The sequence below is a fragment of the Pelobates fuscus genome, chromosome 5 (assembly GCF_036172605.1).
Source record: "Pelobates fuscus isolate aPelFus1 chromosome 5, aPelFus1.pri, whole genome shotgun sequence".
Classification (NCBI taxonomy): Eukaryota; Metazoa; Chordata; class Amphibia; order Anura; family Pelobatidae; genus Pelobates; species Pelobates fuscus.
The window spans coordinates 216,621,209-216,693,297 of record NC_086321.1 but is presented as its reverse complement, the minus strand read 5'-3'; the positions used below and the strand labels follow the sequence as shown (position 1 = coordinate 216,693,297).

The window sequence follows — 72,089 nt, the reverse complement described above, 5'->3', positions numbered from 1 at the left end:
TGTCCCTAAATGTCTGTGTCCCCATGTCTCCCAGTGTCTACATGTCCCCCAGCCAGTTTCCCTAGTGTCTCAGTGTCCCCATGGCTCCCAGTGTCCCTATGTCTCCCAGCCAGTGTCCCTAGTATCTGTGTCCCCATGTCTCTCAGTGTCCCCATGTCTCTCAGTGTCTCTAGTGTCCCCATGTCTCCCAGTGTCCCCAAATGTCTGTGTCCCCATGCCTCCCAGCCAGTGTCCCTAGTGTCTGAGTATCCCCATGTCTCCAGTGTCCCCTAGTCTCCCAATGTCGGTGTTATTGTTAGGAGCAGGTTTGAAGGTAAATCTGGAGCCAGGAACTGAAGTTTCTTTTGTATTTCTTCCTTTGTTAACGGCTCTCGTTTCCTACTTTTCCTGGAAGGTAAGACAGCCTCAGTCTTTTTCTCAGGTGATATGCAGGAGCTTGATTGCAGTAAGAAATAAATTGTTTTGCATAGTTCCAAGAGACTTTCAGTAATGATTGTTAGAACATTGGTTAACCCTGTAGTCTCCGGTTTAAGGTCTTTACATTGAAGTTAATGTTCTTATTGAAAGACTTCATATCCTGGCTCCTGCGAACCTGCTTCAGACTTACCTTCAAACCTGCTCCTAACAATAACCTGCTCCACCCTTACCTATACTTCAAACCAGCCTGCCTCTGTAACCAGCCTTCCACTGTTACCACCCTGCCTTTGTTACCTGGAAATTACAGACATTCATTATTATGTGCAAGTAACCTGTGGCATATTGCCTAAAGTCTGTTTTCATTCAAGTTTCATAATGTCTAAAAACACTAATAAAGTACCTAAAGTCAACCCATAAGTCTCCTATCTGACCTGCACAAGATCATGCCAATATCTCCCAGCGTCTGTGTCCCCATGTCTCTTTGTCCCTAGTGTCTGTGTCCCTATTTCTCCCAGTGTCCCCAAATGTCCCAGTGTCCCCATGTCTCCCAGTGTCCCCATATCTGTATCCACAAGTGTCCCCAAGAGTCTCAGTGCCCCCATGTCTCCCAGTGTCCCCAAGTGTCTCAGTGTCACCGGGTCTCTCAGTGTCCCCATGTCTCACTGTGACACAGGACACACTGAGACATGGGGACAATGGGAGAAATGGGGACACTGAGACACTGGGAGACTAGGGGACTGGGCGACATTGACACTGTGATACATAGGGACACTGATGCCAGGCTGGCCTTCCAATTCTTTGGACAGACATGCCCCCTTTTTGGGCATGTTCGCCCCTTTTTGCAGTTCTGGTCATGTAATTTATGTCAGTTGCCCACCCTTTTACCCTGCCCATTGACTTCCTGCTTCACTGGACACTGCTGTTAGGGGGCATGGATTTACTTAATAAATGAAAGCATATTAGAAAGGGATTAGCATATAGTGTGTGTTTTCTCATAGCTTCACCCTATGAGTTTCCCTCCAATACCATCTCCATCAGATACACGACGCTTGAGAGGTATGACTGCTTTAATCTTTTTGGTCAATAAGATTCTGTTATTAGGCCCCATCATAATTGTCAGCACCAGGCCCACTGGGCTCTTAATATGGCCCTGCCACAGACACAGTCAGACAATCCCACATAGTTAGCTCTGTTCCTTGTGGAGGCAGACAGGCAGTGCAGCTCCTTCCCCTGCAGCAGTTACATGGCACTTTTAGCCCCGCCCCCGCTGCAATTTTTTTTTTAATCCTGTGTCGGGAGCTGTGTCGGCCGCAGGGCACCCCCTGCTTCATGGCGCCCTGGGAGCCACACAGCTCGCACACCCGTAAGGCCGGCCCTGATACCCCCCCCCACCTCATGGGGGTGATAGATCAAAAATATTATTACAGCGAGAAGCCTATTGGATACATCACCTGGAAACGGTGTCTCTTAAGGGACTGAATGAAAATATAGTGTTGTCTGTGTTCCTTTAACTGGTGATAGATAATGTATGGCAATTCTTTTGGTTGAATACTACTTTTTATGGACATATATAATTGCATTACCAAGACTGTGTAGATATGTTAAAACCAGTTATATGTATAGAACTGATCGGGTTTATTTACTTTCTGGGCATAGTATAGATATTAGAGATCTATATAAGACCCCCCACAAGTACATTTAATAGGTGCCACAGGAGTTATACGCGGTAAGTTATCTGCTAAATAAGAATAACTTATCTCATCAATAATAATAATAATTTAAGGTTGGTATTTAATAGATGTTTGCACTCCATGTGGAACACTGGCACAAGTGGATAATTAGGGTGTATAAACTATAATATGGTCTTTCCATTTATCTTTATTTTTGTTTCTTATCCTTTGTTTCTGTGTATGTCTAATTGATACGTATATATTAACGTACAATTAATATTTCTGTATTTGTCCGAATATAGTTGTAACAATTATTATTGATATAATATATATAGTATGTTTTATGATACGTGGTTCGTGTCCACTGTCTTTAAGGGGTGACTGTCTGATCTAATTTCCTGGAGCTCTAACCATTTCTATTCTCTTTCCAGTATTTCATATTCACACGTAGTGTGTTTGTTTTCCCTCAGGATCACTTGTTTTTTTTATTTTCACTATTATCACTGTGTCCACATTGTTTCACCTATATCCTCTTTCTTCTTTCCTTTTCACTGATATTTTTACATCCCGTTCTTTGGACAGTCCAATGATTGATTTATACCTCCATGTCCTACCGGTGGTGGTTCATATATGTCGTTGTATTACCTAGCAAACTTGGTCATCTCGGATGGCATTGTATCTTAGTATAACTTAGTAACCACGCACGCAAGATGCACGTCACACTCTCTCACTTCTGGGTGAAATCAGTCAGTGGGCTGTCATAGCAGTTGGTAAGTGTATTGGGGTGAGTTTATAATTCATGTTATTGTCACTAGCACTGTGATCTTGAAAAAGACTCGAATTGGGTCGAAAAGGTTGATTTTTTTGTAGACAGCAATTATGGATATTTAGTTGTATTGAAACACTAAAACTCTCTTTATGAAGACCTGTGAGTGCAGCCTATTTTTTTTATTATATTATTAACGTGGTGCCAGTACCAGGCTACGTTGTCTCACTTATGGTAATAATAAAAAAAAAATGATATATATATATATATATATATATATATATTTCAGAATGTCTCAAGTTCCAGAACTACCAGAAGAACTGTCCCTTCCTAACACCCCTGCATATTCCTGTGAGTGCAGCCTATTTTTTTTATTATATTATTAACGTGGTGATTGCACCCAGGCAAGTAATAACTTTTTACTTTGGGAAGGTGGAGAGCCGAGCTAGCTGTGGAATTATATATATTTAAGGCTGGGCCTGTAGTTGTGCTTAGGTCCCCTTTATAAGGGCTGCCACTCCTCTCCCACTTTACCGTTGTTGGTCTGGCGAGTTGAGAGAGTACATCCGGTCAAGTCGCCATTTTGCTGTCTCTTACCTGTTTCCTAGTGGTCCTGATTCCTGGCTCCTGTTTCTGTTTCTCACCAAACACTACAAGCCTGCTGCGACCTCCGGCTTGCTCGGAGACTGGTCTCAGTATGGCTTGTTGTCAACCATAAGTCAGACCCTTACCGTCGGGACCCGGTCGCACTTGTTCAGCGTCATCACAGTTTGGATCTATTCCTATTCTTGTCATTTCATATGGTTTTTCGAATGCTTTTGGCACTGTTCGCATTATCGCATGTACGAATTAGTTTGCTTCTATGTGGTAGGGGCTTTTAGTTATTTTCAACTGCACGAACACAAGCCTTGTTCGGCTCCTTTCACTATGTTTGCATGCTTAATCGTTTACCATTCGTATAATTCATACAAACCCTCTTGTAATTTGTATTGGAAAGAGGAGTACAACTAGGTAAAGACATAGACTGTTTGCACAATTCTTCCCCATTGACTGTTATTACTAATTCCACTCTTACACGAATTAAGACGAATTGTATGTATATCTGTAACTTTTGATTCCTGGTGCCCCCTACTGGTTACGAATGATATATTATATATTTGCACATGATTATTTCTATTTTGATATAGAGTTGTTATTTCTGGTATATCACCCTGCCATTTGGTTAACATCGTACGTCATTGTAATGTTCTACCCAGAGGTGCGTTTCGTTTGAGTATTCAAACTCCACTAAATTGTCATTTTAGGTTGGTAATTTGGTTAGAAATTTAGGTTTAGGCTTATTTAAATAATCCCTTGTTGTTTTTATGTTAATATCTCAAAATTTCTTTAGGTGTCATTTTCAGACCAGACTGTGTTTTTTTTTTACAAGGTTTCTTCCATTCGTGGCAGCATTTGCCAAATTCACTCCTCGCATCTAGGATTTGCAGTAGTTACTCTATTATTACTCGGGTCCAGGATCTGGCCCACACACTTATATATTTATATACTCAGATACTTTATTAAGTCTCATCTATAGGTTGCAGCACGTATCTACTCCCACCCGCCGTACCCTAATTCTGCTAAGAATCATCATTTCTGATTCTAACAATCTCAGGTACGACACTTACAATTCCTATATCTTAAACCCCTGTTAGCAGATAGTACTGGCTATCAGGGATTTAGGTCTTAAGCCATATGCTAGTGGTCCCGCGAGGCCAACACCCATCCTCATACACGGAGGTATATGCCCATTGGTCCAAAACACAGTTATTCGCCTTGCATGGTTGCATAGAGAGGTCACTCCCCTACTATCTTTTGCTTTAATTATCACCGAGAGGCCAACACGTTTGGTGGCCTCAAATCCCCTCAGACCAATGCATTGTTAGAGCCTCTCACGCTGCTTGGCGACTAACAGGGCCTTACCAGTCACTCTGTGGTAGTATAATTCTTTGCCGCTTGGCATTAGCTAGCTAGCCAGCCAGTACCAGGCTACGTTGTCTCACTTATGGTAATAAAAAAAAAAAAAAATTATATATATATATATATATATATTTCAGAATGTCTCAAGTTCCAGAACTACCAGAAGAACTGTCCCTTCCTAGCACCCCTGCATATTCCTGTACCCCAAACATTTCTGTACCCCTGCCCACGGAGCTTTTCAAAGATCGTGGACTATTCCAAGTAACACAGTAGAGCTCCGTAGAAGATGTATTCCTTTCCCAGCTACTGCTAGGAAAGCGGAGTTATTCAGACTTCTCAATACCAACACCGACAACTTGGATGCAGGGAAAGGGCCTATTCGGAAGGGTTGTCTGAAGGGTTTCACACGGATATCATACACTTGCCATCTGGTATGCTGGAATGCAATAATCTACAAACAGCGATGACAGATCCAGAGTTAGTGAGTGATCTTATCAAAATTGAATTGCAACAGGATTTTGTGTTAGGGCCATTTATTTCCCCAACTTTTACTTAATGGAGAACTAATCTGTTTTTCTGACCACCAAGCAACTTGCCACATTGTTAATAAAGGCCGGTCTTCAGCTTTGGTAATTATGAGTTTTTTAAGGAAACTCACATGGGTAGCGGCCACTTGCCAATTTTTCCATCACCTATATTCACGTTCCGAGTGTCACAAATATCAGCTGATCACTTGTCTCGGTTTCGCTTTCAGGCCTTCCTCCAGACTATGCCCACCTCTTCCCAGCTGGCTACCCCGCCCCTTCATTCCAAGATATGCTCCTGGATTAGACGTCTTATTGACTCATGCACATAATATTTCCCACCTTGCACTTCTGTTTAACTCTAGGAAAAGGTATGGTAGGGCCTATCACATGTTCACCAAGTTCATAGCGGAATTTCAAGTTCAGGACATGTTTGCTTTGGAGACTATATTCGGGTTCCTTTCTTTTTGCCACCTTAACTTAAAATTATCTTTTAACACAATCAAACTTTATCTAACGGGCATCCAACACCACATGCTATTACAACATCCTATTAGAACAGGATTCCTTTCATCATACCAGATAAAATCTTTGCTGAAGGGAATCCAAAAAACAGATGCACATCTACCCCCTCAAAGACTACCCATCCACAATAAAATATTCCAAGCATTATCCGATTTGTTAGATACAGCTCCGTTCAAACATATGATCAATATGGTACTTAAAACAGCCATCTATCTAGAATTTTATAGATTCGTACGTCCAAGGGAATTCACCACCAGTAATGTAATTGCCACATACTACATTAAAATAACCGATATCCACAAATCCGTAGACCTTCTTTCACTTCACCACTCTAAAACTAGCCAGATGGGACGCACGGTTGACATACTTTTTTTCCCTACTTATAATAAATGGTGGTCCGTTAAGATTTTGGATTCATATTTCAACACTTTCCACAAACAACCACACCAACCACTATTAGAACTAAAAGGTTCCATTCTCACTACTGCTAAATTTATGCTCTATGTCCGTATGCTACTGACTAGACCTGTCCTAATTGCCAATCATTACTCAGGACACGCTTTACGCATAGGGGCAGCATCATCTGCTTTCTCCAACCACATTCCAGCTCATATAATCAAAGCTATTGGACAATGGAAATTATCTGTTTACACTCTATACATACTAAGCCCAGTTAAAGATTTACGGCAAGCATTTCATGATTTGTCCAAATAATTGATGTTTGTAGTATGAATAAAATTTTGTATGGTACACTTCTTTTTGCCCTCTTTATTACAGGCCTACTGCATTGCCAGTTCTGGCACACCACAACCGACTGGTGTTATTAACTATGTTTTATTGGAAAGAATTATATGTTATCTTACCATCACCGCAATATCGCCCTGACCACAAATATATATATATTTTTTTCCCATATGGGTCCCAGTACTGGTGTAATGCCTGTCAATGTGTCTGTGTATATGTATTTTTGATGTGTGTGTATATACGAATGTATTTGGGCACATTTATGTAAATACATATGAATATTAATGATAAGGCTCAGATAAAGGTCAGTATGTGTGTATAATTTCAATAACAAAAGGGGGTTGGGGTGATGCAGAACATTTCTATTTTACATTTTGTAGGGGGGTGGGGGGGTTACCAAAATACATTTCCACCCTGGGTGTTATGTAACAAAGGAACACCGCTGAGTGAAAAACAAACAGAATCAAGTCCTTACAACATGCAGTAGCTGCACAGAGATGAATTAGAAGAGCATGAGTATCTATTTACAGATACCAGGTGCTTTGTGCCATCATCTGGAGTGCCCAGTTTGTAGACTGATCAATCCAGTGTTCTAGCTGCTGTTGATTCATTAATTCAGTAGTCACTCCTGACTGCTGTCAAGTTATGAGGGCCGTATACATTTTCTTCACTCACATGAAATTTAATACTGGAATAATGTATAGTATTGTATATGCTTATGTCTGATAAAGGCTGCCCTCTCAATTCATCCTGGGGTTAAAATTATTTAATTGGCTCCGGAGGGCAGATATCGTCAACATATCCATCTAAATATATTTGATTAAAACAATAATGCAATTTTCAGGATCCCCCTAGATACTTGTACATTAAACTGCCCTGGGTATCGAACCAGATACGGTCTATCAACCTGCCCGCCTTTTGCAAGTGGTGATACGAATGGGTCCTGACGACACTCCCCCCATGGCTCCTCCCCCCACCTTTCCTTTCCCACCCTTCTTCGCTAATCCTTTTTATCTTTTCTATCCACTTATATTTTCATCTTTCTTGTTCATTATGTACAATTGTGCAGCGAATGATCACTCATGGAACACAAGGAGTGGGAATGAGCAAATTATGATATTACACTACCCTCTGACCTTCCTAAAGGGGAAGAGACCATTGAGTGAAAAATGCTCTATTTCTTTAACCTAACGTTTATATGGTTGTGCATGATTCCTTTTTAATAGGGAAGCTGGTATTTTAAAAACAAAAAATTATTTTAAGAAAGTTGATGCAAATAGTTATGTACTATATAATAGTGGGCACTACACTCCGTGGTTAAATAATATTCCAAAAGGCCAACTACAAAGAATAAAAAGAAACTGCACAGAACAGAGTATTTTTGAAGAACAAGCTAAAATAGTGGTAGACAAATTTTCGCAAAAATATTATCCCACTGATATATTAAATAGGGCATACGATGAAATAAAAAGTTTAGACCAAAATGAATTAGTTTTTAAGCAAAGTAATTTTAACAGAGGACAAGAAAAATTTGAGAAAGTACCTTTGGTTTTAGATTTTAATCAGGATTTTAAAAAGGTTAAATCTATTATTAATAAACATTGGCACCTTTTAAAAAAAAAAGACAGAGAACTATTGACAATTGTTCCAGATAAGCCTTTTATCACTTTTAGAGGTGCACCTAGTTTAAAGCAGATCCTGACATTTAACCACCCAAGAAAAGAAGTGCCAGAAACATTCTTAAGTGTAAATAAAAAAGGTTTTTATTCATGTGGAAAATGTGTAGGATGCAAATGCAGCAAAAACAATACTGTAAGAGGGATTAGCAAATTTAAAACAAAATATACAACAGAAGAATATACCATTAAAGATTTTATTACTTGTTTTTCTAAAAATATTATATACCTTCTAATATGCCCATGTGGTCTACAGTATGTAGGGAGGACCATCCGCCCCTTACATAAAAGAATTTATGAACACGTTAATAATATTCGGAAGGGCGTAGATCACCATAGCGTATCTGCTCATTTTAAAAGGTATCATAACAAAGACCCTAGTGGCCTCACATTTTTAGGGATTCAAATGGTTAAAAAATTATGGCGCGGAGGAAATTTTATTCAATACCTAGGCAAAGAAGAAATGAAATGGGTTCACACATTAGATACCCTAGAACCCAAAGGTCTTAATATTGAATTTGATTTGTACAATTTTATGTAATTAATTTTATACTTAAATATATACACTGATATTAATTATCCTCGCTTTTTTCTTCCTCTTTCTGCTAGTAGGTGTACTTATGTATTTTTATTGTTGAATGTTTCTCTTGGACCAAATAGGTTTTTTAGAATATATATACAGATATCTTTTTTTAAAATAATATATATACATGCCTATATCTCTTTTTAAAAATAATACATGTACCTTCTGATTACTGTTATGAACTACCTCTTTAACCCCTTAAGGACCAAACTTCTGGAATAAAAGGGAATCATGACATGTCACACATGTCATGTGTCCTTAAGGGGTTAAAGTACAGTTTTATATTATCCTTTGCTGTTGTTTTTTTTTTTTTTTTGGTTTTGATTTTTGTGCCAATTTTTCCAATTCTATATGGACTGTGGGATTCCCCCTTTTTAGACATTTAGCGGACTTACCCCTTTTTCATTATAAAAAAGACTATGGGAATGCACCCAATGAACTAATAGATTCCACGCCCCCAACATGGGCTTTAAAAGGCAGGACCAGCTACATCAGGACGTGATCTGAGGAAGCCGATTGGGCGAAACGCGTCATCACGTCATCACGCCATCACGTGATCGGACGAAACACCGAGTTCCAGGAAGTGCAGCGAAGTGCTGAAGTTTCGTATGGGAGTGGTAGATATCCCTCATACAAACACTGATACATGATTGTTTTACTTCCATATGGGAACGGTGACTTTGGATTTTATTTATAAAATAAAGTGTTTTTTTACTACTGATCGAGCTGGTACCCTGCTATTTTATACTACCATCCAAGTCCTGATGTGTGGACTTATAAGCTGGACAAGTTAGAGCAGACTTTTACTGCTCTATCTTTGTGAGTAATATTCCTATTTTGGGTTTATTTTATATACCTGTTTATCAAACAATATTATACTTTGTTTTTTCCTCTCTGTATTTTTTATATGTTTTAACTTGATTGGAGCATCTAAGGAGACATTTTTTTATTGTAAGTTATTATTTTATTACTTACCACCATTCACCTGCAATTTTGCACATAACCTTATTCGAGTGTGACTAATTTGCACACTCCTTTTTGCACTAATTATATGCATATATTCGCACCTTAAATATTTAAAGGTATAGCGCACCTTTTTTACTTATATTGTTTGTATGGTGTTTTGTGAGCTTGTACACATTTAGGTGCTGCTTTACCTTTTTCACCTTAATATTTACACCTAAATTTATACACTTAGCGCCTTTTTTGCTTGTTTATCTTTTTTTTTCATGATTCCTTTTTAACTACAACAGAAACCAAGACGGGTTACTGGACGTTGTGAATTTCCAAGATTAGCTCTAAGACACAATGTACTGCCTGCACCCACGGGCCACATATGTTATTCTATTCACGGATGTGTCTATACTACCCGTATGTATATAACTATTGTTAACATGCATAAGTTAATTTGTATGGTATACTTATGTTATGGATATGCTGTATGTTTTTATTCTGTCTTGACATAAATAAAGAATTAAAAAAAAACAACAATAATGCAATGAAGATAACATTCTCATTATAGTGCAAAGAGATCTAGAGTAGGCATTATATCTATGTTATAAGAGAAGAATTGCTTTGATATCAGATAGTAGTCACAACTGGGAATGATAAAGTCTTTTGGGAAGATGGTAAAATACAGCAACTGAATTGAGAAAAGATGAATGTAAGGTAGTGGAGACATTAGGGCAGAAGGTGAATATACAAACATGAAGGGAGCAAAATGATACATGTCCACATCCTACAGTTTATTTCTAAGTCAAGAAACAATCAGGGTTTTGAAGTTCATCCCTGCCACAGGGTTCGTACCCTAATTTACAGGAATGGCAAACCCCACAAACAGGAGTACTAGATAGACGCAAAACCGGGCCTTAGAGTGGCCGGACTTAACATAAATATAGATAACATAACACATAAATTCACGGCATCATCTCAGTTACCACTGGTAAAAAAACTGTAAGGGAAACAATGATTATTTTTTATAATATTAGGTATTTCTATAGTATTAACATAGCCCACGGTGCTGTATAATAGGAGGAATACAGAAAAATAATGAACATGCACTGATTAAAAAAAAAGGAACAGAAAACCCTGCCTGTGTGTTTACAATCTAGTAAATAAAGTACTTATGAAACTTAGGGAAAAAAAGGGTTATACACAAATGAACATAAAATTTGTAATAGTTTTCAACCTTTAGACTGGATGTTTATTTAAACAGGTACCTCATCAAATCTTGTGTTCCTTATTTCCAACTTGTTTTTATTGATTCAGATTTTGAAAAAGTAAGTGCCATTATGTCAACACTATAGCATTGCAGTTTTCAGCGCTATGGAGTCTGATGGCACTATATAAATTTATTTATGGGTGAAAATGTTAAATTACTGTAGAACAAACACAGCAAAAGTGTCAAAACGGCCTCAATCACAAAAGCAACGCCTCACCCACTAAGGATTTACTAGACTATTAACAGTTATTCACTAAAATGTAGTTTTCAGGCACATTAAATCTAGATTGCAAAACTGGTTCCAAGCAATGCTTATAGCTAAGGTGGAGAACCAGCAATTTTGCAATTTGGATTGAATTTGCTAAAAACTAGAGATAAGTGAATAATCCCACCTGCAGTTCCTGTATTGTTATATCAGAACAGGTAAAAACAAAAAGCTAACGATACATCTCTTTTTTTTAACCCCTTAAGGACCAAACTTCTGGAATAAAAGGGAATTATGACATGTCACACATGTCATGTGTCCTTAAGTGGTTAAATGCAACTCCTATGAACTCCAGCCAGCATTTTAGTGGCAGCAGCTACCTTATGTCATGATGTACAAAAATTACAGACTACAACTGACAAGTCAAACTTAATTGAGTTTGCTGCCTACTTATTACCCATTCCACATTATTCCTACAGTAAACAACGCTAAGAAAGCCCAAATGCCATAACTGATAGGTAACAAGATGTTCATGTCTGACTGTCTGCCCTGAAGAAACATGTCCACTGGGTGACTTGAGCTAAGCAATGCTAGCTCCAGCCCTGCCTGTGCTTGCGTGGAGTGGGGTGGTGACACCAGAACTCCTCCTTTACTTCATTCACTTCCTCATTTACAGGGCAGGAACCTGATCAGACTAGCTCCCCTAACTTCTTACTCATCAAGAGGGCTGTTCGTTGTCATTTAATATACGGGGGAGCACTGGATGCACTGTTTGTAGAACTGCCCACACTCTGTGACCCGGATCGCAAGCTTGGAGAGAAAGCAGGGGAACCATGTCTAAGCCACCACCCAAACCAGTGAAGCCAGGTAAAGGAGAGGCCTGTCCTCCCCCACCCCCTGTCAATGCAGTGCATCTATTGAAATGTGCAGGTAGATCACGCTAGCCGCCCTGCTAGGGGCTATGTTGACCAATACTTGCAAAAATAATGTTAAGACGTTCTGCATATACTGAATTTCTGGTTCTTTAACAGAGATCAGTAAACACAAACTGCACTACATACACATGGTGCAAGAGGAAGCGTCACTCACTGCACCGCAAGTATGGGGGTAAATCAGAAAGGGTTTTTTTTTTCTCTTTCTCATTGGAGAGACGTAGTCCTCTGAATTATTAACGTTTCTAGGCTAGGAAATAGTTCTGGAATTTATATAAAAATAAGTTGTTTCCCCCCCCCCCTAAATGTGCGGTTGCTGAATGCAGCTTGATAGGTGTTTAGGGTCTTACATGGGATACACAGTGCAGGCTTGGATGCTATGCTGATCACGGCGATGGCAGATAGAACATAATGATGGGAGTTGTAACACGAGACATGTTTTACCTACTCATGACTTTTTACACACGACTGACAATGTATTCACAGGATCCAAGATTAGAATGTTTTACAGTAACCCTTTTAACCCTGCTGAAAAGGTATGCACGTACCAAGACTCAAAGCACAGAACCCCTGTTACGGTTTCACCATATATGTAGGACATCATACAATTTTCTTTATTACAAGTCATTCATTTAATAGTAGTGCATGTTGGGGCGTTACGTTTCAGATGGAGTTGGTGAGCAAGTGGTTAATGTCTTTTTCATCTGCCCATCCCAAACTGGATTACACACACACACCTACACAGTGTTACATCTGTACTGTTTTATTAGATGCATAGCCTCAACATTGCTTTACAAATAGTTAATTTCATGTGTTATTCTGATTTATTAGAATTTGCTTGTGTTAATTAACATCTATTTATAAACATCAATTACATTTAGGTTAAATATTAAATTTCCAACAAAATGGTATTTCTTTTCCTTTTTTTTTTTTTTTTTTATACATACAGCATTAATAGCTCCAAAGATTTTTCACTATAAAATAATTTCATATGAAAATGACCAAGCACCCTCCCCTCCCCTCCCCAAACAGGAAGGAACAGTTCAAAGGACCACTATAGGCACCTGACCACTTCAGCTTAATGAAGTGGTCTGGGTGCCAGGTCCATCTAGGGTTAACCCTGCCTGCTGTAAACATAGCAGTTTCAGAGAAACTGCAATGTTTACATATGGGTTAATCCAGCCTCTAGTGGCTGTCACATTGACAGCCGCTAGAGGCGCTTCTCACTGTGATAAGAGGCCAGCGTCCATAGGAAAGCATTGAGAAAGCTTTCCTATGGACTGGCTGCGCAAGCAGCTCTTGCCGTGCATGCGGCGAAAGAGGGAGGAGAGTCCCCATCGCCGAGGGAGCCCGGCACTGGAGAAAGGCAAACCTTTAACCCCTTCCTCCCCCTAGAGCCTGGCGGGAGGGGGGCCATGAGTGGGGGGGGGGGGGGGGGACCTAATAACACTATAGTGCCAGGAAAACAATCCGTTTTCCTGGCACTGGAGGTACGCTCTCCCTCCCACCCTACAATCCCCGGTTACTGAAGGGTTGAAAACCCCTTCAGTAACTTACCTGAGGCAGCGACGATGTCTCTCGTCGCTGTCTCCTCCTCCGCGCCACTCCTCCTACTGTCTCCGTCGGCCGGTGGGCGAGACTGATCCCGTCCACAGGCCGAGGAGACCTAATGCGCATTAATACTCCCCATAGGAAAGCATTGAAAAAGATTTTCAATGCTTTCCTATGAGGAAATGAGCGACGCTGGAGGTCCTCACACAGCGTGAGGACGTCCAGCGACGCTCTAGCACAGATCTGTACTATGTGTCAGGAAGTGACCTCTAGTGGCTGTCTAGTAGACAGCCACTAGAGGTGGAGTTAACCCTGCAAGGTAATTATTGCAGTTTATAAAAAAAAACTGCAATAATTACACTTGCAGGGTTAAGAGTAGTGTCACTTCAAATCTCTGTAAGACCAATAAAATAAGGTATTACAAGAAACTGCAATATTTCTTTATTTTGCATTTATATTACTTGACTAATATGACAAATTAATGCCATTTTAGAAGGTAGTGCTAAAGCTATTAAAGGTAAACTATACTTCCCTTTATAGTTTTCCCTTTAAAGGGAAACTATACTTCTCCCTCCCCCCCTTTAACAACTTTTTGTGTCGCTTACCTGGGTCGGCACTGGTTTGGGTCCACCTTCTCTCCTCTGCCGACGTCCGTCAGCAGGGAAGACCTAATGAGCATGCGCGACAATGGCCTCGCTCACATTAGGATTTCCCCATAGGAAGGCATTATTCAATGCTTGGGGATTCCAGTGATGCTGGAAGTCCTCATGCATAGTGTGAGGACATCCAGTGTCAGTTAAGTGACCAAAAGTAGCCTAACGATCCCAAGTCCCTCTAGTGGCTGTCTACAGCCATTAGAGGTGGAGTTACCCCATAAAGGTAATTATTGCAGTTTCTAATAAAACTGCAATAATTACCTTTGCAGGGTTATGGGTGATGGGACATTGCACCCAGACCACTTCAATAAGCTGAAGTGGTCTGTGTGCCTATAGTGTCTCTTTAACCAATTTCCTCCTCCAGCATAATTTCTGCTGCATATCACTTTTCATGTTCTGCCTGGTATAGTCTAAAATTGATATTTGATGGATATGAGGAAACGCCACCAGGGATCTGGTTCTGGCACCCCAGAAAGGAGTCAAACTACATGTCCAGTAAAGGAGGTCCATCTGCTCCTTCCAGGCAGGTAGCAATCACTGCTTGTCCAACTTCTCCCAGGCAGGTATTGACTCCAATGCCTGTCCTCCTCCTTCCAGACAGGCTTCGAACTTGCGGTTCTCATGCCTAGCTCTTTCTTAAAGGAATGCTTTAATGTTTAGGAATACAGCACTGCAAGGGTTAAAAAACCCTTTGTTTACTCATTTGATTCCAGCGAATGGAGCTGGTTCGGTGCTTCGGCTCCTCTGCCACCCTCCGTTTGCACTGCTAATGCATTAGCCCCCTCCCGCTCCCCTAGTGTGAAGCATTGCTTTAATGCTTTGTCTGGTTGACCGCCACTAGAGGCAGTCTGAGACCTGCATTGCAGGAATAAAAGGGACAGGGATGCTGAAGTGGTCTGGGTGCATATAATGTCCCTTTAACATATTCCTGGGAGCAGGGACCAGTGCAGCCAGCAAACAGGTAAGAGACGTTTTCTGCTGAAATCTGTGTTAGCTGGGAAACCCCACTGCTGACGAAAGCACTGACATCAGCAGAGGGAATCCCTTTGAGTTGGGATTAGGGGCAGGATTATGAACATGTATACATGTGGGGTATCATTAAACTCGAAGACCGTAGCAGAATGCAAATGTGTTTTTTTTTTTTTTTTTAACAGTATTAAGACGCGAATGGTCTGAATTTCAGTTTAAAAAAAACACGTGTGGAAAAATAAATGTATATTTTGATTTAGGTTTGTGACATAATGCTTAAATGAAAAGTGTCAAAATGCTTTTTGTTGAAACGCCTGGGGGATATACTTTTTACAAGTACATACTTTTGTTAAGCGGTTTTGGATTCTGTGACTACTACAGTGGCGGATCCAGAACCTGATCTCGGGAGGGGCACTTGTAGATTATTTAAAGAAATAATCCAGGCACAATAACAACTACAGCTCAGTGTAGTAGTTATGGCGCCAGTAGTGCCAGGATCCCATCCCAGAGTAAGTAGTCAAACCGTTTAAGAACAGTTTGATAACTTACCTGGGGTCTGCTGGGATATTGGGCATAGGAGCAGTGGTATGTGTTAGGGGTGAAGTGTGTGTGAAAGGTGCAGTGTGTGTGTGTGTGAGCGGTGAAGTGTGTGTGCAAGTGCGTGAGGGCGGCAGTGTATGTCAGGGTTGCAGTGTGTATGTCAGGGTTGCAGTGTGTGTGTTAGGGGGCAGTGTATGTGTGGGGCAGTGGGTGTGTGAGAGAGAGCGGCAGTGTGTGTGTGTGTGAGGGTGGCAGTGTGTGTGAGAGTTGCAGTGTGTGTGTGTTTGGGGCGGTGTGTGTATGGGGGCAGTGTTTGTGGGGCAGTGTGTGTAGTGTGTGTATGGGGGCAGTGTTTGTGGGACAGTGTGTGTATGAGGGCAGTGTTTGTGGGGCAGTGTGTGTAGTGTGTGTATGGGGGCAGTGTTTGGGGGGCGGTGTGTGCAGTGTGTGTATGGGGGCAGTGTATGGGGGCAGTGTATGGGGGCAGTGTATGGGGGCAGTGTATGGGGGCAGTGTATGGGGGCAGTGTATGGGGGCAGTGTATGGGGGCAGTGTATGGGGGCAGTGTATGGGGGCAGTGTTTGTGGGGCAGTGTTTGTGGGGCAGTGTTTGTGGGGCAGTGTTTGTGGGGCAGTGTTTGTGGGGCAGTGTTTGTGGGGCAGTGTTTGTGGGGCAGTGTTTGTGGGGCAGTGTTTGTGGGGCAGTGTTTGTGGGGCAGTGTTTGTGGGGCAGTGTTTGTGGGGCAGTGTTTGTGGGGCTGTGTGTGTAGTGTGTGTTTGTGGGGCAGTGTGTGTTTGTGGGGCAGTGTGTGTATGGGGGCAGTGTGTGTAGTGTGTGCATGGGGGCAGTGTTTGTAGTGTGTGTATGGGGGGCAGTGTGTGTAGTGTGTGTATAGGGGGCAGTGTGTGTAGTGTGTATAGGGGGCAGTGTGTGTAGTGTGTATAGGGGGCAGTGTGTGTAGTGTGCATGGGGGAGTGTGTGTATGGGGGGCAGTGTTTGTAGTGTGTGTATGGGGGCAGTGTTTGTAGTGTGTGTATGGGGGCAGTGTTTGTAGTGTGTGTATAGGGGGCAGTGTGTGTAGTGTGTGTATGGGGGGCAGTGTTTGTAGTGTGTGTATGGGGGGCAGTGTTTGTAGTGTGTGTATAGGGGGCAGTGTGTGTAGTGTGTGTAGTGTGTGTATGGGGGGCAGTGTTTGTAGTGTGTGTATAGGGGGCAGTGTTTGTAGTGTGTGTATGGGGGGCCAGTGTTTGTAGTGTGTGTATGGGGGGCAGTGTGTGTAGTGTGTGTATGGGGGGCAGTGTGTGTAGTGTGTGTATGGGGGGCAGTGTTTGTAGTGTGTGTATGGGGGGCAGTGTTTGTAGTGTGTGTATGGGGGGCAGTGTTTGTAGTGTGTGTATGGGGGGCAGTGTTTGTAGTGTGTGTATGGGGGCAGTGTGTGTAGTGTGTGTATGGGGGGCAGTGTTTGTAGTGTGTGTATGGGGGGCAGTGTTTGTAGTGTGTGTATGGGGGGCAGTGTTTGTAGTGTGTGTATGGGGGGCAGTGTTTGTAGTGTGTGTATGGGGGGCAGTGTTTGTAGTGTGTATAGGGGGCAGTGTTTGTAGTGTGTGTATGGGGGGCAGTGTGTGTAGTGTGTGTATGGGGGGCAGTGTGTGTAGTGTGTGTATGGGGGGCAGTGTGTGTAGTGTGTGTATGGGGGGCAGTGTGTGTAGTGTGTGTATGGGGGGCAGTGTGTGTAGTGTGTGTATGGGGGGCAGTGTGTGTAGTGTGTGTATGGGGGGCAGTGTGTGTAGTGTGTGTATAGGGGGCAGTGTGTGTAGTGTGTGTATGGGGGGCAGTGTTTCTGTGGTAGTGTGTGTATGGGGCAGTGTGTAAGGAGGCTTTTTTTTTTTTTTAATTTAATTAAATTAAACTTAATATATTTATGTCCCCCCTCCCTCCTTACCTTTATTGATGAGGAGGGGGGACATATTTCGTTCCCTGGTGGTCCAGTGGGATTCCCTGGTGGTCCGGTGGTGGTGAGGTGAACTCTAGCCCAGCTCCAGGGCTAGAGTTCACTCTCGCGAGATTTGGAGCGTTGCCGTGGTTACCGCGGCAACGCTCCAAATCTCGCGAGAGGAGGACCCGGAGGAGCTGCAGGTAAGAGCTCCCGGGTCCTCTCTCACTCCCTCCCCTGCCGGCTGTCAGCACCGTGCCTGCGGACCGGGGAGGGAGATCAGAGATCTCCCTCCCCGGTCCGCAGGCACATTGCAGGGCTGGCACTTGGGCAATGCCAGCCCTGCATTAGCCGGCAGGGGGAATCTCGGGGGGGGCAATTGCCCCATTGCCCCCCCCCCTGGATCCGCCACTGGACTACTATAAAAATTGTAATCTTAGAATGTCAAATTTTGCAAAGTTTTAGTTTTAAACCCATAATTCACTCCTTGCAGTATTAGTTTTATAACTTCTAAAAATTAATTGAAATCCTAGATATAGTGGACATTTTAACAATCATGACTAGTGAATCTATTTAGAGCTGTTGATCCAAAAGAAGGCAAAAAAACCCAGTCTGAAACACTTCCAATTTTGCAACAAACTAGGAAAAAATTCCTTCTTGACCCCCAAATGGCAGTCAGATATCTCCATGGATCAAACATCTATTACCCCACTAATAAGAAATTATATCCCTGTATGTAAGCCTTTATATTGTTTTATTATAATTATGTTATATATTTAATTAGAGGTCCTTTTCGACTTGTAAAATTAACAGTGATTTTCTGGGCCTTTGAAGAACATGGCACCCTAATAAATAAAATTGCCCCCATGATGACATACCATTTTAACAAGCATTCCAAATTTAATATTTTGAGTTGTTTAGTGTAGCCACTTTATAGTGGCTGAGCTTAAAGGAGCACTATAAACAACTAGTTTTCCTGGCACTATAGGGTTATTAGGTATCCCCGTCCCTCAGGGCCCCCCTGAGCTAAGTATAACTCCCTTCTACTGCAGCCCGTGGCCACCACACACCAAGTGGATATGTCCCCATTGTGTTCTTAACATAATATGCATAGACACCAGAAGGTGACAGACACTTTAACATTACTAAGCTGGCTGCAAATAAGTAGTGAATTAAGATTTGCTGGGTGGAGTGTAACTCTAAAGGCAGGAAAGATGTTTCAAAACTTTTCCGGTTTCCAGTTATTGCTACAGTAGTGATATCACAATCTTAGTGCTCAAGGCGTCTCTTAATATAAATTTGATGGCGTAATGACATACTCTGTCGGCTGTCTTGTGACATAGCTTAAATGCTGAGCAAAAAAAAATAAATTGTGGTTTTCTTTGTGCTGTGCTTGAAAACACTGAAAAAACTGGACACAGTATTTTTTTTTTTTTTTTTCCATTAAACTTGATGAGTCAGAGATGCCTCATCTTCAATCACCATGTGTAAGGACAATGAGCATCTAATGAAATGGAAGCTTCAGGGTCACCCTGTTATTGCGACCTGATGTTTACAGATAATTTTCCCTTTACTATAAAAGCTGTACAATGCCCAAATTAATCCTTAAAGGGGCACTCTAGGGAATGATACATAACAATACAGCTCATTTAATTGATTATGGTAACCTAAGCTCAGTCCCCTGCTTTAGCTTGGCTAATGTGAAAGCAAATGTCTACACTAGCCTGTGAACTTTAGACACCAATGATAGACCAAGCTCCTGTTGAAAACATGCCCTCCTACATTCTCAGGCATTCTCATTGCCATCCAAAATTGGAGAAAATGTCAATTTCAAATCCTGTTTAAAGGGCTACTCCAAGAACCATGACCACTTCAGTAGATTCATGCTATATTGCTTTCCACGTAATTGACTGATGCATGTATGTATACATTTTATTCTATTCAAATAAAATAAAATAAAAGGTTTTTTTTAGTCACCGTATATTGTGGTGTCCTGTTTCAGAGTCTTCCTATTAGAACAGTATTTATATATTTTAGGGGTACCCTCCATTATATTTCAGGATATCTTTACACTTTGTATGCCAGGAGGGAGTTTGGGGGAGTTTGTAGTTTATTTATGACTTTCCAAAAGTTTCTAGGGTTTGAGATGTTGGTAACAACCCCTGGATGTTGGGGTAAGGTAACATCCCCAGGACGTACTTGGAAACCAGAGTAATCTGAATGTACCTTTCCTGGTTAAATACTTTATTATTTTCATGGTGCCTGGAGTCTGTTTGTGCAGCTATTCACTTTAAAGCTGTGTTTGTGGATTTTATTCCCTTTGGGCGTCATTAGCCAGCCTGGAACAAGTGTTCTGGGCTAGCTAATGCAACTGTGCAACTTTCCATGCACAGTGTGCCATGCATCAAGATCAGCACCTAACACCTGCAGCTCTGCAAAAGCCTGGTGTCATTAATCCTGCTTCATAGCAGTCACAATTCTCTCACTTTAGCGAATAACCATGTCCGTATTTTTCACAGATCATCCTGGTGCCATGAGTCAATTTTCAATGTGTCATTTTAAAAAAAGTTGTAATTTTTTAATTTCTCAAGTTTAGGCCCGGTACATATTATCCATGTTTGTTTGTTTGTTTTTAATTTTATTTTTTAATCACATCTAACAGTGTTCAATTTTCCAGAAATGAAGAATTGTATAAAATAATCTGGGCAAATTATCATTAGAAAAATAGAAGCAAAACAGAAACTGTGTATGAGGGAATTCTGCAGAAAATTCATAATTTACATTTCTTAGGTGACATAAAAATTATCATTGGAAACAGTAGTAACATTCATATACTTATTATACCTGTGGTTCCCATAATCCATCAATTGCCAGATAAATTATTCCATTGCAACATTCACTGGTTATTGCACTTATGTAGTTGTTAATTTAACAAGTAAGAGTATTGTGTTGCAAAACAATTCTATACATTGTATTGCATTACATCCTTTTCTTCTTCTTTTTTTTTTTTTTTTTATTCCCAACATACATTGGTATTTTGTACAAAAACTGTATTGTTTTCATCTTGTGGAGCCTATTCATTAAGCAGCAAATAGTTGTAAACAAAAAACTAAATTGCAAGATTTCTACCATAAATCAAGATTCTAAGCTGTGAATAAAGATGGGTTGGATTTTTTTTTTCTGTTTTGTTTTTATTTCCCAATTTGGTTTTCCACTGTTTAGTGAAAAAGTCTCCTATATAATCTGAGCAATGCTTGAGTATGTAGTTGGGGAGACAAACTCAGAAAGAGGATAGCTGTTAGTCCTTCATTCCTTAGCAAAATCCTGACCGAAAGCACATTTGTTGGAATGTAAATTCTATGGGATTGAGGGTAGAAAATGATTTATTCCCTTGGGCACTCACTTATATAGAAACAAAGGTGTCTTAATCTCTCCCACTGTTCCTGAGTTTAAATAAAAAATGTAAATCCTAACTTTTTCATCGTCCCTGAAGGGACAACCACATGTGTGTTACTCACAGTGAGCATGTGTGTCTTAAATATTTGGTGGTTATAGACACTGCCCTATCCTTCCCCTAACTTACAGGAATTAAAAAAAAAAAGACAAACCCGTTTTATTTTTTTATTTCTATATTGAGCAACAGTGATACTTTTATTTTATTTATTTTTTTATTTAGCAGCAGAACGGAAAAAGTCCTTTTTTATTCTTAATTTTTTTTGTGTGTGTGCATGTAAGACAGTTAAGTAAAATGATTGGATTTTAGTTACGAAATCTGATCATATTTTGCATAAGCCTCCTGTAACCTCAATATGCTACATCTGTAGCAGTTCCTGTTTTCACCCCAAAAGTTTGTGTGTGTGTGTATATATATATGTGTGTGTGTGTGTGTGTATGTGTATATGTGTATATATATATATATATATATATATATATATATATATATATATATATATATATATATATATATATATATATATATATATATATATATAATTTTTTTTTTTTTTTTTTTTTTTTTCAAACAAGTGCTTGGTAATTTACTTTCAATAGACTAAAATTTAACTCTGTCTAGGTACAAACAATGCTGTATGTATGTAATATTTCATGCTGAGGGAAGTTATTCCTCTCAGATGCTGCTATCTTTCTTTTTCTCCTGGAGTTTTATTCACCCATATTACCACGTACACAAGATTACAACACTAAGGTCTAAGAAGCATCCTGCGTGACAGCACTATATTATAGACCGATTCTCGGTATGAGTGACAAGATGCTAGTGAACAAAACTTGAAAGAGGAAGCTCCACCTTTTGCCCACCTTGCAGTTGACCTACTTTGTGATATATTTTGAGTGAGTTGGAATTAATGAGTAGTTAATAAAGATTTCATCAAGCTAGCTCTAGCCGTGACAGCCACCCTAATAGGTAAATTTGTGTTCAGCTCCCGAATTCTTTTTGACAATTCGTGCCTATAGCTAAAATTCTAACCATTTTTTCAGAACTTTTTTTCACTAATCCATTTTTTTTTTAAACCTCTGCTATTTTTGTTTTCCCCCACAGGGCAAGTTAAAGTGTTTAGAGCGCTGTACACCTTTGAACCCAGAACAGTAAGTTGACTAATTTGTTTGCATTTTTTTTTTTTTTTTTTTACATTCATAAAACCTTTATTGTATTGCAACTATGTATTTTAAATATTTTACTTCAACAATGGGATAAAGACCTATAGAAGCACAAACTGGTTCTGTCTTTGCACTGGAAACAAATTGATTTATCTTAATTTAACTTTTACTGCGCAAAGAAGGGTCAACAGGGAACACATAACTATAAGGAAACTTAAAATCCCTAAACAGAGATTTTCTAGACTACATTTTCCCTTTAAATTTGAAATTCAATTTTTGAATTCCTTAGTAAATAATCCCGGGTCTAATTGTGTGAAGTGGTGGAGCAGCTCACCTTTCTAACACGACCCACAGGGCAGGGCTAGGGGTGGAAACAGGGATATGAAAGGTCTAGAGCAGGCATAGGCAACATGTGACACTCCAGATGTTTTGGACTACACCTCCCATGATGCTTTGCCAGCATTATGGGTGTAAGAGCATTCTGGGAGATATAGTCCAAAACATCTGGAGTGCCGAAGGTTGCCTATCCCTAATCTAGAGTGACACAGGGCTTTGTTATAAAACAAAAAAAAGTGACACTAAAACAAGTGGCAAGACAAAGGGGTAGTCAGGAGGTCTGTAGGTCAGGGATGGCAGCGAAGTAGCAGAGTCAGGAATATGTAAAAGGAGACAACCATTGGGATGAGGTAAGAACAAAAACAGTAGCAAGTAACATCAAGCTGTAAATCAACCAGTCAACTGCTGTGGGCTCTTTAGGCCAATAGGGTCACATGAACAGTACTTACTTGTAGGTGGAGTTCAAGTGATGTCCATAAATTAAGCCCTGTGTTTCAGCGCCTTTTTGGATGCTTCACTGTCCATGATGTGCTCCTCAGTCGTGTCCACTGGTTCTCTGGGGTCCAGAATTTTAAGAGGTGTAAACCGTATGTAGCGGGAGGTGTAAACCGTATATAGGTGTAAACAGTATGTAGCGGAAATGTCCAACCCAACAACTGTAGGACCCATAACCTTGGTGACTTTGTTAACAGCCAGACATAATCACCAGGTACATAGGAAGGTCCTGGAGAACGTCTTTTGTCTGCATGTTCCTTGTACCACTGTTGAGCTGCAGCAAATGTCTGTCATAGCTGTTGTCTCTGCCATTGTATTGTGACTGTGCCACATTGGGTACAGATGAGTAAACTGGTTGGTCTGGAAGAGCAACTAAATTGTAACTGTAAGTAGTGTAAAAAGTGTTGAGTTCACTAGAGTGGTGTATGTGGTTGTAATATGAATTTTTTTCAGAGAACAAGTTGTCTTGTAAGTAAGTGGTGTAGCACCAGAGGTACTGCTCTAGGAATAAGTTAGTGCATTCTGTTTGGACGTTGGTTTGTAGGTGATAGGCTGATGATAGATAGCGTTGAACCATGGGATGAGTCCAGAAGCGTGACGTGAACTAGTTACCTCTGTCTGTAGCAATGGCACAAGGTATTATCTGGAGATGACCGATTTCTTGAAGGAATATAGTGGCTCTTTTAGATGCAGTAGCAAGCCCAATGGTAGGAATAAAATGAACTATATTTGTGAATCTACCTGTGACTACCAAGATGCTGTTGTGCTTGTGTAGGTAGGCCGGTCCACAGTGAAATCAATCACCACATCTGGCCTTGGATTTGAGGGAGAAGACAAAGGCTGAAGTTTTGTTATTTGATGGCTTGGATCTTACGCAATTGAACGTATTCTGTAGTGTCTTGAGAGAGGATAGGCCACCAAAAGTAATGGCGTATGCTCTTTTGGATTCTCGTGACACCACCCTGGCCTGCCAGTAAGGAGGTGGTGCATAGACTCAAGAACTGTGGTACCCTAATACCTATCTGGAAACTAGAGATGGTGTAACTACAGGCAGTTTAGTAATTAACTGGTGGATACAATCCAACAGAGAAATTTGAGTAGCAAGGAACCGATGAGGTGGCAAGATGAGTTCCTCATTCATCTGAGATAAGGAGACTTTTTTTTTTGTTAACTACCCTAGCTAATACATTATTTGTAGGTGAAATCTGGAGAAGTAGAGGGCCCACCTGGTGTGACGAAGAGTTAATCGTTTAGCTTACTGTAGATACTCCAGAATACAGTGGTAATTGGCAATGACGAACCCTTAAGAGGCACTGGCATTGGCTTTTGAGAGTAAAATTCCACATAGTATAGGCAGTCCTGTTTTTTGTCTCTCTGGGATAGTATTCCTTCTAGTGCCTTGTCAAAAGCATCAACCTGGGTTGGGGGGGGGGGGGGGGGGGATAAACTGCTTTGGATGTATCTGGCTGAATTACATTTTGTATAAAGCCTTTCAGTCCTTGGGAACTGGCCACTTTAGAAATTTTGAGGGTCCATTTGTATTCAACCAGTTGAAATGATGTAACCTTGACATATTTGCTTTGAATCTTGGAGCCAGTTACAAAAGTTAGGAGTCTTTTTTTTTTTTTTTTTTTTGGTCACTAGAGGTCTTCCTAGCCCAGTGCTGCACAGTTTGAACTAACTATGTTCACAGTCTCTATGCTCTACATGGAATAACTGAACGTTCCCAATAGAGATTTGATTTAATGTATCTCTGAGGAGATCCTGACTGGCGCAGTGTGGTGCTATGCCATGCAATATCCTCCCATTAATTACCTATGTGAAAGCATTAGATTGGCTGATATCATCAAGCTTGATCTCAGTCGTGGAGGCAGGCCAGCCGTGGTGAGACCGATACGGCGTGGAATGAGTAAAAACAGCTCTCTCATGCGTTCGGAGGTGGGGTCAACTAAACACACACTCAATGAGAGACTCGCATACCTACTGCTTTGACAATCACCAGCACACATACAATTTTCTCTCACACCCTCACAAATAATTTATTTTATATTAATTTTTGTCCAAGGCAGCCTCCCTACATTTAGTAGCGCTGGGGTTAATACTTTCCCTGGTGTCTAGTGGAGCGGCTGCAATCCTGTAATCATCTTGCTCTACGCGCTGTGATGCTGTGAGTGACATCCTATCTTGGCTCCCGACATCACAGCAAGACACACAAGGGAGCAGAGTAGGACGATTACAGCTCTCTTGTCACCTTCTTCGAAGTGGAGGCCCCTAAGGTGGCCAGGATAAAATAGAGGATGGCTTTCGTAGAGGACAGGACCTGTCCTAATGAGTTTTCCATTAAGCACGCATAACTGAGAAGGTCTTAGTAGAGATGGACAATGTCTGTACCATGATTTGTCAATGAAGCATCTGTTGGCTCCAGAGTCTATGATGGCTTTAATGGGATGTCTGTGATGCCGGGAATTGGAATATGACGTCACTCTGGCCCCCACATCCCTAATCAGCGAGGGAGCAGAGCAAGAATTCTAGAGCAGCCACACTGCACCCCAGGGAGGGCAAGTATCCCCACTGGACCTCAGGAGGGAAAGGATCCCCACTGGACCCCAGGGAGCATTTTCAACCTTATTATGCATGTTCAGTACATGTATGATCCCTTGAGTGTCTCTCTAACATTCTGGTCTCTATTCACAATATAGTAAAAGAACAAGTTGACTCTTTTCACAATTACTGTTGCTGGTTGGCAGGCAGGCTGACTGTTGCTGGCAGACTAGTATGACTGGCTTGGAGGCCTCTTTCTTCTCCCAACCCTTTTGTGTGTCTGTCTGTTTCTCCCCCAACCCTTTTGTGTGTCTCTCTTATTAATTTTTTGTCCTTTCCCTCTGTCTCTTCCACCTAGCCCCTCTGTTTTTTTTGTCCCCCACTCAGCCCCTCTGTTTGTGCCTTTGTCCCCCACCCAGCCCCTTTGTGCCCTTCTTTTGCCCCCCTTCACCTCCTGTGCCCTTATTTTGTCCCCTCCTGTGCCTGCTCACACTCTCTTCCCTTCATGTAGCGTGGGCGGTCTGCAGAGGAGCCTCTAACTCCTGTGCCCGGTCTGACAGGAGACAGTTTGCTGCTCTTGGCAAAAACTTCCTGTCAGACTGAGAAGGGAAACAGAAGCTCCTCTTCCACCATCTGCCTGCTCAGCCATGCTACTAGAGTGGCCGGCAGGACATAAGCGCTGAGCAATGATCTCCCCTTGACACTTCATTCGTGCCACACACCTAGACTGTACAGCTGACACACTAATGCGCTGTTCCACAGTTTGGAAAGCTCTGCTTCAATTTATTGCACATTGCGTTCAATTTACTGTTTGCGTACTAAAGCTTACAGCAACCTCCTGCATATGATTAAATTTCAATAAACCGAATAGGAGATAAAAACTTCTCACGTTTCTTCACATCCTTTGAAATTAATTTACATAATTTAAAAGTTTCTATATCCCTGAATAACCACAATCTGCAATTATTATTTTATGTATTAACTATGCATGCTGTCTTTCACAAGCTAAAAGTGTGTAGTAGTAAATAACTGTAAGCGACAATCTATAGCAAGTTGCTTAAGGTTTCTCTATTGTTTTAATTTTTTTTTTTTTTTCTCATTTCAGCCTGATGAATTGTATTTTGATGAAGGTGATATCCTTTACATTTCAGATATGGTGAGTGTTTTGGCCTTTTAATATATTTACTTTTTCACTGCAATTCAAATTGTCGTATGTTTCTAGTAGGAATTTATTTGACAGTTGTTTGATATTGTGTTCACCACTGATGTTCTGAATAATTTCTACTTGGTAGTAACCCACTTTCTTCCCAAACAGTAACCTTCTTCTGTGTGTCAATTTAAATTACCCTGTGGTGCTGTTCCCATAGGCGCATGCTGCACAACTGAATGATTGTCAAGCACTCATATAGCACTCTTATATTGTTTCTCTGTAGGTGTCCAAACATGCAGGGCACCAAAGTACTGTAGTCCTAATTGTCGAATTCAGTATAGAATTACAGGTTAAAGTGGGACTGTCACTGTGTGGGAGGCACACAGGCTGTTTGTTACAGCCTTTTGAAGTATTCCTTACATGGTGCCTGGGTCCCTGCGGCTACTTTTTTAAGTAAATATCCCATTGATGTAATAATTAAGACCCTTAAAAGGTTTCTCCAGATACCCTGACCACTTAAGTAATATGAAGTGGTTATGGAGCACGGAGTCTGTGTGTAAAGTAACTCCACCTCCAGCAGCATCTTCGGGGCAGCATTATCAAGCTCAGAACAAGAGATCTTGTCTGGCTAATGTCATTTTGTTACAATTCTAATGCACAGTGTGCCATTCATTGGCTGAAAGCAGTGAGCTGATGTTCTCAGCTAATGAATGGCGACTGGGTCGGATTCTGCAGCTCTGCAGATGCTGGAATCACATCACCAGCGATAAGGAGGCCTCAGAACCCTGCTGGGTCCCAAGTAAGAGGGAAAAACTTTGGGGGATCCGGGAAAAAATACATCTGGCTGTAGTGGCTATGTTGGCGTAACTCTTTAACTCAGTACTTGGTTGAAACACCTTTTAGTGATTCTTATTGGGTAAGATGCAAAACGCTTTGCACACTTGGATTTGGGTAGATTTGCCATTTAGCTATGCAGATCTTTACAACCTCTGTAAGGTTGGATGGGAACCATCGCTAGACAGCCATTTTCAGGCCTTTCCATAGATGTTTGAGTTCAAGTCCAGGGTCAGACTGAGCCACTTAGACATTTGCAGAGCTGTCCCTATGCTTCTTTTGTGTTGTCTTTTGGTCATTGTCCTGTTGAAAGGTGAACCGTCATCCCAGTACGGGGTCCTGAGCACTCTGGATCAGGTTTTCATTAAGGATAGCTAAGTTTCTCCCATCTCGACACATGATGCCTGGAGGCTGGAGCTCACCCAGAGTGACTACTGGATAGTTGGTCACCTCTCTTACCAAGGGCTTTCTCCCCAATTGCTCTGTTTGGCAATGCAGATAGCATTAGGAAGAGTTTCGGTTGTTCAAAACATCGTCTATTTTAGAATTATGGAGGCTACAGTGTTCTTGGGAACTTTCAGTGCAGCTGAAATTTTGTGTAGCCATCCTCAAATCTCTGCCTTGACACCATCTTGTCTATGAGCTCTGTATGCAGTTCCTTTTGGCCTCATGGATTGGTTTTTGCCGTGATATGTAATTACTTCTGTGATATCATAAATATGTCATCATGCTTTGTCATATTGAGCATAGAGTGAACTGTAGCATAAGGCTGCAACATAAACATTTTTAATATAATAATAATAATAATAATAAATGGTCTAAATGTTGTCAAGGGAAAAAGTACAATCTCTTTGAGTTCTGTGATTTTACATATCAGGACATATAATAAATCAGGCAATTGCATGCTTTCAGAGACGATAAGCAGCTCCAGACCCTTGAGTTTCCATCCATCATGCTTCCTCTCCTCCCAGCCACAATGCGGTCAGTGACCATGCCTGGTAGCAAATAATTTTGCTCCACGGAGTACATGCTCAGCAATGAAAGGATTAAATTAAATTATGCACATGTACATATACATACTGTCGTGGGAAAAATAAAAGTTTATGGTTTTACATATCATGACATAACAATCATCTGTTCCTTAGCAGGTCTTAAAATTAGGTAAATACAACCTCAGATGAACAACATATGGCATATTACACCAGGTCAGGATTTATTTAACAAAAAGAAAAAATAGAGAAGCCAAGTGTGAAAAACTAAGCACACCCTTACGGTTTCTATAGCAATTAAAAGGCTAAGTAGCAGAGAGGTGCTGCTAATCAAATACTCTTGATTGAAGTTTTAGCAGTTTGCTGGTCAGGAGCATTCAGGTGTGCCAACACAATACCAAGGAGGGAAAATATCAGAAGTAATTGCAGATGCCCATCAAACTGTGAAGTGTTATGAGGTCATTTCCAAACCATTTTAAGTCAATCATTCTATAGTGAGAACGATTATGCAAAAGTGGTAAACATTCAAGACACTTGCCAATCATCTGTTCCTTAGCAGGTCTTAATTACCGTATATACTCGAGTATAAGCCGACCCGAATATAAGCCGAGGCCCCTAATTTTACCCCAAAAAACTGGGAAAACTTATTGACTCGAGTATAAGACTAGGGTGGGAAATGCAGCAGCTACTGGTAAATTTCTAAATAAATAAAATTAGATCCTAAAAAAAATATATTAATTGCATATTTATTTGCAGTGTGTGCGTGTATGAGTGCAGTGTGTGCGTGTATGAGTGCAGTGTGTGCGTGTATGAGTGCAGTGTGTGCGTGTATGAGTGCAGTGTGTGCGTGTATGAGTGCAGTCCGTGTGTGTATGAGTGCAGTGTGTGTGCGTATATATTAATTGCATATTTATTTTCAGTGTGTGTATATAATGAGTGCAGTGCGTGTGCGTATGAGTGCAGTGTGTGTGCGTATATATTAATTGCATATTTATTTTCAGTGTGTGTATATAATGAATGCAGTGTGTGCGTATGAGTGCAGTGCGTGTGCGTATGAGTGCAGTGCGTGTGCGTATGAGTGCAGTGCGTGTGCGTATATATTAATTGAATATTTATTTCCAGTGTGTGTATATGAGTGCAGTGTGTATGTGTGTGTATGTGATGCAGTGTGTGTTTGTGTATGTGTTGGTGGGGGTGGGGGTGGGCATTTGATATATTATTAATTATATTTTTTTTATTATTAATTATTATTTAATTATTATTATTATTATTTTTTTAATTATATTTTTTTTCGTCCCCCCTCCCTGCTTGCTAGCTGGCCAGGGAGGGGGGCTCCTTCCCTGGTGGTCCAGTGTCATTGGTAGAGGGGTGCTGGCAGAGCTGTACTTACCTTTCCTGCAGCTCCTGTCAGCTCTCTACTCCTCCGCGCGGTCTGTGCAGCTCCCTCTGTCAGCTCCCAGTGTAAGTCTCGCGAGAGCCGCGGCTCTTACACTGGGAGCTGACAGAGGTGCTGAACGGACGGCGCGGAGGAGGAGAGAGCTGACAGGAGCTGCAGGAAAGGTAAGTACAGCTCTGCCAGCACCCCTCTCCCCCCAGTCTGTAGTATGGCAATGCAAATTGCCATAATACAGACTCTGACTCGAGTATAAGCCGAGTTGGGGTTTTTCAGCACAAAAAATGTGCTGAAAAACTCTGCTTATACTCGAGTATATATGGTAGGTAAATACAACCTCAGATTAACAACACATGACCTATTACACATTTATTTAACAAAAATAAAGCCAAAATGGAAAAGCCATGTGTGAAAAACTAATACACTTTATGATTCAATAGCTTATAGAAACAAACACCTTTAGCAGCAGTAACTTGAAATAATAATTTTCTGTATGACCTTATTAGTCTACCACATTGTTGTGTTGGAATTTTGGCCCACTTCAATGCTTCTCCAGTTAATTGAAGTTTGCTGGCTTGAGGTTGTGTTTATGCACAGCTCTCTTAAGGTTCTAGCACAGCATTTAAACGGGGTGGATGTCTTGACTTTGACTGGGCCATTGCAACCCTTTAATCTTTTATATTTCATCCATTCTGTTGTAGATTTGCTGGTGTGCTTGGGATCATTGTCCTGTTTGACACAATTTCGGCCAAGCTTTAGATGTCAGACAGATGGCCTCACATTTGACTCTATAATACTTTGGCTTTTGACAAACATGCAATGTGCATTATGGCCAGACATTTCCACTTTGGTCTCATCTGTCCAAAGGGCATTGTTCTAGAAGTCTTGTAGTTTGTTTAGATGCAACTTTGCAAACCTAAGCCCTCCTGCAGTGTTCTTTTCAGAGAGAGGAGGTTTTCTCCTGGCAACCCTTCCAAACAAGCCATACTTGTTCAGTCTTTTTCTAATTGTACTGTCATGAAAATTAAGATTTAACATGCTGAGGCCTGTAGAGTTTGAGCTGTAACTCTTGGGTTTTTGCAATTTATCTGAGTATTACACAATCTGACCTTGGGATTTAATTTTCTGGGATGTCCACTCCTGGGAAGATTGGCAAGTGTCTTGAATGTTTACCACTTTTGCATAATCGTTCTCACTATAGAATGATTGACTTAAAATTGTTTGGAAATGACCTCATAACACTTCTCAGTTTGATGGGCATCAGCAATTACTTCTGATATTTTCCCTCCTTGGTATTGTGTTGGCACACCTGAATGCTCCTGACCAGCAAACTGCTAAAACTTCAATCAAGAGCATTTGGTTAGCAGCACCTCTCTGCTACTTAGCCTTTTAATTGCTATAGAAACCGTAAGGGTGTGCTTAGTTTTTCCACACTTGGCTTCTCTATTTTTTCTTTATTTTTGTTAAATAAATCCTGACCTGGTGTAATATGCCATATGTTGTTCATCTGAGGTTGTATTTACCTAATTTTAAGACCTGCTAAGGAACAGATGATTGTTATGTCATGATATGTAAAACCATAGAATTCAAAGAGGGGGTACTTTTATTTTTCCCACGACAGTATGTATATGTACATGTGCATAATTTAATTTAATCCTTTCATTGCTGAGCATGTACTCCGTGGAGCAAAATGATTTGCTACCAGGCATGGTCACTGACCGCATTGTGGCTGGGAGGAGAGGAAGCATGATGGATGGAAACTCATGGGTCTGGAGCTGCTTATCGTCTCTGAAAGCATGCAATTGCCTGATCCACCAGTGTAATCTTACTCCTGACAGCTACAGGTTGCAGTTATCAAGCTAATTCTACAATAAACTACTGCTTTCTGACTTCATTTTTATAGGCAGTAGAGGTTCAGTGGCAAAATCCCCATGGCTGGATTGCCATCTGCCATTGGCGAGTGGGCGAGTTTAAATCTTGACTTTATTGATGACTGCATAAAAATGATTTACATGAAACATAGAATGTGACGGCAGATAAGCACCATTTGGCCCATCCAGTCTGCCCAATTTTCTAAATGCTTCCATTAGTCCCTGGCCTTATCTTCTAGTTAGGATAGCCTTATGCCTAATCTCCTTTACTGTGTTAACCTCTACCACTTCAGCTGGAAGGCTATTCCATGCATCCACTACCCTCTCAGTAAAGTAATACTTCTGGATATTATTTTTAAACCTTTGTCCCTCTAATTGAAGACTGTCCTCTTGTGGTGATAGTTTTTCTTCTTTTAAATATAGTCTCCACCTTTATTGTGTTGATTACCTTTATGTATTTAAATATTTCTATCATATCCCCCCATGAACTAGTTTTGTAGCCCTTCTCTGAACTCCCTCTAAAGTATCAATATCCTTCTGGAGATACGGTCTCCAGTACTGCGTACAATACTCCAAGTGAGGTCTCACCAGTGTTCTATACAATGGCATGAGCACTACCCTCTTTCTACTGCTAATACCTCTCCCTATACAACCAAGCATTCTGCTAGCATGTCCTGCTGCTCTATTACATTGTCTGCCTACCTTGAAGTCATCAGAAATAATCACCCCTAAATCCCTTTCCTCAGATGTTGTGAGGTTAGGACTCTATCAAATATTCTATACTCTGCCCTTGGGTTTTTACATCCAAGATGCATTATCTTGCACTTATCCACACTAAATGCCACAACTCTGACCATTTTTCTAGTTTTCCTAAATCATTTGCCATTTGGCTTATCCCTCCTGGAACATCAACCCTGTTACATATCTTAGTATCATCAGCAAAAAGACATACCTTACCATCAAGGCCTTCTGCAATATCACCAATAAAAACATTAAAGGGACACTATAGTCACCTGAACAACTTCAGCTTAATGAGGTTGTTTAGGTGAGTGCTACAGCTACCCGGAGCCTTTTTCTTGTAAGCACTGTATTTTCTGAGAAAATGCAGTGTTTACATTGGAAGCTTGGAACACCTCTTGTTGCAGTCAATCAGACGGCCACCAGAGGGACTTCCGAGTTCAGAGGCCCTAAAAAGGCCTCTCGTCCGATGCATTCTGGGTGAATGCATCAGACGGGCTATCAGCACACAAAGCACTGTGAACGCGCTTTGTGTGCTGACAGCCTGTCAGCACTGCTGTGGGCGTGGCTTCAGCTGACAGCTGAAGCCCGAACCCACAGGGATGCTGTCTGGCCACAATAGTGGTTGAAAGGGGGGGGGGGGGGACGGACCTACTCTCCTCCCCCCCCCCCCCCCCCGGCCCCCACCCCTGAGCGGTGAGTGGGGGCCCTAAAAATAAGGGTGGCACATACTGCCCCCCCGGCCCCCACCCCTGTGCGGCGGGTGGGGGCACTAAAATTATCAATAAGGGGGGACCTATTGTCCCCCCCCGGCCCCCACCCCTGTGCGGTGGGTGGGGGCCTTAAAATAAAAAATAAGGGGGGGACATACTGCCCCCCCCCGGCCCCCACCCCTGTGCGGCGGGTGGGGGCCCTAAAATTCACAATAAGGGGGGGGGGGGGCCTACTGCCCCCCCCCCCGGCCCCCACCCCTGAGCGGTGGGTGGGGGCCCTAAAATTAACAATAGGGGGGGGACCTACTGTCCCCCCCGGCCCCCACCCCTGTGCGGCGGGTGGGGGCCCTAAAATTCACAATAAGGGGGGGGACCTACTGCCCCCCCCCCGGCCCCCACCCCTGAGCGGTGGGTGGGGGCCCTAAAATTCACAATAGGGGGGGGCCTACTGTCCCCCCCCGGCCCCCACCCCTGTGCGGCGGGTGGGGGCCCTAAAATTCACAATAAGGGGGGGGACCTACTGCCCCCCCCCCGGCCCCCACCCCTGAGCGGTGGGTGGGGGCCCTAAAATTATCAATAGGTGGGGACCTATTGTCCCCCCCCCGGCCCCCACCCCTGAGCGGTGGGTGGGGGCCCTAAATACAAAGGGGGTGGGGACCCTAGTTAACCCTCTCCCCCCCCCCCCCCCCAAAAAAAAAAAAAACTTATCTCCCTACCTACCCCCCTCACCCTAAAAATAATGAGGGGGGACCCTTTAACTAAAAACCTGTAAAGAAAAAAAAAATGAGATAAAATCAACTTACCATTCGATGTTTTCTTTCTTCTAAAATCTTCTTTCTTCAGCCCCAAAAAAGGCCAAATAAAAATCCATAATAACCGACGCAATAAAAAAAACCCGAGCGCAAAAAAAATAATCCATCTTCACCCATGGAGGGCTCCGCGCAGACTGAGCTCCGCAGGGCGGGGGAAGGCTTATAAAGCCTTGCCCCGCCCTGCAATTAGGCTAAGAACACTCTGATTGGTGGGTTTAAGCCAATCAGAGTGCTCTTTGTCATTTTACAAGCGTGGGAAAGTTCTTTGGAATTTTCCCACGCTTGTAAAATGACACAGAGCAATGTGATTGGATGGCTTGAAATCCATCCAATCACAGTGCTCTTTGTCATTTTACAAGCGTGGGAAAGTTCTTTGGAATTTTCCCACGCTTGTAAAATGACACAGAGCACTGTGATTGGATGGATTTCAAGCCATCCAATCACATTGCTCTGTGTCATTTTACAAGCGTGGGAAAATTCCAAAGAACTTTCCCACGCTTGTAAAATGACAAAGAGCACTGTGATTGGATGGCTTGAAATCCATCCAATCACAGTGCTCTTTGTCATTTTACAAGCGTGGGAAAATTCCAAAGAACTTTCCCACGCTTGTAAAATGACACAGAGCACTGTGATTGGATGGCTTGAAATCCATCCAATCACAGTGCTCTTTGTCATTTTACAAGCGTGGGAAAATTCCAAAGAACTTTCCCACGCTTGTAAAATGACACAGAGCACTGTGATTGGATGGCTTGAAATCCATCCAATCACAGTGCTCTGTGTCATTTTACAAGCGTGGGAAAATTCCAAAGAACTTTCCCACGCTTGTAAAATGACAAAGAGCACTCTGATTGGCTTAAACCCACCAATCAGAGTGTTCTTAGCCTAATTGCAGGGCGGGGCAAGGCTTTATAAGCCTTCCCCCGCCCTGCGGAGCTCAGTCTGCGCGGAGCCCTCCATGGGTGAAGATGGATTATTTTTTTTTGCGCTCGGTTTTTTTTTTTTTTATTTGCGTCGGTTATTATGGATTTTTATTTGCCTTTTTTGGGGCTGAAGAAAGAAGATTTTAGAAGAAAGAAAACATCGAATGGTAAGTTGATTTTATCTCATTTTTTTTTACAGGTTTTTAGTTAATGGTCCCCCCTCATTATTTTTAGGGTGAGGGGGGTAGGTAGGGAGATATTTTTTTTTGGGGGGGGGAGGGTTAACTAGGGTCCCCCCCCCCTTTGTATTTAGGGCCCCCACCCACCGCTCAGGGGTGGGGGCCGGGGGGGGACAATAGGTCCCCCCCCTTATTGATAATTTTAGGGCCCCCACCCGCCGCTCAGGGGTGGGGGCCGGGGGGGGGGGGACAGTAGGTCCCCCCCCTTATTGATCATTTTAGGGCCCCCACCCGCCGCACAGGGGTGGGGGCCGGGGGGGGGACAGTAGGTCCCCCCCCCTTACTGATCATTTTAGGGCCCCCACCCGCCGCTCAGGGGTGGGGGCCGGGGGGGGCAGTAGGTCCCCCCCCTCATTGATAATTTTAGGGCCCCCACCCGCCGCACAGGGGTGGGGGCCGGGGGGGGACAGTAGGTCCCCCCCCTTATTGATAATTGTAGGGCCCCCACCCGCCGCTCAGGGGTGGGGGCCGGGGGGGGGACAGTAGGTCCCCCCCCTCATTGATAATTTTAGGGCCCCCACCCGCCGCACAGGGGTGGGGGCCGGGGGGGGGACAGTAGGTCCCCCCCCTCATTGATAATTTTAGGGCCCCCACCCGCCGCACAGGGGTGGGGGCCGGGGGGGGACAGTAGGTCCCCCCCTCATTGATAATTTTAGGGCCCCCACCCGCCGCACAGGGCGGGTGGGGGCCCTAAATTATTATTGATAATTTTAGAAAGCGAGCTGAGCTGTCAGTCAGACAGCTCAGCTCGCGAACGCGCATTCCGCGCACATGCGCGGTAAAGCGCTCAGGTTCTTCATAGGGCGGCATTCAATGCCGCTCTATGAAGAACGCGATTGGTCCAGCGCGAAGCCGTCCCATTGGGCCCCGCGATTTCGTCATTTTGACGAAAAAGGGGGCGCGGCCTAGCGGGGAGCTCGGCGCTGGAACGGAGGTAAGTTTTTAATATAAAACCACCGATTTTTTTTTTTTTTAATGAATGAAAGTTCATATAAAAGCAAGAAGGAAGGCTGGGGGACCTGTCTTTCTTGCTTTTATATGGTGACTATAGAGTCCCTTTAACGAGAATGGGTCCAAGTACAGATCCCTGAGGTACCCCACTGGTGACAAGGCCATGCTTTGAATATACTCCATTGACTACAACCCTCTGTTGCCTGTCACTCAGCCACTGCCTTACCCATTCAACAATATTGATAAGCCTTCTATATGCAACAGTGTCAAAAGCCTTACTGAAATCTAGGTAAGCAACGTTTACTGCACCACCCTGATCTATTATGTTAGTTACCCAATCAAAAACATCAATAAGATTAGTTTGGCATGGTCTCCCTGAAGTAAACCCATGTTGTCTCTGATTTTGTAATCCATGTGATTTTTTTTTAATTTTATTTAAGATGTTCAATTCTATCCTTTAACATGGTTTCCATTACTTTCCCTTCTACTGAAGTAAGGCCTACTCGCCTATAGTTGCCCGACTCCTCCCTACTACCTGAATGGAAGTTAGCGAATTTTGTACTCAATCTTCTGTGACGTCTCCTGTTAACAATGATAAGTAAAGTGACTAACTAAATCTGTTAGTGGCTTTGCTAGCACACCACTAAACTCTCTTAATAACTTTGGGTGTCCCATTGACTTATTTGTCTTTACTTTTGACAGTTGAAATAGAACCTCTTCCTCTGTAAACTCACCACGTAACAAATTACTCATTTGTCTTTTTTCCTAACTGAGGTCCATTTCCTTCATTTTCATCTGTAAATACTGAACAAAAATATTCATTGAGGCAGTTGGCTAGACCTTTATCCTCTTCCACAAACCTTCTTTCTTTTGTTTTTAATTTAACCCTCGTTTTACTTTCCTTTTCTCATTTATGTATCTAAAAAATGTTTTGTCTCCTTTTTTTATTTTTATTTTTTTACTTACTGCTATTTTCTCGTCTGTGTGTGATTTGGAAGCTCTTATAACTTGCTTAGCCTCTTTCTGCCTAATCTTATAGGTCATTCTGTCTTCCTCATTCTATTTTTTTTTTAAATTACTAAATGCTAACTTTGTTTTTTACTATTTTGGCAACATCTGCAGAGTACCACAGTGGTTTCTTAAATTCTTTGCTTTTACTGACAAGCCTAATGCAATTTTCTGTTGCCTTTAGCAGTGCAGCTTTTAATCATATTTCTCTTGGACTCCATTTAAATTGCTCCAGTCTGATAATGACTCCTTTACACATATTCTGATTTTAGAAAAGTCTGTTTTTCTAAAGTCTAAAACTTTTTTTTTGTTTTTGTGTGGTGTAACTTAGTTACTGTTCTTATATCAAACCATACTGACTGATCACTGGATCCTAAGCTTTCACTTACAGTAATATCTGATACCAAATCTCCATTTGTTAACACTAAATATAGTATGGCATCTTTACGAGTTGGCTCCTCAACGGCTTGTTTTAGAAACAATGCCAGTAGGGAGTTTAAAATAGCAACTATTTTGGTTTTCCAGTTCACATCAGGAAGATTAAAGTCACCCATGATAATAACTCCCCCTTCATTATCATTTTAGCTATTTTCTCAACTAGTAGATTATCTAACTCTTCTATTTGTCCAGGGGGCCTATAAATAACATCTACACGAGTCACTGTGTGATTACCAAATTCTACCGTAACCCAAACGGACTCTATGTTCGCCTTTTACTACGCTAGATTTTATACTGTCCTTCACATACAGGGCCACCCCTCCCCCTTTCTTGCCTTCCCTGTCTTTTCTTTATGAAGAGTACCCTGGTATTGCTATAGCCCAGTCATATCCCAGTCATTTTTCTCATTATACCATGTCTCCGTAACAGCGACTAAATCTACATTATCAGTTACCATTATTGCAACAAGTTCATGGATCTTATCAGGGGCGTATTAGCCGCGAGGCAAACAAGGCATTTGCCTTGGGCGGCATTTTCCAGGGGGCGGCAAAAAACGCCGCCCCCAAATGCCCAGGGCAAATGCCTTGTTAGCCTTGCGGCTAACTGACGAGCCCTCTGGGCGGGCGATCTGCTGGGCGGCGCTGGCGAGGGAGCACTTCCTCTGAGCTGTCTGCGGCGCGCGAGGGAGCTGAGCAGACAGCTCAGAGGAAGTGCTCCCTCGCAAGCAGCCCGCCAGTGCCGACCAGCAGCCACTGGACCACCAAGGAGAGAGGGGAACCCCCCCCCCCCCCCAGCATTCCCAAAGGTAAGGAGGCTGGGGGGGGGGTTAAATAAAAAAATAAAAAAGTGAGCGTGTCTGTGTGTCTATTAGTGTGTCTGTGTGTCTATTAGTGTGTTTGTGTGTCTGTTAGTGTGTGTGTGTCTGTGTGTCTATTAGTGTGTCTGTGTGTCTATTAGTGTGTTTGTGTGTCTGTTAGTGTGTGTGTGTGTATCTGTTAGTGAGTGTGTCTGTTAGTGTGTGTTTCTGTTAGCTAGTGTATGCGTATCTGTCAGTGAATGTGTGTGTGTGTATTTAGAGGGCGGGGGAAGGGTTGGGTGGGGGTGGCGCGGGCGGGAGGGGGGCGCCTGAGTTTTGTCCTGCCTAGGGCAGCACAAAACCAGGATACACCACTGGATCGTATTCCCTAAACTGCGAGCATTTGTAGACATGACTCTAACCTTATCATTTTTTAACACACTTGCTACAGGCACCGTCTGTCCTTATTTTGGGTTGATGTTTTATCACCCTTTTGCCCCCCCAACCCCTCCTAGTTTTAAATACATCCTAGCAAAACCTCTGAACTGCTCACTGAGAACATTTTGTTCCCTTTTGAGAATGCAAACCAACTTTTTTGTACACTTGTTTTCCATTACAGAGCTACCATGAGAAATTAAGCCAAAGCCCTGCTCCTGACACCATTCACCAAGCCACAAGTTAAAGTCCCTAATACGCATCCGCCTGTCGTTCTGAGTGTTATGCACAGGCAGAACTTCAGAGAATGACCGTGTGGAAGCAACCTGCCATATATCATTGGAAAAAACACTAAAAACTCCCTTTACCTCTGAAACCTCATTGCAAGCCAAGTAATTTGTCCCTAGATGGACAAGTACATCTAATTCTCCTTCCTGCTTTTCTCACTTAGCAATATTACAAATACATCTCCTGTCTCTGTGAGCAGTTGCTCCAGGAAGACCTCTCACAAGACCAATATTGTCTATCTCCACACCTCTTATGATAGAATTCTACAACAACAACTGCTTTCTATCAGGCCTCACCTTATCCTTTTTGTCATTGGCTGCAGTCTTGCTCAACTTTGACATAGAGAATGGTGGTTCCACAAACTCGGTGCCTGAGACTGTTTCCATAACACAACTACTGGGTGCCTAAGAATGTCTCCACAACACCACTACACTCAGAATGCAATATTAATATTAAAATTACACTATTTATTTATAGAATCCTATCTAAATTGGCTTTTTTGGGTGTCTCTTGTTCTGTTGAAATAACGTCTCTCTAACTTTCTTTCTTTTTTTTTTTTTTTTTTTACCAGAGTGATACAAACTGGTGGAAAGGCACTTGTAAAGGAAAAAATGGCCTTATTCCAAGTAACTATGGTAAGCCTAAGAACCTTGCATAATAACACTGAAGAATAAAAGGAAAAAAATTAATATATTCCATAGATGAATTGTGCAAACACAAATCGTAACTTATTCAGGATTTAATATTCATTGGGAGAGGAACTGTATTGCTAAAAATGTTTGTTATGCAGTAAAATAATTTGACTTGCCAAGTTGGCACAAGAAGAATATGTCACAAGTTGGGTTATATTACTAAGGCACAAACACAGCAGTGTTTTCTAGTAACTGAATTTTAGACTTAGACAAGCTTTTTAAAGCCATTTTAATTCAGGAAATATTAGGCAGTTTCCATTGGATCCCAGTTAGAGAGGCAATTACATTTTATTGATTTTTGGTTTTCTTTTCGTAATTTCTTTGTAATTATAATTAACATAGCAGAAACATCCTTTGAAGTTCATTGGGGTATTAATAGAATTGCAGAGTCAGTACAGGACATAAAGACGTAACTCTAGACAGTGTGACTCTGACCTTCTAGATATTTCCTTGTTAATAACTTTCCATGATATGCTAATTTTAAAATAGATTTGAGTAAACTTTTTTCCAATGTGATCACATCTTCCTGTAATAGTTTTGTCAAAGCTTTAAATTAAATTCAGGAAAATTTGTGTATCTTTTATAATGTTAGTATGGGGATTGCTTGAGTTGTCCAGTAAACCAAAAATTTATTTACGCACCAAACTGAAAAAAGGAAACCGGCTACAAATAAATACTTGCTTTAATTTTATTATAAACAAAAAAAAATAATAATTTAACTAAAAATATACTAATATGACCTTGATGCCAATGAGAAATGTAAATTTTCTAGGGTTGTTTAACATTGTCTTTGCTAGGCCCTATAGTTAAGAAATATATATATTTTCTGAGGTGAACAATAAAATGTAAAATTAGAAATAAACACCTCTTGTTTGTACAACTAGGAGCCTCCATCTTGGCTCCCTGTCCGTCATTATTATAAGATTGTATGTACATATAAAACACTAATACTTTCATTATTTAGTTATGGCACTGTATTTTATGTATTGTGTTTCCCATTTTGGGGGGGTGTGCTTGGGATATCGACCGATATCTCTTTTAAAGTACAAATACCGATATTATTATTATTATTTTTTTTTTTTTTATTGGAGGCCTTTCAGGCTTATGGCCTATAACTGGTACCTATATTCTTGGTGATCCGGTAAAATATACTTGGACAATTAATTTCAAGATGGGATCATCAATCAAGTTACATGTCATTTTGTATGGAAAATCTACCATGTCTCTCACACACAGCACAAGAAGACTGGGAAACTACTCTCTTTATCATGGCAATCTTTAAAATACGCAATGCCAACTTCCCTCATGCAAGGCATGTCCTGCCTGGCCTGAAAAGCGCCATGTCGTTACCACAGTGACGGTTTGGTAGGTGGGAAGCGTGGTCAAGTCTGTGATGCTCTGTCAGTTTCCCCTCTGCCTCTCCTCATTGCCTGATGGGCCAATAAAATACAAACATTTAACAAACATTGAAAAGAGGCCCGTGCACTAAACATGGCTTGTTAAAATAAGCCAATTCTGTATGCATGTTCAATCATTCATTTGGGGAAGTTTCCCCTAACATAGATTTGCAGTATTCTATTAGGGGGAGTAAGCTAATCTATGTTCGGGAAAGTTTCCCCGAACATAGATTTGCAGGATTCCATGCCTTGGTGAACTGGTCTATGTTCTGGGGAATTCCCCCGAACATCGACCTGCTTTCTAAAACACGTTTTTCCCGAAAATAAGCCCTAGTGCGTTTTTCGGGGAGAAAACGAATATATGATTCAGTCTTATTTTCGGGGAAAGAAGGTATTAATAAATGATTTGTACACACCTATAGTTTTGTCTCACACTTGGCACAGTTTAGTATCTACTCCTTTTCACTAGATCTGATATTCACTAAACTGTGACCATTTCAAATTTCAGTGTAAAATAATGAAACTTAAAACCTAACTGGCTTGGATACATTTTTTTCAATTTGGCTATTTGGGGTACAATTTCACATTCATTTTGAATTCCCAGTTACTCAAAACCTAGTGTAGATCCATTTATATGTTTAAACTTTAAAAAATTAGTTATGATCATTAAGCAGTGTTGGTTAACTTTGACATCATGGATGTTTGTGAGCTAGCTGTGATAGGACTGTACTGGATTTAGATGATGCAAGCCTCTAAACATAGCTATATTTTTGCCATATATGGTTAAAATAATCTTTTAATAGCTTTTAAATGATCATTATGTCAACACTATTCTTGTCCCAACCAACGGATACATGCACACTTGGGGAATTAAGAACTGTAAAATAAGATTTGTTGCTCTTTACAATTTTTAAAAATGCTACACACTTTGAGCATTTCAGATCTCAGCTGGCAGCGAATTCAAAGCTCTGCGGGCCACATTTGAGATGCTATGAGTGCCAAGACTTGGAGTATTAATATCTTGGCTAAAATGCCCGCTTAACACATTAAGACTTTGGACAGTAAAAGCATGCAGACAGAAAGGTCAGCCAATAAGGTCAATGGGTCTCCTGCTGACTATGACAAAAACACAATAAATGAGACTACACCAAAAGTTGGCATTTTATTTATCATTTTACCATCCATAAAAATCTCATAAATTACACATACACTTATATAGTTATTTAAGTAACTTATTATCAAGCCAAAGTACTTAGGCCAATCTGCCTCTGACTATCCTGACCGCTGTATTAACTAATAACCATCACTACCCTTCATTTTCTCATTTACCGTAAGTATATTTGTCCCCCTCAATAGAAGGTCATGATCGCATTATATAAAAAGAAAGCGAAACTTGCGAATTGAATAAAGGGGTGTGGAAGGGCTGCTCTTTTTTTGGTATATCTTAGATCAACCAATGTGAGCTTTCCTACAGCGCACCCCATATGTACGGTGAGTTTGTGCTGTTATTGCGGTCTTATAACTTTACACTGCATAGTACACTGCATAGTACACATATTCAACCACTGGTACTTTCTACCTAGCTACCTATGGAAAAACATGAAAACCTAATTTTTATTACATTTTAAAATAACAGCTTACATGTATTCTTGCCTCAACATGAATAATTGCCTGTTTTGAGTGTGTCTAAAGCTTACCATGGTTCAATAGGGTGGTCATTTTAAATCCTCTTTTGCTGAATCATAGCTTATTTGACCAAAAACTGTGCAGGTAATTAAGGACTAGTATGTTCTCAAATCCTAATGCCATGCACAAGCATTGGTATCTCAAGTCTCAGACCTTTTCAAATCATTCTAATGTGTAGATTCTTTGTTGATAAGATATGCTTCAAGCCAGAGAGGCTTACAAAATAAGGCATAACATGGCTATATAACAAATAATTTTTCATTATCAGTAGTAACAAAATTGTATTACCTTTTCCTTACACTTAATTACTGGTCCACAAGAGAAGGTAGTCAAATTATAGCTATTCATAGTGTATGCATCAAAACTTTAATTTTCCTAAATAAGATAAATGAAAGAGAGAAAATATCCACTACCACATTTTAGTTTTTATGGTGCAATGAGTGCCCTGGTGTTCCCCAAATTTAAGTAGTCACACTATTTGCTGCTTACTTGTGGTCTGCAAGGCATCAGTCACTGCCTCTGCTACAAGCTGTCTGCTCTGAACTAAGCCATGCACTGCTCGCTAACTAATAAAAACCTCCACGCAGAAGCCTCCAGTCCTCAACAGAGGAAGTGAGTGTCAACCAGGGAATCCGAAGTAAGCAGTCAAACCATTAACAAATGGTGTGACTACTCTCATTGCGGTGGCACCAGGTCACACCTGGCACCATAACCACTGCCATGTGATGTAGTGGTTATGGTGTCTGGGGCTTTCTTTTAAAGAGCTTCCTTTGTGCCAAATGAGAGCACCATTTTGCATACGTTTTGTTTTATCCTGATATTATTTGTAACTGTTCCAACCAAAATGAAACCTATCCAAGTCAGGTTTCTTTAAATCATCGTTGTGGTATTTACTTCATATAATAAAGTAATCTGAGTGTTTTTGGAAACATCACAAACCATAAGCCTATTTTCAAACTTTGTCCGGTGATGATCTGAGACAGGAGTGGGCAGGCCAGAAAGGGTGGTGGACAAGGGGCTAGACTACCTGAGACCACATCAGACATGTCCCTAAAATAGGGGGCCTGCTCAAAAAGCAGGCTTGTCTGACCACTGCTGAAGCTCTATGTATTTAATGGTGTGCTTTTTGGGGACAGTTTCCTGGGTTAACCAGATATCAGACACCAGGGAGCAAACTTGGGACAGTGGATCAGAACAATCCAACCAGATCTAGGTTGGACGGTATGGAAGGTATGCTTAAGTCTTAAGTCTCCAGAAACTTACAAATATTGTTTATTGTTAAAAATAAATCTATAATAAAATATATTTTTATCTAAGACTTTGGAATGGTATCCTTATTTATTAATTGCTCTTAACTTTGTATGTTAACCTAATTGTCTGTGTATGTTATTAGATTTCAATTTTAATTGTTCTTTCAAACTTAATTTAAATTTAGAAACCCCAAATCTCTGAAAATTAGGGACAACGAATACATATTCTTGTGATCAGCATCGCAATAAACACAGTCCTTAAACAGGTTTCTGCATGTATATTGCTATTTAAAGGAACACTATAGCGTTGGGAGTACAAAAGTGTTATATATTGCCTATAAGTTTAATTTCTGTTTCAGAAATTGGTTGGTGTATATTAATGAATCCTAAATCCATTATGTGTCTCTTTCTCCTTAGTTGCTGAACAAGCAGAGTCTATTGACAACCCACTGCATGAAGCTGCCAAAAGGGGTATGTGATGATCTGAAATTGTGTATTAATAGACTTGGAATGAATACAGGATTTTACTGAATGGCTTTGTACCTTCATTTTTATTCTACTGTTTTGATTGTGATGATTTTATTTTTCTGTCTTCATGTTGCTTTTGCTTATCCAGACATAACCTATGTTTACATATGTCATGTAAATTGCATCTACAGTTAACCATTAGGAAGCTGGTACTATCTTGTATTGGAGCTGTAATCCTGGAGTAAAAGTAATGTAAATAGCAAAATATTAAAATATGTAGTTGGTCGAGGGACCTGACAGCCAAGGTGGCCAGACGTGTTAAAGCTCGGCTCCTGCAACACAGGGCTGAATTTAGGCATTTCTTACCCAATACTGCTCACAAAACGGCTTTGACCAAGCAGCATCCTAATACTGAACGGAGCGAGGCAATAAATATGCTTGTCTCATGTCGTCACAGCAAGAATCCACACCGTCTGGCTGCAAGGCCTAGCAAGACCTGGCCTGGGAACCGGGGGAGGCGTACGATCTCCCGAACCCGGACCGCTCACTGACAAGCGACAACCCAGATGGCCATCCCTCCCCCTCCCCCCCTCTGGACCGGTGGGGGACATCCTGGTCTCCACTGGGAGAAAACACCTCCCTGCAACTACGGAATCTCTTATACTCTGAGTCCACATGACGAGCACAAGATGGCCGCAACACCTCAGCCTCCACATGCCAAGGAGGGATCAGACATCCAGACCTGGCGGGAAAACTTCGAAGCCCAGTTTGATCAACTGTGCCAGGCGTTCTGGCAACGCATCGAGAGTCGAAACTAACGAGTATCGCTGATCCATTGAGAGGGCACGTCGGCCCACAGATACGGGACTGGGGGCCCACAGATATGGGACTGGGGGCCCACCCAGTGGCACAGCCAACTAGCCTCCCAGATACCCGGAGGATTCCCATTAAGGCCTGGGCTCAGGAAGGTGGAAAGCCCTGGCGTTGCACACCCACTGCGGTCCGCAAGCAGAGAGCCTGGCTCAACACACTGCTTCTCCTGAATGAGAGCGGCGCAAACCTGTCAGGCAAGAAGTCTGCCGGTCTTCGCTGGCCTATCTGTGGCATTGGATGAATGACTATCTTGAAACGTCCTACTGTTCTACTGCGGGGACATTTACTCTTCTCTCTAAGCAATCTCCGTGCGTTTTAGTACCCAGTGGCTATAAAGCAGAGTTACCGTTAACTACTGTTTAGCATGTTATAATTTTTTTTTTTTTTTATCTCATTGCCTTAGCCTGCTTATCTTAGCAAACGCCCAACCCTTACCTCAGTAACATTAGTGGGCCTAGCATGTTATTTGCAGATACTTTATTCTACCTACACAGAATGTTTTAATATACTCAGCAATAAGTACTCCGTGGCATTCCTTAGTTAATGGTTGCATTTTATACCACAATCTAATTGTGCTTCTATATTGGGTGTATGCCATGCTCTGTATTCTTTACTGATGTTTTGAATGTCTGGAAGGTGATGTTAGCTAGCAAACATATATTCTAAGCTCTATCTAGACATATTATTAGCCTGTTTAAAAATATAAAATTTTGCATCTTTCCCCATTCACCTCAAATGTAAAGCGTGCTCATAAGCCTGAGGATTGCCATTGGGGTACCTCAGGCTTGCTGTAATGTTTCTCATGGACTGAAAGCATCCTGATTGGGTGGATACCTTAATTTCAGTAGTGCTCAATGTAGTACTGGCCAGACTTGAAAATCTTACCTAGGGTATCCCTTTAAAGAAACACTAATAGTATTGTAGTGGTTATGGTGCCAGGAATGGCCCTCCCCACTGTAAGGATTCTTTGTACCTGGAGATCGCTGGTGCTCACCTAGTGCTTGCTTTCTGATATGGTTTAAAGTGTTACTTTTGTTTTAATATCTATTAATTTGAACACTTTTTTTTGTTTGTTTTGTTTTTTTTATTAATACCATGTATTTTAAGTGCTTATAAACATAAATATTTAAAATATGTTCCTTTAAAAATTTTAGGTAACTTGAGCTGGTTGAGAGAATGTTTGGAAAACCGTGTTGGTGTTAATGGTTTGGACAAAGCAGGAAGTACTGCATTGTACTGGGGATGTCATGGCGGACACAAAGGTAGCTTTATTGCTTTTTCACCATTTTACTGTGCTTTCCAATGTGTCTGTCCCTTTGTCTTTATCAGCCTTATCCCTGTTATTTTTCACATTTCTTCTCTCTACCCTTTTTGGAACCTATTTCTCCTTCCATTTACTGACTTGAGCACTGTAACTACATTGTGTAACGATTTCTAGCTTCTCCCTTGCTCTCATCCAAGTAATATTTTAATGCGTCTGTCTTTTCATTCCTTGGAGTTATAGGCTAATGCTTTATCATTGTGCTTTCCACTCTTTCTTTCATTAAATGGGATTTTTCACTTTTCTTGTATAGCAACCGTGATTGCAATACAAAAAAAAAATCTTTTCAAGCAGAGCAACAATGCACGAATCTGGAAGACACTATTAAAACATCCTCATTGTTGAAAAAAATTACATAAAATTATTAGAATCCAGTAACTCAAATCCAGAAGTCATAGTGAAATGAATAAAAAAAAAAAAGCAGAGAATTATTGAATAGCCGTGTGTGTCGAGCTTCACTTCAAGAGGGTTTATATCATAAGAACTACCTTCTATGGTTTTATACACCTGCCTGTGCCCACTTTGCGCTGGGTAATTCACTCAAATCCAAAACTTGACAATTCCTTATCCAAGCTGTGAATATAGCTGGGTTCAAGCATTTCTCCAGATCAGTTATATTTGCCTCTGTTTGAATGTGATCTAAACTGAAAACAAATCATTTCAAGACAAATGGCATGACCCATGGCTGGGTGTATGTGTATGTAAATATGGACAGTTGTAATCAAAAGTATTCAACCCCCATTGAAAATCAGGTTTATTGTCAAAATTTACTGACTTCCAACTGTTTGCAATGAACAAATCAAGCAAAAGCATTTGAAATATCTCCGCACAACTAATGCTTTAAGTGGTTTCCCCAAATTCAACTTAAAATGCAACTTATGACTTCTCCAGTCTTAAAAATTATTCAACCCCTATATTCCAATATACAGGGAGTGCAGAATTATTAGGCAAATGAGTATTTTGACCACATCATCCTCTTTATGCATGTTGTCTTACTCCAAGCTGTATAGGCTCGAAAGCCTACTACCAATTAAGCATATTAGGTGATGTGCATCTCTGTAATGGTCTCTGTAATGGTGTGGTCTAATGACATCAACACCCTATATCAGGTGTGCATAATTATTAGGCAACTTCCTTTCCTTTGGCAAAATGGGTCAAAAGAAGGACTTGACAGGCTCAGAAAAGTCAAAAATAGTGAGATATCTTGCAGAGGGATGCAGCACTCTTAAAATTGCAAAGCTTCTGAAGCGTGATCATCGAACAATCAAGTGTTTCATTCAAAATAGTCAACAGGGTCGCAAGAAGCGTGTGGAGAAACCAAGGTGCAAAATAACTGCCCATGAACTTAGAAAAGTCAAGCGTGCAGCTGCCAAGATGCCACTTGCCACCAGTTTGCCCATATTTCAGAGCTGCAACATCACTGGAGTGCCCAAAAGCACAAGGTGCGCAATACTCAGAGACATGGCCAAGGTAAGAAAGGCTGAAAGACGACCACCACTGAACAAGACACACAAGCTGAAACGTCAAGACTGGGCCAAGAAATATCTCAAGACTGATTTTTCTAAGGTTTTATGGACTGATGAAATGAGAGTGAGTCTTGATGGGCCAGATGGATGGATTGGTAAAGGGCAGAGAGCTCCAGTCCGACTCAGACGCCAGCAAGGTGGAGGAGAAGTACTGATTTGGGCTGGTATCATCAAAGATGAGCTTGTGGGGCCTTTTCGGGTTGAGGATGGAGTCAAGCTAAACTCCCAGTCCTACTGCTAGTTTCTGGAAGACACCTTCTTCAAGCAGTGGTACAGGAAGAAGTCTGCATCCTTCAAGAAAAACATGATTTTCATGCAGGACAATGCTCCATCACACGCGTCCAAGTACTCCACAGCGTGGCTGGCAAGAAAGGGTATAAAAGAAGAAAATGACATGGCCTCCTTGTTCACCTGATCTGAACCCCATTGAGAACCTGTGGTCCATCATCAAATGTGAGATTTACAAGGAGGGAAAACAGTACACCTCTCTGAACAGTGTCTGGGAGGCTGTGGTTGCTGCTGCACGCAATGTTGATGGTGAACAGATTAAAACACTGACAGAATCCATGGATGGCAGGCTTTTGAGTGTCCTTGCAAAGAAAGGTGGCTATATTGGTCACTGATTTGTTTTTGTTTTGTTTTTGAATGTCAGAAATGTATATTTGTAAATGTTGAGATGTTATATTGGTTTCACTGGTAAAAATAAATAATTGAAATGGGTATATATTTGTTTTTTGTTAAGTTGCCTTAAAATTATGCACAGTAATAGTCACCTGCACACACAGATATCCCCCTAAAATAGCTAAAACTAAAAACAAATTAAAAACTACTTCCAAAAATATTCAGCTTTGATATTAATGAGTTTTTTGGGTTCATTGAGAACATGGTTGTTGTTCAATAATAAAATTAATCCTCAAAAATACAACTTGCCTAATAATTCTGCACTCCCTGTAGTTTGCACTATTAAGCAGTAGAATATTGCATTAAATATGTAGAGATATACCGTATTTATTCGAGTATAACGCGCACACGTGTATAACGCGCACCCCTAATTTTCGATTAAAAATCGGTATAAAATTTTATACCGATTTTTTTTTTTTTTTTTTTTTTTTTTTATTTATTTTTTTTTTAAATCTAAAATTAGGGGTGCTTGTTATACTCGAATAAATATGCTCCGATAATACCGACCGCCGGGCTCATTACAAGCCTGGGGGGGCAGGCAGCAAGCGTTTACTCACCTCCGTGCAGCTCCTCCAGCTTCCCAGTGTAAATCTCGCGAGACCCGCGGCCAGCTCTGACGGCCGCGGGTCTCGCGAGATTTACACTGGGAAGCTGGAGGAGCTGCACGGAGGTGAGTAAACGCTTGCTGCCCGCCCCCCCAGGACCGTAATGAGCCCAGCGGTCCTGGGAGGTATAATCGGAGCACCCACTCGAATATTTATTCGAGTATAACGCGCACCCCTAATTTTAAATTAAAAATCGGTACAAAATTTTATACGCGTTATACTCTAATAAATACGGTAGATATTTTATTGAAATCCACCTATAACCGTAACACACTTACAATCCTAGACAAGCATGACTTTGAGACATTGACTTGTTTATGTCATAAGCTGTCTACAGCTGTTAATATTAAATGCTGATAAGAAATTAAAATTAATGAGAGCACACGTGGGGGAGGAAGGGAGGTTCGCAGAGGGAGCTTTGAAGGCCTAAGGCCAACCCTGCCTGTGGACAGCTGGCAGCACTGAATCTAAGCAACACCTAATCCGTGTCTGCAATAAAGATCCATTTTAGACAGAATGGATCTGGGTGCCAACAACCATAAAAATGGTTGTGTTAGAGATTTAAACATATAACCCTATCCGTTACCATGTGGCATCCTTGGAGTAATGAAGATCATGTTTATATAATATGTGTATATATTTACCTGTTTTAAACCTCTTGTTTGTTCTAGATGTTGTGGAAGTACTTCTTTCCCAGCCGAGTATTGAATTAAACCAACAGGTAAAACACAATGGGGAACCAAAAACAAACAAAACAGAATTTGGATAAATAACTAGATAAAAGCTGAAAATTACATCTTTTTTTTTTCCATCAGATGGCTTTTTATGGAGCCTGCTTCAAGTTAAACAAACAAACCAGGAGTATTTGTATTTTGTATGTAGAATCAAATATTGCTATCCTAAAGGGAGAATTCAGATATAGAAAAACAAATGCTGTTTTTGAAGATCAAATTGCATGTAACAAACTCAGTTGGCTAGAAATTTAAAGGGATGCTCTACGCACATTAACCACTACAGCTCTTTGTGCAAATAGTTTATGGGTGCTGTCCTATTTTTTTTTTTTTTTTTTTTTTTTCAATCTGTGTGCAGTTTGACAAAAAAAATGGACTCTAATTAGTTTCATATTGTCCATGTTAATTCCCATCGACAAGGACGTCACTGATAGGCAGAGATCAAGATGTAAATCATGCATAATCATTGTGGGTGAGATCCCATTTTTTTTTATTAATGTCATATTATTGTACATGTGCAAAATATGTGTGTATATATGCCTATCCACGGTCCTGCACTCGCGTATTGTCTAGTACTTGCCACGGTGCTCTTTCAGCCAAATTTTATATAAATATCCACGAAGAAAGGCACTTACTGAACTTCTTCATCAAAGAAAAGCATTTTATTTACCAAGAATAGGTTAAATCGCATCGATGTTTCAGTCTGTATCCCGGTTTTCGGTACAGACTGAAACGTTGCTGTGATTTAACCTACTCTTGGTAAATAAAGATGTTTTTTTCTTTGATAAACAAGATCAGTGAGTGCCTTTTTTCGTGGAGAGAGAGATGGATATAAATGTACCTTTTCAAGAATACATATTACACCATTCTGTATATATGATACATTCTTTTGGGTATCATTTTAATACGCATAGACTTATTTTCTTTTTTAAAAAGCCAAATAAGTACTGGTATAATAACTGCTAATCCGTGCTGCTTTACATGTACTCTGATTCTAATAATTACATTGTTTCCATGGAACTCTTCCAGAACAAGCTTGGAGACACCGCCCTGCATGCAGCTGCATGGAAAGGATATGCAGACATTGTAGAATTGCTGCTGGGGAAAGGTGGGATTTCTGTTGTATTTCTATGCACAAACGCATACAAAGTGATGTCACAAACCATATTCCATCTGGTATATACATCAACTTGCAAGTGATCTAAAATGTGTAGTTAACCTAACCTCTAAAATGTAAAGATAAAATAAGCATTTAACCCCTCAAGGACCGATGACGGTTCAGGACCGTCACCGGAAACATCCCCTTGAGGACAGGTGACTGTCCTGAACCGTCATAACGGTGTGATGTACTTACCTGATCGCTGTCGTTCCCCCTGCAGCCCAGGCAGTCTTCCCGCAGGGAATTAGGACCCTGCGGCCATGTGATCGCTCTAACAGAGCGATCACATGGTCACAATAGGTGTCCTAGTGTCTCCCTGCAAGTGTAAAATGAAAAAATGAAGTAAAATAAAAGCAATCAGTGTAAATAAATAATAATATGTGTATATATGATATCTATATATAGTGTGTGTGTGTGTGTGTGTATATATATATATATATATATATACTTGTATACATAATGTCATACAAAGTGTATTTTTATATTTATATATACATATATTAATATAAAAATACACTTAGAATTAAAGTACACACGTGTGTGTGTGTGTGTGTGTGTGTATGTATATGTATGTATTATCACATTGCCTCTTTACATGCTACTGATTATATAATTTGGTTTTTAACTTTTTTTTTTTTTTTTTTTTTTATTAAATCGAGTTTATTTATTTTTATTTAGGCTGCAGAACAGATTTGAGAAATAATGAAAACAAGTTGGCACTAGACATGGCAACAAATGCTCAGTGTGCCTCCCTGCTTAAAAAGAAACAAGCACAAGGTAACATTACCTTTTAACTTTTTTTTTTTTTTTGGAAGAGAGCATATTTTGATAAAACTTGGAATTATTCATTAGACCCCAGAATTGCAAAATTTGGGAAAAACCGAACTATTTTTAAATGCTCATTTCAGTTGGCAGAAGAATATAAGTGGACATTCGACCATACTGTGGTTATTTCTGACCAATGTAACCTGTAATTAAGCATTTTTGTTTTGTGAAATATCTCCTTATCCATATTTGTCCATATAAATGAAAATTAGGGATTCACTTGTTTGATTACATTAGGGGCATATAATAGCAGGAGAAATTGGGAGCTGGTATTATTTGTGGTGGGAAATTAGTCACAGCCATGGTATTGCATTATTACACCTCTTGAGCAGAGTATTCCTATTTTATCATTTAATCAGTTATTGATTGCAGGGTAAAACACACAGTTTTCACTTTTTTTATTTTTATTTTATTTCTTCTGACTTTTCGAATTTTGAAGAATGCAACTAGTTTGAAATGTTAAACCTTTCTATCTGTAATTTTCCTCTAAGAAATATGTATTAAAACAGAACACAAAAACAAGACACCTCCTAATAAACATAAAGAGGATAAGGAGAATGTTAGTTATCCAAACAAAATGCATATGTGACAAGTTCTGAAAATAAAGTTCTCTCATAGGATACATTTTTTTTTCTGCTTTAAAAATGAAAGAAAATTTACATTTAAAACACAAGAACTTTAGTAATGTTGGCTGCATCTTATGCCCCTTTAGTCTGTGTGCTTAGTGAAAATGCTCAATGCTATTACACTACAGATATAGTAATCTCAACATTATAATGTTAAAGCCATGTTATTAAAGACTGTAACTAAGCAGGTAAAGAGGAATTATGGTCTTTAGGGGGAAATTACATAACATATATCATAATGGACAGTTGAACATCATAAACTAGTGTAATCAACAATTGATTTAATTTTAATTCGCTCGTCATGCCATGTAAAGCCAAGGAATAAGATTTTTTTTTTTTTTTTTTTTCTGGTCTGTAACACAAAACTGCTGGTGTAAATACCATTTTATTTTGCGTCTGATATGTATATGGCTCCGATAGACACTGGTTAAATTTCAAGTTTATCATTAATTCCAGGATCCATAGTCACATAAAAGACTATTTTGTTATGAAAACAAATAACTAATCTAAATCTCTGTAAGTTGGTGAACACATTTGCATTTTAAAATGCACATTATATGTAGTTGCTCTAAAACAAATGTAATTTTCTTTATAGGTATTGTACGAACAGCCAGCAATGCTGAAGAATATCTCGATGATGAAGACTCCGATTAATTAATGATTGCTTTGGATGGGATTTTTTTTTTTTTTTTTTTACCACTTCCTGTCTCGTTCTTCCATAAATTGCCTTGTATATATTATTCAAGTAACAGTGCAGGAGGCCTTCTGAACATCTTGTATTGTCCCTGTACAGCCACACAGGAGTACAGAGTTTGTACAATTAACACTGACTGTACTGATTAATTCACAAGGCTCATTTCAGCAAAATATAGCCACAAAAGTGCTAATTCTTGCCACTCTGGATGTCTGCAATATCATTTCTTTAGATATTAAGAAAAATAGGGATCATGGAATGCCTCATTAATAATCATTGCCACGGTTCTATCTACAACCTACTGTTTCATAGAGCATACACTTTTAAACAGGCTCTCAGCATCACAAAGAATATATTGTTCCAATAACTATTCTGGGGAAAACAAAGTTTACTCTAACATCTCTGCTTTGAATACTTTGCACTTTCATTTTCATTCCTTTTAGAACTCTTTGAGGGTTTTTTTTCCTTTCCTTTCACTTTTTTCCCTGCATGATTTTTTTTTTGTTTGTTTGTTTTTCTACTTTTTTTTTGTATTTTTTTAGTTTATTAAAGTTTTGAGTTTAAAAAACAAACAAAAACTTCAACATGGAATTTCTAATAAAATTTGTTTTATGTATCAGAAATCAAATCTGTTATATTTAACCCCTTGAGGACGCAGGACGGTTCAGGACCGTCATCGGCATTTTTGCGTTGCCGACCGACGACGGTCCTGAACCGTCCTAAATTTAAAATGTACTTACACGATCGCCGTCGTTCCCCCGGCGGCGATCGGCGGTGCTCCCGGTGTGGGGAGACTGCCTGCAGCCCAGACAGTCTCCCCATGGCGCTTTAGGACCCCTGGGGCCATGTGATCGCCCAACAGGGCGACCACATGGTCACAATAGGTGTCCTAGTCTCTGCCTGCAGGGGGACTGTCTGTGCTGACAGGCAGTCTCCCTGCCAGTGTAAAATCATAAAAAAAAATTAAAGTGAAAGGTAATAAAAAAAAAATATTATTATATATGTGTATATATATATGATATATAGACATATATTATACCTATATAATATATGTCTATATATCATATATATAATGTCATGCTAAGTGTATTTTTATATTAATATGTACATATATTAATATAAAAATACACTTATAATTAATTTGCACACGTATATATATAATATATATAATAACTATATATATTGTATATATATATTATAAAATACGAATAATAAATAATTTAAATTAAATTAAAAAAATTAAAAATAATAATAAAAAATTTAAAAAAAATTATATATCTATACGAAATTTTATTCTAACTGTATTTTGATATTAATATATATATATTTATATCAAAATACACTTAGAATGAAATTGTATATATATCTATGTATATTTAAATAAATAAAAAGAATGCGAACTATTCATATGTCGATATACAAAATTACATAAATAATTATATAAATATACACGTAGACTTCAAATATATAAATATGCATATATATTTAAATTCTACGTGCGTATTTAGGTAATATTTTTACATAATTAAGTTATTTTATTGATTGCAATTTAAGGGACCTGCCTGCCAACCCAGGCCGAAAGACCAGAGAATTTAATTTGCTATCACTGTATTTTACCCTGTAACGTTCTACGACACCCTAAAACATGTACATGGGGGGTACTGTTTTACTCGGGAGACTTCGCTGAACACAAATATTAGTGATTCAAAACAGTAAAACATATCACAGCGATGATATGGTCAGTGAAAGTGACTTTTTTTGCATTTTTCACACACAAACAGCACTTTTACTGATGATATAATTGTTGTGATACATTTTCCAGTTTTGAAACACTAATATTTGTGTTCAGCAAAGTCTCCTGAGTAGAACAGGACCCCCCATGTACAGGTTTTATAGCCTTTTTGAAAGTTACAGGGTCAAATATATAGGTCAAATATTTTTACATTGAAAATGGCCAGGTTGGTTACGTTGCCTTTGAGAGCGTATGGTAGCCCAGGAATGAGAATTACCCCCATGATGGCATACCATTTGCAAAAGTAGACAACCCAAGGTATTGCAAATGGGGTAAGTCCAGTCGTTTTTAGTAACCACTTAGTCACAAACACTGGCCAAAATTAGCGTTCAATTTAGTTTTTTACACACAAACAAATATGAACGCTAACTTTGGCCAGTGTTTGCGACTAAGTGGCTACTAAAAAAGTCTGGACATACCCCATATTGAATACCCTGGGTTGTCTACTTTTAAAAAAATATGTACATGTGGGGTGTTATTTAGCAATTTATGACAGATAACAGTGTTACAATGTCACTATTGATACATTTTAAAAATGTATGTTTTGAAACCGCAATATCCTACTTGTACTTATAGCCCTATAACATGCAAAAAAAAAGCAAAAAGCATGTAAACACTGGGTATTTTTGAACTCAGGACAACATTTTGAATCTATTTAGCAGTTTTTTTCATTCGCTTTTGTAGATGAGTAAAAGATTTTTCACATAAAATTCAAAAAACGTGTATTTTTTTCAATTTTTCATCATATTTTTTCATTTTTTTTTAAATTAAATTAGATGAGATTATATAAATAATGGTATGTAAAGAAAGCCCCTTTTGTCCTGAAAAAAACAATATATAATTTGTATGGGAACAGTAAATGAGAGAGCGGAAAATTACAGCTAAACACAAACACCACAAAAGTGTCAAAAAGATGCCTGGTCGCAAATGTGCAACATCGCAAAAAAAGTCCAGTCCTTAAGGGGTTAAACTTTTTTGCGTTAAATGTTTAGAAACAAATACTGACTTGTTAGGCTAAAGTGATAACACCTGATTGATATGTTTCAACTGCAACCAGTATTAAAAAAAAAAAAAAGTATTAATTAAAAGTGTGATTTTTACAGGATTAAACACATGTTCTCAAACCGATGCTGTAGGTTGCAAGGCAGATTGGTGGATAAAGGGCAAATCTGCATTTGCCCTTTAAAAAGTCATGGCAGAACGCATTTTTTACACTTGTAAAAAAAAAAAAAAAAAAAAAAAAAAATTACTCGATGTATAAAATAGAAGTAAAACCTATTTAATAATAGGTTCCTCCTTCTGCCAATCTATTTTCTGCATGAAGGACATCTGTCAACAATTTTACATTTTAAGTAGCAGACTTTAAAAGGAACATCAGTGCACATGTGACAACGGTTCAGTCACACAATATGTCATATTGTCACAAGTGCATATAATTTATTATTATTAATGCGGCAAAAAATCCTGCAGCGCTGTAGAATTGGTGGACCAACAGACCAGGATTTGCAGCAAGATGAGTTAGATGCACAGGAACAGAGGGTGTTGAGAGACCAGTTTAAACGAGCCTTTGTTCTAGGGGGTGTGGTTTAAAGTGACACAAGAGGTAAGGGAAAACTGTATTTCATGGGAAACAGTAGGCTACCAAAATAAGAAAACAAACAGGGCACAATACAAAAAAAGGCTTATATAGTGAATGTATGCTTAGCAACTCTGATCCAATATTGTAGATATACATAGACACGATATATCTAAACTAAAAAAATAAACACTTCTCATTGAACACTGCAGCGCCACTCCAAACAAGCACCCCAAGGAGGACCCGCCCCCTACCATGGCATACTAAATCAACGCGCTATCTGCAAAGATGCTCCCGTTGTGCTGAACGCTCCTGGAGGAAGTCTCGTACCCAATCAGACTTTCTCCATTATAGATTCATATTGTGTTCATACAGTGCGGCCCTTGCCCTTGCCAAACAGTCCTATTTTTCCTCTCTCATTAGTTCATGTTCTCGCAACCCCAGGCATCTCTTTGACACCTTTAATTCTCTTCTTCGCCCTGCTGTGGCCACCCCCAAAACTAACCTTACTGCTGATAACTTTGCATGTTACTTCACTGACAAGATTGAACAGCTAAGGAAAGAATTCTCCCCTCCTTGCCTTTCTGTTTCTCAATCACACATAGATCATGCCTTTCCTACCCTTCAGACATTGTCCCCAACTACTGACCAAGAGGTGGCTGCTCTTCTTTGCTCCTCTCGCCCCACCACTTGCCCGCTCGATCCTGTCCCATCTCACCTTATCAGATCTCTCTCCACTTGTCTCGTGCCTTCTCTAACACACATCTTCAACTGCTTGCTCTCTTCTGGCATCATCCCTGCTGACCTTAAACATGCCACTGTAGTACCTATACTAAAAAAAAAACATCCCTCGACCCATCCACCCTCTCTAACTACTGTCCCATATCCCTGCTCCCTTTTTCCTCAAAGCTTCTGGAAAGACTTGTCTTTACCCGTGTGTCTCATTTCCTCAATTCCAACTCTCTCCTTGACCCCCTTCAATCTGGCTTCCGTCCTCTCCACTCTACAGAGACTGCCCTTATCAAAGTTACTAACGACCTAATCATAGCTAAATCCAAAGGCCACTACTCCATACTAATTCTTCTTGACCTCTCAGCGGCCTTTGACACCGTTGATCATGCTCTCCTTCTTCAAACTCTTCAATCACTTGGTCTCTGTGACTCTGTCCTCTCGTGGTTTACCTCTTATCTCTCCCAACGCTCATTCAGTGTCTCCTTTTCTAATGATACCTCCTCGCCCCGCCCTGTCTCGGTTGGAGTCCCCCAAGGCTCCGTCCTTGGTCCCCTTCTATTTTCTCTTTATACTGCCTCTCTTGGCAAACTTATTACCTCTTTTGGATTCCACTACCACCTGTACGCCGATGACACCAGCTATATCTCTCCTCCCTGGACCTCTCCCCTGCCGTCCTGCAACGTGTCACTGCTTGCCTTTCTTCCATCTCTGACTGGATGTCCTCCCGCTTTCTGAAACTCAATCTCTCAAAAACTGAGCTCCTTGTCTTTCCTCCTCCTAATACTGATCCTCCTCTTTCGCTCTCCCTTCAAGTTTGTGGTACCAACATCAGTCCATCCTTTCAAGCGCGCTGTCTTGGCGTCATACTTGACTCTGGTCTCACCTTTGAGCCTCACATCCAGCATGTTGCCAAATCTTGTAGATTCCATCTTAAAAACATAGCCGCATCCGCCCCTTTCTTGCACCAGATACTACCAAGGAGCTTGTCCATGCTCTAGTAATTTCCTGCATGGATTATTGTAACCCTCTCCTGATTGGTCTTCCCAATAGCCGTACTGCACCCCTACAGTCCGTAATGAACGCTGCTGCTAGATTGATTTTCCTCTCTAGTCGTTTCTCTCACACCTCACCCATCTGCCAGTCCTTACATTGGCTTCCTGTATGCTATAGGAGTCAATTCAAGGTACTAACTCACACCTATAAAGCACTGAACAACTCTAGCCCCTCTTATATCTCCTCACAGATCGATAGGTATGTCCCTTCTCGGTCTCTCCGCTCTGCCTGTGACCACCTCCTGTCCGTTGTCCGCACTCGTACGGCCAACTCGCGCTTGCAGGACTTCTCGCGGGTGGCTCCCTTCCTATGGAATAGCCTGCCTACCGCCATCAGACTCTCCCCTAGTCTTGCATCTTTTAAGAAGTGCCTTAAAACCCATCTCTTTAGGAAAGCTTATGGCCTCCAAGACTAACCCCTACCTCACATACCTGTCTCTTGCCCTCTCCTAAAGGGCAGCCCACCTTTATTTGATTGCAAATTCCTGTCCTAATGTGTTTTACACCCCACCTCCTATAGAATGTAAGCTCAATTGAGCAGGGTCCTCTTCAACCTATTCCTGTAAGTTTATTTGTAATTGTCCTATTTATAGCTAAATCCCCTCTCATGATATTGTAAAGCGCTACGGAATCTGTTGGCACTATATAAATGGCAATAATAAATAAATAAAACATTGCGTGATACTGTACAGGTATATATAAAATAACCATGGCAAAAAATTGGTAACTCTGTTCCCAGAGTCACTTATAGTAGGCTCTGGCTTTATAGGTATGAAGCAGGTATAAAACACTGCTGCTCCACAGCTCCCTCTCCGATCTTCCAGTAGTCACACGTCAGGACTCTGGAGTAAAGGGTAAGTAGCACAACTTTATTACAGCAAATAAAATAAAAATCTGTGTAAAAACAACAAATAAGCATAAGGTACGTGAGCACATATACAACATTTAAAAGAGGATATGTAAATCATAGTGTCTCTCTGCATTTTTTTTTTTTAACTTGACACAATAGAGATCCAAGTGGGATTAAATTTTATGGTTTCCAAACAAAAACATTGAAGAGGTGTCAATGCGGAATCCAATGCAAGTAAGTGCAAGATGAAATGCATATTTAACTTGGATAACTTAATCCCTAATGGGTTAAATTTGTACTTCAAAATGAGTGCTATTTTTTAATCTATTTTAGTATTGTTACCCACTGAGGGTGTTTTCACAGTATTTTTATCTGCACTATATATATGTTTTATATATAAATATCAGTATATAATGTATACTGATTTGAAATAGAAAGAGATGCAATGAAACAATACTCAAATTTGAAGTCATATGCTACTTTTGAGACCTAAAGGGCCAAAGGCACCCTCACCAGAGCTGAAGTTTTACTTGCTAAAGTCTAGTGGAGAGTGGTCAATGGTGCAGGAAGCAGTGGTGTAATGAGCATAGAGAGGCCCCTCCCTCATTGCAATGGCAGCCAAATTAGATCCCCATCTGTTGTACATCTCCCGCAATGCTTTGCTAGCTGGGAAGTTACCATTTTCCCATCCTTGAAGCATTGCATTTAGCAATGAGCCGTGTTTCAATGTAAGCATCCCTTACTAGCAGCACTTCCATTTATTAAAGGGGACCAGTTGTGCTTCAAAAGAACCTCTGCACATGACCGGGCTCCTGATGATACATGCCCATCAGGTTTCCCTAAGTGTATGGACCTGCCGATGTGCCTCCTCCATGTACCAGCTGCACTTGGGCTAGTTCCCCCGGTGGTGTCCCAGTTTTTCTTGTAAAAACAAAAACCAAGAAAACCTACTCATAAGTGTGTGTTAGAAAAAATTCTATCTTTAGGTTCTATCTCCCCTTTATTGATGACTGGAGATGTAGCTTGTTTTGAACAAGGCTAATGAGTAGAGCCTAACAAGTCTGGGTAGCAGCATCCAGCCATCAGTAAACTTTACCAGCTCCCATCTCCCTGTGCTAAAACAAATATTTATATTTTATCAAAATCAGACCAATACATTTTGGGTTAAAAAAAAAATCAACTTGTAAACATTTGTAAAGTGTATGAGGTAATTTGTATTCACAGCCCAATATTGGCTAGCTCAGGATGAGTGCGTTTTAAATATGCTCTCAGGCTCACTATGCCCCATTCATCCCGACAACAGGGGACAGAGCTACCTGTTGGGTGACCAGGAGGAAAGTTATGCCACTTGTTTGTCATACAAAGTCTGCAGCTTGCTAAGATTGCTACAGGCAGTAGGCATATACTTGTCATTGTGTGCCCTACAAGTATGGAAGTAGAAGTGGCCTTCTACTTCCAACTTTTAATATTCAAGGGCACACAGTATTTTCTGCTAATTAAACATGTCTGTGACAATTCATTTAAAGTTTGTGATAACAGAAATAATTACAATCTTCTAAACGTTGGAAGTCACAGGGCTAAAATTCATATACTCTTTTAAGTTTGGCATTATGCATGGTTTCTATTAATCCTTTCTAACGATATATTAAACTGTAGAACACAGATGTTTCTTTTCCGCGCTGTGGGCATTGAGTTATGTTCTCATTTCTTTTATATTGAGTTTAATTACACATAATATTTATCTGATCTTTCCAGCAGAGTGAGTAAATGGAAATTCTGTAATGTAGCATTTGAGCTGACCAAGGAAATGAAATTAAAAAAAACAAAAAAAACCTTTGCATTTTTCCAAAAAGAAGGTTACCTAAATAAATATCCTTTTGTTTATCATACATATTTGTGTTTGGTGTATGGAAATCACCTTACCTCAGTTGTCATAAGATCAAAGAGGTCATATTTGACAAAAAATTATACCTAAATGGTTTGAAACATAACTGCGTGGCACTGGAGTACAATAGTTGTATGACATTTGCAAATGCTTAAAAAACCCACCATCTCGGTCGGAAGTCCTATAAATCCCTGTATATAATGTACGTTTCATAGCCACCCTAGATTAGCGCAGTATCTGACCAGTTTAGGGTGCACACTAGATGTTTCAGGATGTCAAATATGGTCTCTTTCTTTCCAGTCACAAAAATAGAAAACAGGAGCTCTCTATAGAAATTATATTGCATGCACAGTGATATTCCATTGACTACTATTGTTTATCATGTGCAAAGATGCCAGATCATGGATCTCGTGAGTGACAGCTGATGTCAAACGGAAGTTTTTACTCCACATTTTTACAATACTATACAATCTTTTGTCTTAATAAAACTATGCAGTTCCTACTTTTTTTTATTAGCTTTAGATTGTGCATCACAGTATAAATGAAATAATATTCTATTTTTATAATAATAAAATAAAAGCCCTGACAGCTGGTTGAAAAAAGGCATCACATTCTAAACAAAAATGATTTTTATCCTTGTTCCAGCCCATTGCATATACATTCAGCTTCTGTGTACAGTTGTAATCTAAATTATTCAATCCCCATTAAAAATTAGGTTTATTGTCAAAATGTACTGACTTTCAGCTGTTTGCAATGAACAAATCAAACAAAAGCAATTAAAATAACTCAACACAATGTTTCAGGTGGTTTCCCGTGATCAACTGAAATTGCAACGTATAATGACTTCTCCAGCCTCAAAATCATTCAACCCCCATGAATAGAATCTCTCACAACAGAAAAAATATGCAAAACAGGTGTTGTCTAAAGCACACCGGATGCAACTAATGAAGGGCTTCATGAGCTGCACCAGGAGTGCTTGACCTGAAACACTTGAAACTGGTTTTGCCTGTAATGGCACAAGTAAGTAAAAACTATTTTGAGACCTGAACTGGCATTTACGGAAGGGCAAGCTACTGAGTTCATCTGAGCTTTTAAAAGCCAGAAAATGGTGTTACGCTAAAATATTATACACAAATGATCAGTTTTTTCATCTCACTAAATTAATTTCCTAAAACCATCTGAAAATTAAATATACAAATATAATGCAGACCATCTGCTATAACATGTATACTTTGTGCACACTTATTTGAAATATAGGGGGTTACACTCACATTTCCCAGAGTCTAATCAACCCTGGCTCTGGTTGAAAAGGGCCCCTGAGAAGAAGGAAGGGAACAGATCCCACAATTGAATGTTCCAGCCAAAAGCATGATCTGTAGCACCATGTGGGAGACATAAGCCAGGAACACACTAATGGCACAGTATAAAAGATAAATGTATTAATATCAATCTAAAACTACTTACTCAGATAGATGTGGGTTTGTATTGCACAAAATTATACAAAAAACACTTTAAGTAGAATCCACTGGCTCCTGTTACTTTTGTGTATCGGATCCTGGCTGCTTCCTGTATTCCCTTTCTATATCTACCAAGGGCCAGAAGGAAGAGACTTTGGTTTAGGAAGTCCAAGCTGCCACATAGAGTTTGAACAAGCGCTTGAATTCTTTTATATTTATAATGTGACCCATATACTTATCTCCCATCCCACACACAAATCCATCTGCTTCCTAACCTGCGCTCAACTACTCATTTGAATACAATTTACATATTTTAGGCCAAGTTAATGTGGAAACCCAGTTGACTTGGGGTATGTAACGGAACACCCCGTACTCCAACCGAGTACCTTCCATTGATGGACGCTTCCTAGCTTGCGCCGAGGACCACAAGCACAGCACCGGACACCACAACCACGCAGACTCCACAACTGCCGTAGCTTAACTAGAGTCTTACCGTCTTCCTTCCACCCTGGATAAGCATCTGTCCTCCAGGACCGTGTGGTGAAGACCTCTCCTCCTGAAGAGCGTATCAAGAATAAGCTCTTAAAAGCATAGCAATCCCCAGTGTGAGTATAGCTGTCTCTCCAATTACGAGACAAGACTACGTGTTGAGGGTCAAGAAGATCTTTTATTCAGCATCAAAGGGCTTTCTTTTATGCAAGTTTTCAGGCCAGAGGCACACCCCCTGGACCTGGTGGTAAACTGTAACAAAAGGGACACAAACCAATGGGAACACTAATTAACAAAATAACACTCTCACATACACAGTAAAATCACTCCCCTCTATCCTGGAGATAATTGGCTTAAGGAACTACAGTAAACTCAATTATCTCCAGGTACAGAAAATATCCCCATTTTACACTGACAGTAAATTACATAAAAATCCTATTATAACCCCCAGATAGCTCGGATCTGAGCACCCAATATAGGTAAACAGCGCTCAGATCCCATGAACAGAGTAAATTTGCCATGGGGTTAAAGTTTTGCAAGGGTGGATGGGAGATTGAGGAGGGACAAAGCAGCTAGTTTAAACTGGTCTTGCAGTGTCCCTGGGACAACACCCTGCTGGAGAACAATGGGATAGGTATTAAAGGGGGAGGGGAAGAGGCACATTCTCCCATGGAATCAAATGGGGCAGAAACAATCTTTTAAAAGTCCCAATATGCCCACATATAGTTTTTAAAGGGCCACCCCAGGGCCATAGTCATGAGGCAGGAGGCTGGCAATCAGGCTCCTCCAAGAGCCAGGGGCAAAGGGCAGTTGGTCACATAAAAACCCAGTGACAAAAGGCAGTTTGTCACAGGGGATATTTGCATTGAGCAATTTTGGTATAAAATGAGAACGTTGTTACAATTTACCATTTTACTAATATTCCTGAAGGACAACTGTAACGGCACCCCCAGGCATAAAAGGGTTAAACCGCCGTTTAGTAGATCTTCCCTTCCAGAGCCACAGGCACAGCTACTGTAGACACCAATACAGTGAACCGGAGAAGCATATGAATGCCGTAAACAGCTGAAACTGAACCATATGAATGCTGTAATCAGTCAAATAGGAAAAACCATATGAATAGGTTTACACTCCTAGCAGTCAAACTGGAACAGCATACAATAAATCCCCCCAAGAACGAGACAAGGCTCCGTTTTGAGGGTCAAGCAAGAACAGACAGAGCTGTGGGTTTATTGTTCTTATATACACATTAGTACCACCCACAGGGATTTGGAAAACAACCAATAAACACGTACAATGCACTCAGACACTCCCACACAAAATCCTCCCCTCTGCCTGTGATACAATTACCTTACACAATGGGTAATGTAATTATCACAGGCAGAGAAATACAGTTTTTCCACATTATTCATAACTTTAAAAGTATGCATCACATTCACATAAAACTTTCAGAATCAGCATACTCCAAATACAAACATACGTCAAAATCATACAAATTGGTCCAGTGGTTCAAAAGATAGATCGTAGTCCTTTGTGACCAAATGAAGCATGGCTTTTCTGCCCAAACCCAGTTCCACAAAGTCTTCTATCCTGGAGATAATTGGGAAGTAATCCAATTATCTACAAGGACAGAGGCAAAACTCCATTGAACACATGGCAGCAAAAGACAATACAATACATAAAAATATATAACTGTGCAGCCTTTGCATAAACAGATACATTCAACATATCCCCAGATAGCTCAGATCTGAGTGCACAGTATTACTGAATGGCGCTCATATCACACACATACAGTTCAATTGCCATGGAACCAAAGTCTTTCCCATAGTCTTTCATTATACGAATGGGCTCCATGGCATAGCTATCTGGGGTATCACCGCTCAAACAGGGCAAGCACCGAATGACCCGGCTTTCGTGTCTTTGCAGGGGAAAATTAAGCGTTTCAACATGGGGCCATAGTCTAAAGAAAGCAGAAGGCGGGCAACCAGACTCCTCCAATGCACAGTGGCGAGATTGGTCTCGTCACAACAACATATGAGTATTAAATTACCAGTGTCATCAGTTATGCTTGATTTTCTTACACACTTCCTAAAGGATTACATAATCTATTATTTCTAAATATGTAATAGATTTTCTGGGCAAGTGCTGTTAACTGGGTGTAGTACCATGTGACCATGTTTAGAAGAAGAAGTTGTAGCTGCACACACTGCAGTGAGGAAGGGGAAGTGGTTTTAGTGCTCACACACATTGGCTTTAGCTGGCATCATTTCACTGAGCATATGGCTCATATAAGGGAATAAAAAGTGACTATGTGAGAAACATTATTACTGTACATCTAACACCTGAGAATTTCTAATAAATCCTTACATGAGATACAGGGAAATGTGGTGGATCGAAAACCGAATTATCATATCTAGGTTAAAATAGCCAAGGTGTCACTAAAGTAAAGTTGAAGAGAAGAAAAACTCACAGGCACTCCAAATTCAAGCTGCAGGCAGTTTTATTGTAGCAGAATGCAACGCAACGTTTCGACCGGAAAGGTCTTTTTCAAGCTGACATCACATAATGTAAAGTGTGCTTATATAACAAACAATGGCAAACAGGAAATCAATCAATAATCCAATCAACTAATTAATAAAAATTACTAATTGATGCAAAACAATTTAAAAAGGCATTATTTTAAAAGAAACACATACCAATGCCAATAGTGTTACACAATAGATACAAGGATGTATTCATTGTATAAGAAATAATCAATACTACATCAATAACTTAATACAAATAAGACATGAATCACTATACAACTATACAGTTGCTAGGAGTCCAGAGTGTGTATAAATAAAATATCCTACTATAACATAAGTTTCAATAGTTACCTATAAGTGCCCATAGGTGAGAGAAAAGAGATGAATCAAAGAAAAAAGTAAATTAAATAAATTAAATACATGAAAAGTATCCTCCATGGCGTCCAGACGCGACTAATTTCTGGGTATGTGAACCGCACGTGACGTCGCTGGAACGCACGTGCAATATCTTCCTACGAACGGACTGGCAGAGGGGCCAAGAATAACATCGCTCTGTGCTCGATTGCATAACCCACATAGTGGAGCATGCGCAAATTGCAGCATAGCTACCATACAGTGTATCTTCACAGAGCATCCTTGTCATTAGGCATACTATAAAGCACAGACCAAAAAATTCAGATCCATTATGTATAGTATAAATCAATATTAAAAAACAAACATAATGGTCATTCATATAAAGATTCCAGAAATGGATACTTAAAATAATCATTCTAACAAATGGAAATAAATAAATAAGAAAATATAAAAAAGTAATTTAATTGAAGCACTTACTACTTGAGAGCTTTATATGTGGATATTAGATACTTTCTTGGTTTCTCTTTTCCTTACATAGTCTACTGATGTATACTTTATGCATATATAGTCTTTTTTCCCTATATATATATATCTTGTGTTCTATGTTGGAAATCTTTTTCCGTGTATTTCCTTTGCTTTCTCTTTATTTATTTTTTGCTAGGAATAGGTGCTAGGCATTTTATGTCTGTACTCTTAGTCTGGAATGACTTGTATTGTGCCTATATATGGGGGAATATAATTATATTATTTTATTTTATTTTTATTATTATTATTAATTATTATTTTTTATTGATTAATTATTTTTTATTTGATTTATTATTACTTTTTTATTATTTTATTATTATCAGTACTTTTTTATTTACTTTATTATTTTTCTATTTCTATTATTATTATTATTTTCTTTTTTCATCTTTTAAATGTATTTATTTTTTCGTTTATTTATTTCTTATTTTTTATTTTTATTTTTATATATTTTTATTTTTATTTTTATATTTATATTTATATTTTTTAATTTTTTTTATTATTATTATTATTTTTTATTTTTTTTTATATTTTGTTATTTATTTATTTCCATTTGTTAGAATGATTATTTTAAGTATCCATTTCTGGAATCTTTATATGAATAACCATTATGTTTGTTTATTTAATATTGATTTATACTATACATAATGGATCTGAATTTTTGGTCTGTGCTTTATAGTATGCCTAATGACAAGGATGCTTTGTGAAGATACACTGTATGGTAGCTATGCGGCAATTTGCGCATGCTCCACTATGTGGGTTATGCAATCGAGCACAGAGCGATGTTATTCTTGGCCCCTCTGCCAGTCCGTTCGTAGGAGGATATCGCACGTGCGTTCCAGTGACGTCACGTGCGGTTCACATACCCGGAAATTAGTCACGTCTGGACGCCATGGAGGATACTTTTCATGTATTTAATTTATTTAATTTACTTTTTTCTTTGATTCATCTCTTTTCTCTCACCTATGGGCACTTATAGGTAACTATTGAAACTTATGTTATAGTAGGATGTTGTATTTATACACACTCTGGACTCCTAGCAACTGTATAGTTGTATAGTGATTAAAAAGAAAAACGTAAGAGTGTATCAACCACTCACACAGAATGTGAGAGTGTTGGAACACCCAAGGTCAGAGCGGTGGTTCCAGATCCACCAATAAAGGGCTTGTACCCGGATTAAAGTATTTTAAAAAGAAAAAAATAGAGTCTCGATAACAAGAAAGAGACTCTAAACTGGTTTTGAGATACAATTAATAGGACAATAATAAATGTGGTGACCACACCGGAAGGCACTGTTCCATTTAAACCTAAAAATGCATCAAATGATATATAGCATGATATAAGGAATTACATAGCTCCAAAAAGTGGCTCTATATAAATAAAACTTACTTTATTGGTAAATAAACAGGAAAGAGGACACTTGAAATGGAATGTAATAAATAGGGCTGAATACAATATATCAATGTAAAGGCTAAATACCACTGTGCAAAAAAATAAGGGGGTAATTAGCAGTTTAACAGAGGAGCAGTAAAGAATAAATCCCCAGAGTTTACAAAAACAGCTCAATCTACTGACTCCTGAATAGAGAGCCCAAGGGAATAACCCTATGGCTCCTATATAAGGCACCTTCCAGGGTGCACTAAGCTGCCCTTGTTGCTATATAATGGGAGAGAAAAGTCCCCAAATGAAGCAAGACAGCCAGTGACAGAAGTAGAGTAAATATAAAGAGCAAATAACCCTGTAACTCCTAGAAACACCTTCGAGGGTGTTCTATGCTGTCCCTATATGAGAAAACAGAAAGGAGATTAACACAAACAGCTCCACCTGCTTACTCCTAAATAGAGAGCCTAAGGAGATAAACCTATGACTCCTAGTAAAGCAGGACAGTCTGCCAAAACAGAAAATAAATAAAGAGAACTAATATCCCTGTAACTCCTAAAGGAAACACCTTCGAGGGTGTTCTGTGCTGTCCCTACATGGGAGAACGGAGAAAAAAGGCGGACTGACTGCAGCTGAAATCCCCTTCAAAGTAAATAAAACAGTGCTTTCAAAAAAATTAATCAAACAGCTAGTGCTACCATTAGTGTAAAAAAGTGATAAGAATAAACCCGAGTATCCATTTCTGGAATCTTTATATGAATAACCATTATGTTTGTTTATTTAATATTGATTTATACTATACATAATGGATCTGAATTTTTTGGTCTGTGCTTTATAGTATGCCTAATGACAAGGATGCTTTGTGAAGATACACTGTATGGTAGCTATGCGGCAATTTGCGCATGCTCCACTATGTGGGTTATGCAATCGAGCACAGAGCGATGTTATTCTTGGCCCCTCTGCCAGTCCGTTCGTAGGAGGATATCGCACGTGCGTTCCAGTGACGTCACGTGCGGTTCACATACCCGGAAATTAGTCACGTCTGGACGCCATGGAGGATACTTTTCATGTATTTAATTTATTTAATTTACTTTTTTCTTTGATTCATCTCTTTTCTCTCACCTATGGGCACTTATAGGTAACTATTGAAACTTATGTTATAGTAGGATGTTGTATTTATACACACTCTGGACTCCTAGCAACTGTATAGTTGTATAGTGATTCATGTCTTATTTGTATTAAGTTATTGATGTAGTATTGATTTTTTCTAATACAATGAATACATCCTTGTATCTATTGTTTAACACTATTGGCATTGATATGTGTTTCTTTTAAAATAATGCCTTTTTAAATTGTTTTGCATCAATTAGTAATTGTTATTAATTAGTTGATTGGATTATTGACTGATTTCCTGTTTGCCATTGTTTGTTATATAAGCACACTTTACACTATGTGGTGTCAGCTTGAAAAAGACCTTTCCGGTCTAAATGTTGCGTTGCATTCTGCTACAATAAAACTGCCTGCGGCTTGAATTTGGAGTGCCTGTGAGTTTTTCTTCTCTGCCTATTGTTCTGGGATTGCTGGTCCTGCTCTGGAGCACCCTTGGCCGTTGGAAATGAGTGCGGTTCTCACCATTTACTCTGCTTAAAGTAAAGTTGAAGACTTTTTCGAAACCCTTTAACCCCTTAAGGACACATGACATGTCTGACACGTCATGATTCCCTTTTATTCCAGAAGTTTGGTCCTTAAGGGGTTAATTTGACCTAAAACTTGCAGTTCTGTTTTCAATTAACATAAAACAGATTAAGAAACAGCGCACACATACAAATACCATTTTATATTTTATAAGGATACTTAAAATCCCCTATTTCTGCAAACATCTATGGAAATTCAGTTCCACCACATGGACATATTGTGTTACATACTTCACAGTACACCAATATCAGTGGATCCAAACTATTTCCAACGTGGGAGACAAATTAAATAGTGTTAGTGCTAAATAAGATGAAGTGTATTTAAAGAATCTGTTGTAAGAGCAGTGTTACTATATATTATTCAAAATTAATGTGATAATCATTTAGAAAAGTCAGTGTCAAAACAAAACAAATAAAGTGAGAGTGCTCTGATGTATATACTCACACTGCATATCATATATCAGCTCTATACCAAATAATTAAAGTGACATTACTATCCAAACCCTCCTAAAATGTATACTTTACTGTGGACACCTCCAAAGGTTTATCCAAAGTTGGTTGGGTGCTCAACACAAAAGGAATCTGGTCTGGACTTACCAAGCACAGACAAAGAGGGACAAACACGACTAAAACTGAAATTCTAGTCTTTCCTCCCTCAAGTGTTGCTACACCTGTGTCTTTCTCCCTCCAAGTCAACGGTGCTACCATCTGCTCCACCATGCAGGCTCGCTGTGGCGAAACCAACCTCGCCACTGGGCCCTGGAGAAGCCTGTTTGCTAGCCTCCTACCTGCTGACTATGGCCCCTGGGTTATTTGGGGCATATTGTACTGTATATTGCTGCTACTGGCCCTTTTAACAGCATCTATGGACATATTGTGACTTTTGGGACTACTGTCCCTTTAAGACTGTGATACATATTCTAGTGTACTGCCTGTAATATTATATGTGTATTTGTGTGTTAAGTTTAACCTGGGATATGTATGCAGCATTCACTGCATTTATTATATTGAGTGAAACTACCGAACAACCAGACCACCCAGGAATAAGTGTGCCTCCAATTACAGTTTGCAACAATGTTGCAAACGGGTAATTGGCAATCAGTGTAATGTATTCTTTGTCCTCTGGGTGGCCGCCATTCGGGAAACAAACACGTGGCGGCGGCCATCTTAAACTACCGAACAGCGGTGTTTTGCCGTCGAGTGTCTGGAACTAAAATCGGACACTTGACTAGGCAAACACCGCTGAGACCTCCATACTTCCAGAAATTCGTATAGAAACTACCGAATGACCCGCCGTTCGGTAGAAAGAACCCCACAAACAAGGGAATTCATTCAAACCCTCTCCAGGCTCTATAACACAGGTAATTCGTCTGTTTTCATTCCCTTGTCTGTGACCGACCGCAGGGCCAAAATGCATGGAACTGTTTTCGGATACTTTACCCATGCGGTCGGTCAAATCTTTGGAACCCCATATCTCCCGAACCATTCATCCGAATGACTTGAATTTTGGATATGTTGTCCCCCTGAATAAGGGCTATCCAGCGATGCTGGATTTAAAGGTGTACCCCCGGGTTTTGGGGTACATCCAGAACTTGGCTGAAAAAGTGTACCGGATAATTGGGTTTAATGTTATCTGAGGGGAGGGGATGTGTGGGCTGAACCATGTATGTGATTGGTTATTTTATGCCTCCCCCTGGGTGTGGCATGTATGTGTATTATTGTAATAAAAGCCAGGCTGGATGAGACAGTCCAGAGTTCCTGTTTTACCCTCAAAGTGAAGTGTCGTCTCATTATTGGGGGAAGGATTTCTTTCAT

The 72,089-nt window shown here is 40.1% G+C and overlaps 1 protein-coding gene across 1 annotated transcript; it reads left to right on the top strand.

The window, feature by feature from the left end:
- The first annotated feature begins 11,930 nt into the window (after positions 1 to 11,930).
- Positions 11,931 to 54,480, top strand: OSTF1 (osteoclast stimulating factor 1). Its single transcript, XM_063457192.1, has 10 exons — positions 11,931 to 12,157; positions 22,427 to 22,473; positions 26,963 to 27,013; positions 40,004 to 40,067; positions 44,875 to 44,928; positions 46,953 to 47,060; positions 50,603 to 50,652; positions 51,692 to 51,770; positions 52,500 to 52,598; positions 53,868 to 54,480. Exons 1-10 carry the CDS (start codon positions 12,124 to 12,126, stop codon positions 53,924 to 53,926), a joined length of 645 nt encoding a protein of 214 aa, XP_063313262.1. The 5' UTR covers positions 11,931 to 12,123; the 3' UTR covers positions 53,927 to 54,480.
- The last annotated feature ends 17,609 nt before the right edge of the window (positions 54,481 to 72,089 follow it).

Excerpts from the sequence above, each read along its gene's own strand:
- OSTF1 (XM_063457192.1), top strand. The coding sequence starts at position 12,124 with ATGTCTAAGCCACCACCCAAACCAGTGAAGCCAG. Across the intron at positions 22,474-26,962 it reads ACACCTTTGAACCCAGAACA|CCTGATGAATTGTATTTTGA; the intron begins GTAAGTTGACTA and ends TTCTCATTTCAG. Across the intron at positions 47,061-50,602 it reads ATGTCATGGCGGACACAAAG|ATGTTGTGGAAGTACTTCTT; the intron begins GTAGCTTTATTG and ends TGTTTGTTCTAG.